Here is a 69,929-nt window from a genome sequence, read left to right as displayed (position 1 = left end):
CATGTCATAGTCTGTTGCTCCTCAACACCTGCAGTAGGCTCTAATGTACAGCAGTACAGTCTCTGTGCAGTCTGACTGAAGGAGGTTTTTGTACAACTATAAATCACTGTGCCTCCATATACACCCATACCATAGTAATCCCCTGCATCTTCAGCTTGGACATCAGTGATAGTAAGAGTGTACTCAGTACCTGATCTACTGCCACTGAATCTAGATGGTGTTCCAGACTGAAGGGTTACTGTATAGATGAGTTTAGGAGCCTGTCCAGGGTTCAGCAGGTACCAGCTCATGTCATCATCAATACATGAACCTCCTGTAGCACTGAGAGACACAGTCTTCCCAGACTGACAGACTTTGATTCGTCAGCTTGATTCAGGAAACAATTTGCAGATGACTCTGAAATAAAATAGTGGATAATTATATTTGATTAGTCACAATAATCCAAATAAAGGCATCGAAAACTTGTACAAACAGTGGCAAACTAGAAGCTGTCTGAATACGACCTTTCAGAAAGGTCAGAGACGTTCTCACCCTGAGTCAGGAACCCCGGCGTTATCAGCAGTGGAATCAGTGATTTCATCTTCATCGTTTTCATCATCAAAATCTGTGGCTCTGAGAGGAGTGAGCAGACTGGACCCAATGCTACTAACACTGAAGTTGTAAAGTGTCTGGACCAGTGAGATCTCAACAGCTATACAAAACACCACTCTATAGGCTGCTGGGTGTGTGAAACAGAGAAAGAGAAGGAGAGAGAAGGAGACACATAGAGAGAAAGACAGAGAGTAAGAGAGTGACTTATAACTCTCATATCTGTTATTTTGCTGTTAGCCGTGAGTCATTCCATCCTAAGGGGAATTTCAATCAAAGGATGATAACTATAGAGACATAGGCACAACCCCACAACCCCATTATTATATTATACCTACATACCTACATATACCTACAGTCTTATGTAAAACTGAGTCCAAAATACATTTGATTTCAGGATGAACCTCCCACTGTTATGCCATACCTCAAATGTTTATAGCCTGAATCGAAGACTTCACAAAATGTTATGGTACCTGTTTCTCAATGGCTCTGATATTTGCAGATTGATGGCGCTCTCTTGTGGTAAGGTGGTGTCATGCTGAAGTTCAGTTCAGACCATAGAGAATGATAGTGGACTCTAGATGGGGAAAAACAGTTTCTGCGTAGGGAAGATCTCAATTGCATATTCCTCTTGTCCTCTCTCCTCGTCTCCTTCTCAAAACCCAGACTAACTACAGGAAGCTAGAGTGGAAAGCATCTCGTTAACAGTTGCCATCCCAAGCCCTTACTCTAGTTCATAAAACAACCATTTGGTGCAAACATAACATAATCTTATAATTATGCTACCACATTTGCCATGGGGCAGAGAGAAAAATGAGTGGTTTTTATAGCTAATCTCATGCTATTGTACACATTTTCCAATGAGGCTGTTTACTAGTTCCTAGTTTCCTGCAATTCTAATTTTCTTTGCCTTGGCTTATGATGTGTTTATATCCTATCTGAGGATGGTGGTGTGACGTGATGAGGTGGGACCCAGGTGCAGAGAAGAGACCAGATGAGGAATCAGTGGTTAAGGATAAACATAAATACTTTACTGAGAAACAGTAGCCGAAGGATCACAGTAACACTGGGAAAACAACAAACAATACATCTCAAAAACTCACACACGAAACAAACGCACACGGTAAACAATTCAAGCTTCTGCAAAGGAAACCAGAACACACTCCTCTTTAAACAGAGAAATCATAATGAGTATGAGGACACACCTGAGTGTCATTAATGTCTCTAGGATGGTCTCTGCTGCCCTCTGGTGACAGGTGGATCCATGACAGGTGGTGCGACCATAGAGCTTCGTTCAAAATATACAGGTTAAGACAAGAGGATTCTAATATCTCATCACTCTTCGAAATTCATGGGACCAGCGTTGCTAGTTAAAAACGGTGCTAGCAGTTATCAAAGGACCTGGTCCCATGAATTAGTTTATTTTCGAATGATTCCGCATGGAATTACTTAATTGTCTTAACTTTCCCATCTTCAACCTAGCCATAGATATCCTATTAAATTACTAGAGGGGCTATGTCAACAACCCTCAAAGTTCCAGAATGGGATGAAAATGGCAGCCATTGTGGTCAGGGAGAAATCCAAACCAGCCTAATTGGAATGAGGCTTAATCCTGATTTTACTTATGCAGGAACATAAAAGTAAGGCATGTGAAATATCGGAAATTGGGTAATAGAATTACTGTCAACCTAAAATATTGTCAGATAATCATAGATACAGTTTATATGGGTTTTAAACAAACTTTCTGTAAGTTGCCTCTAAAATATATGTAAACAGACGATAAATGTCTAAATTGTTGTTTTCTTGGAAAACAGAGTGCTATTATATTTACATTTTAGTCATTTAGCAGACACTCTTATCCAGAGCGACGTACAGTAGTGAATGCATACATTTCATACATTTTTTTATTTATACTGGCCCCCCATGGGAATCAAACCCACAACCCTGGCATTGCAAACACCATTGCAAACACCATGTTCTACCAACTGAGCCACAGGGAGCCCATTATATGATACAATATCAGTACTTCCTGCATTTACAACTTGTCTAAGTCCTATCATCGACTGATTTCAGACAGTGTATTGCTGTGGATTGGCTGCATTGTTTAAATGGAATGTGGGCATATTAGCAGTTAATTTGAACAATTAATGCAATCAATTCCTATAAAAATGTCTGACTAGCTAGTTAACAAAAGGACAGTGCAGATACATTCTTCAAATTCATTATTTTACACAATATCTTATCCAAGGTTGGGTAGGTTACTTTCTAACAGTTAATAATTACCTGTCCAAAATTGTAATCAGTAATGTAAGTTTTTGATTACCCAAACTCAGTAATGTAATCTGATTACATTCAGTTACTTTTAGATGACTTTCCCCTTAAGAGGCATTAGAAGAAGACAAAAATGTATGTTACCAATTAAACCACATCTATTACAGAATAAATCAATGTTAAAGTTTACATAGCTGGCCATATATGGATGTTAAACTTTACTTTATGGGTTGGTTATGTAGGCTTCTTCTAACCCATTGCTTTCTACTACAGGTAATAATATTATTTAACTATATCTTTACATTAAAAACCAAATTCTTTCAGAATTCCAGTCATTCCAATATTTCTCCTCCAAATGTGAGTAAGCTACAGCTCATGTGTTCGGTAGTGACTCTCTCTCTCTCTCTCTCTCTCTCTCTCTCTCTCTCTCTGTCACCCCCTGGGGACAGAACGTCTCTATTCTGGGAGAAGCCATTTAGAAGATTAAAGACTTGAACACTCAATGTTCTTTTTGACAGATAATGATGTCTGTTACACAATGAATTTCTATCTGAACATTCCAGAGGTTAAGGTCCATGGTGTGGTAGTAAAGTGGTGGTTTCTATATGGATGTGATGTAATGGTTATGGTTGTGTAGAGGAGGTGGTTTGGTGAACTATGATCCTGTCATGAGTAACCAGAGTAACATTGTCCTGGTGTGGGATTGTCTAAGTCTGTGTTCAGTGGACCAGCTTTCGATGTCAGTCTGTTGTCCTTCATCACCTGCAGTAGGTCCCAGCTGCAGCAGTACAGACTCTGTGCAGTCTGACTGAGGGAGGTTTATGTATGACTCTAAATCACAGTTTGAACACTGGACCACTGTGGTAACTCTGACAGATGTAAACTGCTGCATCTTCCGTTTGAGCTCCACTGATGGTCAGGTCACCTCCTCTACCACTGAATCAAGCTGGAGGCCCTGTGTATATCAACAGTGTAGGAGCTTCTCCTTTTCTCTGCTGATACCATGCTCTGCGACAACCTCCATCTGAATATATTGTAACTGAAGGATTGGTTGTACAGGTCAGAGTGATGGTGTCTCCTGGAGAAAATGAAACTTCACGAGGTTGAGTCACAATATACTGGCTGCTGGATCCTGAAGACAAACAATAAGTCACATATTCCAGATAAGGTTGAATATTTTACAATGTAAAAGTAATGCAGGTTCTGATATTGATACAGTGGGATTGATATATATATCAAAGATGCTATCTAATCTAATGATTAATATTTCCAAAGGTTGTTAAATGTCCCAGACCTTTGAGGCAGCAACAGACCAGTGTCCAGATGATGATGATGAGTCATGGTTGCCGTGGTTTCTGTTGTGTTGAAGGAAGTATCTCAGTCCTGCAGTCTGAAACTCACAGGGCTATAAACACTCCCAGAGCACTGAAGCCTGAGCTGCCAATGCAAAGCACCTCCTCTATGGAAATACCCTACCTGAGGACAGATGATGAAACTGTTAATGCAATGACATAAACATAATATTAAACATGGAAGAATATAGCTGACCTAAATCTGTGGGAAGACCTGTAATTGACCATAGAATTTAGTTACATGTAAGTGTATTCAATCAATACTAGTGTATTGCTATTCTATACTGGCTATTCTAGCCTTTCTGCTAAAATGGCATCATGCTGAAGTTTAGTTCAGTCCATAAAGAATGATTGAGGCCTAAGATGGATGTAACTGTTTTTGCATGGACATTGCCTTTGAGGTATTCCACCATTTTGAAGTAGTCAACTGAGTGGTACTTCCTATGGGTTAAGGAATGATCACATAATTCCATCCAGGTCATCAGGAGGGATCAGCCAATGAATTATACTCATGAGGAAACATTACATTACAGCAGGGGGCAGTAAATCACCAACCTTGGCTCTAAAAGCTGTTCAAACAACACAGTCTAGGTGACAGTTTGCACCCTGTCAGTTTGTTTATCAGTAAAAGTAGAAGAAGAAGAAAATGGACTACTTCAAAATGGAGATGGCCTCAATGGCACTGCCTGTGCTCTCACAGACACTATAATGGGACAGATACAATAACGATGTGATCTATCTAAGCCTATGGTTCAGACAGGGTCAGTTGTTGGTGGAATTACAGACTGGGCCTGCAAGCTGTTTTATCGCTTTTTGACATTCATAGCTAGATAGGTGCGACAAAAATACTATTTCAAGGGAGTAGGCCTAGTCACTTACTGACACTGCAGTTTAAACATGCTGAAACAAGATCATCAATACAGTTGATCAGATCCTCTGATAAGGGACTGATATCTGATCCTACAGAAATAAATACAACTTTTAGAGCATATTATTCAGATTCATTCAATTCCTCATATAGCTTTGATACTTCTGCTTGTCCGCAGTTCCCGGAGAACCTTACGCTGCCCAAACTCTCTAAAGAAGAAACAGTTGTATTAGAGGAACCTGACACTTTATCTGAACTGAAAGCTGCTCTTTTAAATATGAAGAAAGATAAAGGGCCTGGTATTGATGGAATACCTCCTGAACTCATTCTCTACTTTTAGGATGACCTAGGACCAGTTATTCTTGAATCGCTTAACATTGCTATTGAAAAAAGACAATTCCACAGAGAATTAATACAGCTATTATATCCCTAACCCCTAAAGAAAGAAAAAGACCTCACAAACTGTCAAAATGTTCAGCCAATCAGTTTAATCTGAACAGAAATGAAGATGTATGCCAAAGTTCTAGCCATGCGCCTAGAGAACATTATTAACAAAATCATACGTCCTGAACAACCAGGGTTTATTAAGGTCGTCAGGCAGCCGATAACATAAACTGCATGTTTCATGTGGTTGCTGAGGCTTCCAGTCTGCATACACTGTGTGCTGTGTTATCAGATGCAGAGAAAGCCTTTGACCACTTAGAGTGGGAATAATTATGGATTGTTCTTGAACATTTTGGTTTTGGGGCAAGATTTATACAAATGATTTGCACCATGTATGTGAATCTTTCTTCTGTTATATCTACTGGGACTACCCATTCTAATCCATTTACCATACAACCAGGATGTATATCTACAGGCACTACCCATTCTAATCCATCTATCATACAACCAGGATATATATCTACTGGGACTACCCATTCTAATCCATTTACCATACAACCAGGATATATATATACAGGCACTACCCATTCTAATCCATTTACCATACAACCAGGATATATATCTACAGGCACTACCCATTCTAATACATTTACCATACAACCAGGATATATATCTACTGGCACTACCCATTCTAATCCATTTATCATACAACCAGGATATATATCTACTGGGACTACCCATGCTAATCCATTTATCATACAACCAGGATATATATCTACTGGGACTACCCATTCTAATCCATTTACCATACAACCAGGATATATATCTACAGGGACTACCCATGCTAATCCATTTACCATACAATCAGGATATATATCTACAGGGACTACCCATTCTAATCCATTTATCATACAACCAGGATATATATCTACTGGCACTACCCATTCTAATCCATTTACCATACAACCAGGATATATATCTACAGGCACTACCCATTCTAATCCATTTACCATACAACCAGGATGTATATCTACAGGCACTACCCATTCTAATCCATTTATCATACAACCAGGATGTATATCTCCAGGCGCTACCCATTCTAATTCATTTACCATACAACCAGGATGTATATCTACAGGGACTACCCATTCTAATCCATTTATCATACAACCAGGATATATATCTACAGACACTACCCATTCTAATCCATTTACCATACAACCAGGATGTATATATACTGGGACTACCCATTCTAATCCATTTATCATACAACCAGGATGTATATCTACAGTCACTACCCATTCTAATCCATTTACCATACAACCAGGATGTATATCTACAGGCACTACCCATTCTAATCCATTTACCATACAACCAGGATGTAAACAAGGTTGTCCCGCATCCCCTTTGCTATTTGCTCTCTCTCTTGAACCGCTGCCACAAAGCATACGCAAACATTTTGCATCCTCACATATAAACATCTAATAAACTGAACAATCAATTTCTCTGTATTCAGATGACATACTGTTTTACGTTGCAAGCGCTCAAAAACCCCTCCAGCCAATAATGTCTATTTTCACAGCATTCAGCTCATGGTCTGGTTACAAGATCAACTAGTCTAAATCAGCTCTACTTCCTCTTAACTCAGCTATGGGAAGTGTTCAACTACCACCCATGATTCCAGGGAAGAAACAAACCACCTACTTAGGCAATAACATATCCCAATCTATTGACACTACATTCAGGAAGAACTACTTAGAAACCTTTGAGGAGATCAAAAAAGTCATAAAAAGATGGTCTGCTATGGGCACTTCTTTGCATGCTAGAATCTCAATTATTAATTATCTATAAATGTATTGTATGAATCCTATGAATTGAAATAATAACTTGATGTAAAAAAACAGGTGGCAACAAGAGTTTTCTGATTGGTTGTATCTTAATCACACTCCTCCCACTCGCTCTTTCTCTTCTCCTGGAACCATATGTCCAGCAGCTTGTAGCTGAGCACGGATAATACGACAAACTTTAACCAAACAAAATATCGTACCAGTATTTAAAAAAATGTTGCCCCGCTTTTTCTCCCCAATTTCATCATATCCAATCTCGATCTTGTCTCATCACTGCAACTCCCCAACGGGATCGGGAGAGGCGAAGTTCGAGTCATGCGTCCACCGAAACATGACCCTACAAACCACACTCTTTAACAACCGCCAGCTTAACCAATGTGTTGGCGGAAACACCGTTCAACTGACGACGAAGTCAGCCTGCAGGTGCACATCCTGCCACAAGGAGTCGCTAGAGCGCGAGAGGAGCCAAGTAAAGCCCCCCGGCCAAACCCTCCCCTAACCTGGAAGACGCTAGGGCAATTGTGCGCCGCCCTACGGGACTCCCGGTCGGTTGTGACACAGCCTGGGATTGAACCTGGGTCTGTAGTGACGCTTGTTTCACGCTTGATTTATTGCTTGTTTACTTGATGATAACATTTTGGTTTGATTTGTGTTTGTGTAGGGTACCCAGCCGAAAATCAACAAGTTCAACATGGCGCCACGACAACAATGTTTGCCCATCTTCATAACCACTATGAAGCTTTCTATATCCTGGCTTCTGGGCCTGAGTAACAAGCAGTTTACTTTGAGCATGTCAGTCAGGTGGAAATTGAGAAAAAAAAGACCCTAGCCTGAAGAAGATTTATATGATAAGCTTCCAATGTCATATTAATGTGGTTCCTTAGATGTTAAAGACTAATCCAGGCATTGTAACATCTGATAATCTGCGCAGTGTGACTGTTTTAAACATGGGTTGCAATGCAACCTGAAGCAAAGAACAGCCACTGCACAAACTAACTAACCACCAAACAATAAGAAGGTCTCAATGTAATCTGAAGTCTACTGTCAGGAGATCCATGTGCTGTAGATATACAGTGATCTCCAAAAGTATTCTGTTGTTTTGGCTCTGTACTCCAGCACTTTGGATTTTAAATTATACAATAAGGTTCAAATCAGCTTTAATTTGGGGTATTTTCATCCATATCGGGTGACCGTTTAGAAATTACAGCACTTTTTGTTCATAGTCCCCCCATTTTAGGCAACCAAAAGTATTGGGACAAATTCACTTGTGTGTATTATAGTAGTCAAAAGTGTGGTATTTGATCCCATATTTCTACCACTCAATGATTACATCGAGTTTGTGACTCCACAAACTTTTTGTTTGTAGATTATTTTGTGCCCATTAGAAATGAATGGTAAATAATGTATTGTGTCATTTTGGAGTCACTTTTTTATTTTTTTATTTACATTTTTACATTTGTAATTTAGCAGATGCTCTTATCCAGAGCGACTTAGTTAGTGCATTCATCTTAAGATAGCTAGCTGGGACAGGAATAATAAGTACACTTTTCCTCAATAAAGTAGCTATCGGCAAAGTCAGAGCTAGATCTGTACACATGCTAACCTCTCACCATTACAATAACAGGGGAATTTAGCATCTTTTTTGAGGGGGGGGTCTAACTTTCTCACTCATTATTCACGATTAGTTCAGGACTATCCGTAATCATGGTAGCATCAACATTAAGTGTTTAAAAACATTCTACTCTTATTTACAATAAAAGTCACTCCAAAATGGGACTACATTATTTACCATTCATTTCTATTTGGCATAAAATAATCCATGTACACAAAGTGCTGTAATTTCTAAACAGTTCCCCCGATATGGATGAGAATACCCTCAAAGCTGACAGTCTGCACTTTAACCTCATAGCCATTGTATAATTTCACTGTGCCAATACTTTTGGAGCTCACTGTATGTAAATATGCTCTGAAACGAGCGGACTCTCCACTGAAACACGTTGACTTACTCAATTGTAAATCCACCTTTAGGCACTTCCTTGTTCAACCTACCTCTGCACTAACTGCCCTATTTGTGTATGCAAACTGAACTGGAAAGTCTTTGTTTATTTGTTTGTTTAGTACGGTCTCTCTATTCTCATCTTATTATCTTGAATAAATCAAACTGGAACTTGGGTACATAGAAGAGGTAATGTACCGTCTGTACGCCGTTGTTTACACTTTTCCACAACTGGAGTCAGTTACACCATGCCTTTCTCAGATCTTTAAGAAAGGAATTTATTTCAGACTATTTAGGAAAGTTAGATAACTCATTGATCCTACTTTATGGAATACCCCCTGTCAGAGGAATCTGGCAATTCAATTATCAATCAATTTAATTACCAGGGAAAAGGAAAACCAGCTGTACTGCATACAGTGCTTGCAAAAGTATTCACCCCCTTTGTCCTTTTTCCTATTTTGTTGCCTTACAACCTGGAATTAAAATAGAGTTTTGGGGGGTTTGTATCATTTGATTTACACAACATGCCTACCACTTTGAAGATGCAAAATATGTTTTATTGTGAAACAAACAAGAAATAAGACAACAAAACGGAAAACTTGAGCGTGCATAACTATTCACCCCCCAAGTCAATACTTTGTAGAGCCACCTTTTGCAGCAATTACAGTTGCAAGTCTCTTGGGGTACGTCTCAATAAGCTTGGCACATCTAGCCACTGGGATTTTTTCACATTCTTTAAGGCAAAACTGCTCCAGCTCCTTCAAGTTGGATGGGTTCCGCTGATGTACAGCAATCTTTAAGTCATACCACAGATTCTCAATTGGTTGAGGTCTGGGCTTTGACTAGGCCATTCCAAGACATTTAAATGTTTCCCCTTCAACCAATCGAGTGTTGCTTTAGCAGTATGCTTAGGGTCATTGTTGTACTGGAAGGTGAACCTCCGTCCCAGTCTCAAATCTCTGGAAGACTGAAACAGGTTTCCCTCAACAATTTCCTTGTATTTAGCACCATCCATCATCCCTTCAATTCTGACCAGTTTCCCAGTCCCTGCCGATGAAAAACATCCCCACAGCATGATGCTGCCAGCACCATGCTTCACTGTGGGGATGATGTTCTTGGGGCGATGAGAGGTGTTGGGTTTGCGCCAGACATAGCATTTTCCTTGATGGCCAAAAAGCAACATTTTAGTCTCATCTGACCAAAGTACCTTCTTCCATATGTTTGGGGAGTCTCCCACATGCCTTTTGGCAAACATCAAACGCATTTGCTTATTTTTTTCTTTAAGCAATAGCTTTTTTGTGGCCACTCTTCCGTAAAGCCCAGCTCCGTGGAGTGTACGGCTTAAAGTGGTCCTATGGACAGATACTCCAACCTCCGCTGTGGAGCTTTGCAGCTCCTTCAGGGTTATCTTTAGTCTCTTTGTTGCCTCTCTGATTAATGCCCCCCTTGCCTGGTCTGTGAGTTTTGGTGGGTGGCCCTTTCTTGGCAGCTTTGTTGTGGTGACATATTCTTTACATTTTTCAATAATGGAATTAATGGTGCTCCGTGGGATGTTCAAAGTTCCTGATATTTTTTAAAACCCAACCCTGATCTGTACTTCTCCACAACTTTGTCCCTGACCTGTTTGGAGAGCTCCTTGGTCTTCATAGTGCCGCTTGCTTGGTGGCGCCCCTTGCTTAGAGGTGTTGCAGACTCTGGGGCCTTTCAGAACAGGTCCATATATGACAGAACATGTGACACTTAGATTGCACACAGGTGGACTTTATTGAACTAATTATGTGACTTCTGAAGGCAATTGGTTGCACCAGATCTTATTTAGGGGCTTCATAGCGAAGGGTGTGAATACATATAAACGCACCACTTTTCAGTTTTTTTGCATTTCTTTAAAAAAGTAATATTTTTTCTTTAATTTCACCAATTTGGACTATTTTGTGTATGTCCATTACATGAAATCCAAATAAAAATCTATTTAAATTACAGGTTGTAATGTAACAAAATAGGAAAAATGCAAAGGGGATGAATACTTTTGTAAGGCCCTTTATATCAAGGCTGGAGTGGAATAGCCCTGCACTAAGACGTTGATATGTCCTGTTGACGTGTGCTCAGTACATTTACTGGTATACAAGGAAGTGAAATCATCCGGGATGTGTTTTGGTGAACGTTCTCGCTCAGAGGAGTCTGAATGGGATGGCTCTTGTGTCCATGCTGGGAGTGTAATGTCTGACTAAACTGACGGACAGAGATGGAGAATGGCCACACATTGCCCCAGGGACTGTGTGTGTGTGGTGTGTGTGTTTTGTGTAGTAATCTGGGAACCTGACAAGAGTCTATGAATGCACTCCCTTTGATCAAACCAAAGAGGCCAGACTGTGTGTGTTGGGGTGGCTAGCAGAGCATTGCATGTCCAGCTCATCCCTGTTTCTCCCTCCCTCCCTCCCTGGGGCTTTTCTCCCCAGCTGTTCCCTAACTGTCCCCAGCTATCATACACACGTGTGTGTGTGTGTGTGTGTGTGTGTGTGTGTGTGTGTGTGTGTGTGTGTGTGTGTGTGTGTGTGTGTGTGTGTGTGTGTGTGTGGTCTTGAGTTTCCTTGAGGGCCTGCAGTATGTAGGCATTGCAGTGCTCTAACCTACTGACAGGGAGCCCAACACTCTTTACAGGCAGTACAGGCTTTAGTTGCAGCCCTGGTCCTGGAGCGCTAGCTACAAATCAAATCAAAACCAGAAACAGCAGACAGAGGAAGGTCCATGGTGTGGTAGTAAAGTGGTGCTTTCTATATGGAGGTGAAGTTATGGATATGGTTTTGTAGAGGAGGTGGTTGTGGGACCTATGCTCCTGTCATGAGTGGCGTTGTCCTGGTGTGGGACTGTCAAACGCTGTGTGAGGATCTCAATTCTGTGTTCAGTGGACCAGTTTTCCATGTCATAGACTGCTGCCCTTCAGCACCCGCAGTAGGTGCAAGCTGCAACAGTACAGTCACTGTGCAGTCTGCCTGAGCAAGGTTTTTGTATGACTCTAAAATCACTGTGTGAAGAGCTCTGGGATGCTATAATCACCCATACCATAGTAATCTCCTGCATCTTCAGCTTGGACATCAGATGAGTTTAGGAGCCTGTCCAGGTTTCAGCAGGTACCAGCTTATGTCCTCATCAATACCTGTTGAACTTGCAACAGCACTGATAGACTCTCTCCCAGAAAAAAAATACTTTGATTCATCAGCTTGATTCAGGACACGTTGTGCAGATGACTGAACTGGAAACAGTGAATTATTCACTTTGAGTAGTCACAATAATCCAAATAAAGGCATTGGAATCATGTTCCATGTTTAAAACATATAGAAGCCCATTAAAACCCTCTTAAAACCAGTAGACTGACTGGCTCTAAGAAGACTGACTGGACACAACGATGATAACACTGCAGTCTTAGTGTCAGGAGCAGTGAGGCTCAACAGCTATGCAAAACACCACTCTATAGGCAAACACACCTGCTGGGTGTGAAAGAGAGAGGAGACAGACAGAATGAGAGAGGTGACAGAGAGAACTTTTATATGTTATTTTGCTGTTAGCTGTGATTCATTCCATTCTAGGGGTCGACTATAGGAGGATATCTAAATAATGTATTAAAGGGTAGGTTCACCACCAAATAAAAAAATGTGTCAGACAATATATTACATCCAAAGTGTTACGTCAAGCTGAGCCCAAATTGTATTTCATTTAAGGATGAACCTCCCGCTGGTATACCATTCCTCAAACGTTAATAGCCAGGATCCGAAAGACTGCACAAATGAGTAGGCCTACAGGTGATGCCTAGCCTAACTGGAGCCTTACGAACTACTGTATAGTGATGACCATTTACATTGACCCCCCCCCCCTTCCTTGTGTACACTGCTGATACTCACTGTTTATCATCTATGCATAGTCACTTCACCCCCACCTACATCTACAAATTACCTCAACTAGCCTGTACCCTGCACACTGACTCTGTACCGGTGCCCCCTGTATATCACCTCATTATTGTTATTCTTAATGTGTTACTTTTTTATTATTACTTTTAATTTTAGTCTACGTGGTAAATATTTTCTTAACTCTTATTGAACTGCACTGTTAAGGGCTTGTAAGTAAGCATTTCACGGTAAAGTCTACACGTAGTTGACGCATGTGACAATTTGATTTTGATTTGATTCTCATATTTGCAGGTTGATGGCGCCCTCTAGTGTTATAATGGCGTCATGCTGAAGTTCAGTTCAGGCAGAGAATAAAGTTATTTGTCAAGCAGTGGCAGGCTCAGCGTCAGCTGTTGGTAGAATTACAGACGGGGCCTGCAAGCTCTTTTACTGCTTCTTGACATATATAACTAGATAGATGTGCAAGGACTAGGGCCCTGTGTTTTGGACAATCATGTCACATGACCTAGATTTTAACCTTTGTTTAAAGCTTTTTCATCAAACGGTCCCCCTTTCTTTTTATGCCAGATGGTCCAGCACCATCCTCAAACAATTGCTTTCATTTTTGGTATAATTCTAATTTATGGAAAAGGCTTAAAATAAATGTTTAAATCTAGGTCACGTAGCATGGTAGTCCAAAACACATGGCCCTAGCGATGACAGAAACGTATAAACGCCACCACTCACCAGATATTAGTACTGTAGCATAATGGTTAACGGAACTTTACCGCCGGCGATAAAAACGGACTTTCAGCACCTGTCGCTTCAACTAGGTAGCAACAAAATCGTTTTCTGATTGGTTGTACCTTAATTAAACTCCTCCCTCTCGCTCGCCTGGAACCATATGCCCGACAGCCGGTAGGCACGCGCGGATAATTCGGTGTGTTGAACTTTAAACATCTGAAATATTTTAACGTTTTTTTTTTTTGCTTGTTTATTGACCGTAACATTTTGGTTGGATTTGTGTGTGTGTGTAGGCTACGCATCCAAAAATCCACAAGTTCAACACGGCGCCACTACAACAATGTTTGCCCAACTTCATAACCGCGGTGAGGCTTTGTTGAATGAAAAGAACTTTGTGACAGATCTCCTAGCTGCGGTGGAGGAGAAAACTGGTATACAGAGAAAATATATCGCTTCAGGTAAGAGTTAATATTAAATCCACTTGCAATGTAGGACTTTGCCAGTTGCTTGGTTGTAACGCTGCTCTATGTCAATGTTGAAACATTGTAACTTCACCCTCTAGTCTAGCCGCTAGTGGTTACTTTCTCGTTATGCAACGTTGGCTGGTTTGGCAACGTCGGCACATATGACAGTTATTTTGCTGACATGTCACATTAACTAACTAGCCTACCAGCAACAGTTGTAGCTGATAAACAGTAACGCAGTCTAGCCCAGTAAGGCCTAACACAAACAAACCATAGAAAACAAAACGGTGTCACCAGACCAGATATTGTTTTAAAGTGACTGTTTGTATTTATTATGGATCCCCATTAGTTGTAGGCCTAGGCTGCCTACAGTATGATTTACGACACTCATTTGAAATAGCAAAGGTCAGAGATGGCCTAGATTGCAGTTAATCCACTGTTAGGTGTCGCCTTAGCAGCTTCCAATGTCTAGCTAGCAGCTGTTCCCTAGCCAATGGGTGTATTTATACCTCCTACAGAAATACCAACTACTATGTTGAGATGGCAGATTTTAAGGTGACCTGCTGTCTTCAGTTGAGTTGTGCTCCTTCAGAGGTTGTGCCTGTCTGCCATAATGTCTACTCATTCACTTATTGTTGACATCACGAACAGATCTGGGACCAGGCTAGTTCTGTTGCTGTTGTAATATTGCCCTTTTTGAGGTATTATTGACACGCACATGGTCTGCCAGTACAGATGTTTATGGAAATGTCCTGAGAGCAACAACAGAATTTTACATTGGACTGAGATGGACTTTCTGTTGACTACTGAACTAACTGGACCTAATATGCACTAAAGAGAGTATATAAGACAATATACCTTAGAGGTGTGTGTGTGTGTGTGTGTGTGTGTGTGTGTGTGTGTGCGCGCGCCTTGGTCTGGTCAAGTATGAAGTGAAGTACTTTAACGTCTGGTGCGGCCAATGTGTGTTCAGTACCGGGAGGAGAAGTTGCCTGTAGGCTATACCGTTTAGTTGTTCTTCTGGAGAAGGAACCCCGGGCTATTAGTCTTCCATCAACGTCAGAGAGGGACTCTGTCTGCTCTACCGCTGCCTGTGGAGGGGGACTGATCACATCCCCAAGCATTCAGACATGGTGTCCACTGGGCAGTCTAAGCTGTTGGGTGGAGGAAGGGGACGGCACTGGTTAGTCACTATATTAATGCTGCCTAGGACAAGTGTCATGTCCAAACTAGGGCTCAGGGAAATTCCCAAGGTTGACAGGTCTGCCTATGTAACCCTCTTTACTCTGCGCTTTGGCTTTACTCTGCGCTTTGGCTTTACTCTGCGCTTTGGCTTTACTCTGCGCTTTGGCTTTACTCTGCGCCTTGGCTTTACTCTGCGCCTTGGCTTTACTCTGCGCCTTGGCTTTACTCTGCGCCTTGGCTTTACTCTGCGCCTTGGCTTTAGTCTGCGCCTTGGCTTTAGTCTGCGCCTTGGCTTTAGTCTGCGCCTTGGCTTTAGTCTGCGCCTTGGCTTTAGTCTGCGCCTTGGCTTTAGTCTGCGCCTTGGCTTTAGTCTGCGCCTTGGCTTTAGTCTGCGCCTTGGCTTGGCTTTAGTCTGCGCCTTGGCTTGGCTTTAGTCTGCGCCTTGGCTTGGCTTTAGTCTGCGCCTTGGCTTGGCTTTAGTCTGCGCCTTGGCTTGGCTTTAGTCTGCGCCTTGGCAACTTCAAGCACCATGGCAATGAAGGACTCTTACAAGGTATTCAAACAGTCTCTGTTCTGTTTTGCCTGTTATGGGGGAATGGGTTTTTGATTAAGTCTGTAGCGGCCCGGGCCGTATGTGGGGAGTGCCAGCATGTTTGTGGATGACCAACACTTGATGCACTCCAAATCAGGAATTTTAACAAAACACCATTGACACATTTGAGAATAATTTTGATGTGCCCAGTGTTGCTTTTCCAAATCCTAGTTTTGTGGCCATATAGCCTTCTGCCATAACAAACTAGTCATCAGTCTTGAAGATCATGAGGTGTATTGATTTTTGTTTAGATCGATTGGTGTATTGGACTATAACCTGCAGAGGAAAAGCCTGGTGCCATATGTCTAAATGATTTCCCTATGCAAACAGGAGCTAAACCAAACAAAAGCCGATTACCTGCTAGCTAGGGTTACAATAGCAGGCAGCAGCTGCTTCCCTCCTCATCTCTGTACAGCTCTAAAACTCAGATTGAGCCTTTTTTTTCCTTTTATTTTTTTTACATGGGAATCCATTGTACATATGTTGACTGAAATGTGTGAAGGGTTAATTTGACACAGTGAAGTTCACGGCTGTAGGTTAATGTAGTTGCTAGTTTGTTGGTTTAGGTTAGAGGGTTTAGGTTAGAGGGGACCAGTATCTATGTGGAATCTCTCACTCTCCTGTTCCATAGTTCATATTCCACATGGTTACACTAGATGTCTTATGTACGTCAACATTGAATTTGTGAATGTCAGTGTTTTGAATTGAGTTTCACACGAAGCCTTGTCTTGTTTATTCATCCAACATCCTGCTCTTACACACATACACACACATACACACAAACAGAGATGATGTATCATGATATGAAGATGCTTTGAAATGTTTCCAGATTGACAGATATCTGGTATGAATCTCTCTCTAGGTGTGGTCTCTCTGATCAGTCTGTATCTGTTGTTTGGCTATGGAGCCTCTCTCCTCTGTAACCTGATTGGCTTTGTCTACCCGGCGTACCTCTCGTAAGTAGCACCACAAAACATATCTAAAAAGGGGTGTTATCATGCTCACATCAAATGCTCCAGGTGAAGGGTTAAACATGATGTATGTTAATGATTTATTTCCGTTCACCTCTTGTCCTGTTGTCCAATCAGAATCAAGGCCATAGAGAGTAAGAAGAAGGACGATGACACTCAGTGGCTGACCTACTGGGTGGTCTACGGATTCTTCAGTATCGCCGAGGCTTTCTCTGACATCTTCCTCTCCTGGTTCCCCTTCTACTATGCTGGCAAGGTGTCTGTGTCTGTGTGTGTGTGTGTGTGTGTGTGTGTGTGTGTGTGTGTGTGTGTGTGTGTGTGTGTGTGTGTGTGTGTGTGTGTGTGTGTGTGTGTGTGTCATTCAATATACAGGAGGCCAAAACATCATAGAATCTCCCTCTGTCTCTCAATCCCCCTCTCCCACAGTGTTTGTTCCTGGTGTGGTGTATGGCTCCAGTGACATGGAACGGTTCTGCTATTCTCTACTCCCGTGTGGTCCGTCCCGTGTTCCTCAGACACCAGGCCACCCTGGACAGTGTTGTCAACAATCTGAGTGATAAGGCCAAGAAAATTGCTGATACTGTCACTAAAGAAGGTGAGACAGACACACAAGTTAGCTTTATATTGTGGAGATGCAGAAACAACATTCCCAGCTCCCCACACCTCCGTTTTTCCCCAACACCGCCGATGCAAATTAGTACTGGTAGAGTAATTGTCACCCACGGTGTTCTCAAATGTAAAGTGATCGCACGTCGGGCAAAAAAATGATCCGGGAGAATCTGACTGCTTCAGAAAAGGCACCTGAAGCAGTCTGACTGCTGCGAACTGTAATTCACATGTCAGGTATGATACTTAGTTATCCGACATCTCCGCAATGTAAATCGTGCTATACCCACACGGTCATCAGATCTGTCAGTCAAACTAATAACTTGTGTTTTTCTTGTCATGTTTTTCTCTCCAGCTGTCAACCAGGCCCTCAAGAATGACAAGAACCAGTGACGGACCGATGTATGACCACAAGCCTCAAAGACGCCTCGACTCCAATAAACACACAGAACCACACAACAGAGTGTGTGATGTCCCATGATGAAGGATGATAATGGACCCTGTCACGTGATCAGTGGCCGGTGACAACTCTGCAGCACACAGAAAAGGGACTTGTTAGTTTTTTTCACTCTAATGCATTTTCTGCTTTCTAGTCTGTCTTTTTAACAGTCACATGTATCAATGTTATATGATGAGTTTCCCATAATCCCGGCGTTGTAGCATCTGATAATTGGCGCAGCGTGACAGTTTTTAAAGACCGGTTGGAATGCAACCAGAAGCTTAGGGTAGCCACCACACAATCCAGCTGACCTCTAAACAATGCTAATGTCTCAATGCTAATGTCTCAATGTAATCTGTAGCCTACTGTCAGGAAACCCATGTGCTGTAGATGTCTTTGAATCAGTGGACTCTCTCGACGGAGCCACGTTGACTTCACAAATCCACCCTTAGCTTATTCCCCCTTTGACCTACCCCAGCACTAACACACCAGATTCAATAAATCAGACTCTGTGATAAATTAGCTTGTTAAATCAGGTGGGTTAGTGCTGGGCTAGAACAAAAATTGCCCCATAATAATGGATTGGGAAACACGGTACCAGGGGGTAGGGGCTAATGGAGGTATCTAGGGAGTAAAAGCTAGGGGTATGTTTGGGATAGAGCCGTTCTGAGCTGGGTCATTTCCTACAAGGTAGCCATGTTATTTCAGTCTCTTGTAATTAGTGCATATAGTAGCATGTCTCCGCAATGTCTGCAGATCTGTGCCAAAGATGTTTACTCCATCACCCTGCCTGAACAAGATGATTATTTATGTATGTAAACTGAACTGGAAAGTATTTGTTTGTTTAGTACGGTCTCTATTCTCCTTATCTTTAATAAATCAAACTGGAACTTGAGTAATGTGCTGTCTGTACTCCGTCGTTCACTCCTTTCCACAACTGGAGTCTGTTACACTATGCCTTTCTCAATTCTTTAGGAATTCTGAAATATGGAGTTATTTCAGACTATTTAGGAAAGTTAGATAACTTATGGAATACTCCCTGTCAGGAATCTGGCAATTCAATTTAACTACCAGAGAGAAGGGAAAACCAGCAGTACTGCATATATGAAGGCTGGAGTGGAATAGCCCTGCACGAAGACGTTGATATTCCCAGCTGACCTGTGCTCAGTACATTTACTGGTATACAGGAAGTGAAATCATCCGGAATGTGTTTTGGTGAACGTTCTCGCTCAGACGAGTCTGAATGGGATGACTCTTGTGTCAATGCTGGGAGTGTAATGTCTGACTAAACTGACTGACTGACAGACTGATAATGGCCACATATACTCACTGTCCCAGGGACTGTGTGTTTTCTCTGTGTGTTTTGTGTAGTAATGTGGGAACCTGGCAAGTCTATAAATGCACTTCCTTTAATCAAACCATAGAGGCCAGACTGTGGGGGTGATAGCAGAGCATTGCATGTCTAACTCATCCCCTACTGTCTCTCTCCCTTTCTCCCTGAGGCTTTTCTCCCCAGCTGTTCCTTTACTCTGGAGACTGCCTTTGCTGTCCATGCATGTGTGTGGGGTTTTGAGTTTCCCTGGGGGACTGTGGTGTGTAGTGCAGTACTCTAACTCACTGACAGAGGGAGACAAACACACTTTACAGGCAGTACAGGCTTTAGTTCCAGCCCTGGTCCTGGAGAGATACAGATCAAGTCACAATTTATTTAAAGTGCATTTAAACATGTCTTAATACGCTTTATAAACAAATTCTAATATAAAAATAAAACAAACAGCAAATAAATCAAAAACAGAGAAACTGCAGACATGGTGTACATTGACACACAAAAAAAAAGGCAAGACAGAGTGGGCTACAGGGAAATACATGGGGTTAAGACAGCAGTAAAACATTAGGGAGTTCAGTAGGGCAGGAGTGACAGCCAGGAGGATTGGTGGAGTGATTGCAGGGTAGGACATTGGAGTGGATGGATCGGAGGGGTCTGGTGGGCGGGTCAGTGTGTGGACTGGTGGTTGGATCCTGGGCCAGGTAGATGTTAGGGAAGCAAGGCTACAGACATGAAATGTAAAAATGTACAGGGTTCCAGTCCTAGTGACCTGGTCCTGGGGTGCTGCAAACACCACACACTCCATGCCAATGTCCACTCAGAATGTGATTATTGGAATTTTTTATGCCAAGATGGTGCCCTAGGATCTACATTTTAGTTTACTGAACTTTGTGTATGGCTGTGGATGACTGGATTCTACCCAAGCAGTTGGTGCCGCAGGAGAAACAGGTAACACAGTTGAATGGGCTGTTTAAGCATCCACCTCTTTAGCTGGCCCATGAAAGCCTTTACTAACGGTACCCAAATCTGACAGCTGACTTTAATTTGAAACAGTGCCTTTAGCAAATAAAAAAGCAATAGGCCTTTTTGGTTGGGACTGATCATGCAGTAGGCTAAGCAACACTTTATGTTTAACTGCAAAATATAAGCTATAGGCTATAAATAAGTGGGGAGCACCTTCAGCACCCCTACTTCCTGCGGCTATGAAGGGACAGTGGGATGCAGCTAGAATGGTCATTTTCTACAGTTTACTCCCAAAACATATGTTGCTGTTAATTCGACAGTCTGACTAAAGTATGGCTTCACTTGATATGCTGAAATAAAAACTCGGTAATTCACGAAACCGTGCCCGGTCCTGCGTTTTCGGTCGCTAAAACGTTAGGCCTATTTTTGCGTTTCTGTGTGTATGAGTGTTGTGTGATGACGCGTTGATCCGCAAGCCATAAGGTGATCGATGGAGACTGGTATAGATGGAGACATACCGATAGAGGGAGGAAAGACATTGTGGCATTAGAACTCTAGTGCATTGGAATATCAAGTAGAGAAAGCGATAAATATAGCTTCAACAACGAGAGAGATAGAGCACGGGCTGTGAATTCGCGGACGACATGAGAGCTCTACATGAATAGTATACAATGCTTTAAAACTCTGCGTTTTGCCTTACAAACGTGTTGTCCTAAGGCAGCCACTGAAACGGGACTACACATCAAATTCAGGTATGTAGCACTTAACCACAACCAGATCAATCTTTAGAAAAATCCCTGAGGCTATTTCGGTTCGAGAATGTTGATATTGTGTGGCGTTGCCTCTCTTGGACGGTTGCCTTGGTAAATATGGGGCAGCAGTGTTTTTTAAATTGCAAACCGTTCGTGTTATTTCTATATGTTAAAATTAATCTGTACATGTATGTTGCTGTTACTGCGCCATAAACCGTGTGAATTATCGTCAGGAATGGGAGAGAGGATGATATTCTATGCAGGGATCTAACATGTCTCGTTTGGAGGATGTGATGCGCCTTTGAAATTATGCCACCGCCACAAAAGCGAGATGGCGTTTCTTCTCCCTGTGGTATTTTATGAATGAAAGGGGCAGAGTAGGTAACAGGCTAACAACAAACGAGGTCGTATTTTAACTCTTACTTTGCCTATAGCATACCCTGCTAGAAGCCCGCCATGGACATACATCATTACATACACACTCTAGGCTACATTCCACCAACATGATGGCAACGTGACGCATAGTCTCTGACTAACAGTAGGTCTATGCTAAACCATTTTTAATCCCTCCATATTTTCAGGCGGTACATCAGGACATTGTATGCTTGCCCGATTAACGTTATATGTGCTGTTTATGGCGGGCTTTCTTCCATGACTATCCTTGCTGTGTGTGTGTGTGTGTGTGTGTGTTCCCGGTCCTTGTGTGTGTGTGTGTGTGTGTGTGTGTGTGTGTTCCCGGTCCTTGTGTTTGTGTGGGTTCATAGTAGGAGGGGGAGGGATGACAGGAATTCCAGTGATTTAAGCTTTGTAGTGTAGCGGATGGTAGTAAAGAGAGATTGGACCATGGCTGGGTGTGTGTAGGTGGGTGTTGGAGGAAATGTGTGTGTGTGTGTGTGTCGTCTTCCATGACCACGTTATGGTTGCATCATAACAGTTTGTGGACTGAGCTATGATGAGTGGACACATCAGGGTTAGTAATTGTCCTTACTACTGTCCATTCTAGCTTGGGGATATGGTGACCAGCAAGGGCCTGAGTTTCTGATGTCCTTTCTAGCATGGGGATATGGTGACCAGCAAGGGCCTGAGTTTCTGATATCCTTTCTAGCATGGGGATATGGTGACCAGCAAGGGTCTGAATTACTGATGTCCTTTCTAGCATGGGGATATGGTGACCAGCAAGGGCCTGAGTTTCTGATGTCCTTTCTAGCATGGGGATATGGTGACCAGCAAGTGCCTGAATTACTGATGTCCTTTCTAGCATGGGGATATGGTGACCAGCAAGGGCCTGAATTACTGATGTCCTTTCTAGCATGGGGATATGGTGACCAGCAAGGGTCTGAATTACTGATGTCCTTTCTAGCATGGGGATATGGTGACCAGCAAGGGCCTGAGTTTCTGATGTCCTTTCTAGCATGGGGATATGGTGACCAGCAAGGGCCTGAATTACTGATGTCCTTTCTAGCATGGGGATATGGTGACCAGCAAGGGCCTGAGTTTCTGATATCCTTTCTAGCATGGGGATATGGTGACCAGCAAGGGTCTGAATTACTGATGTCCTTTCTAGCATGGGGATATGGTGACCAGCAAGGGCCTGAATTACTGATGTCCTTTCTAGCATGGGGATATGGTGACCAGCAAGGGTCTGAATTACTGATGTCCTTTCTAGCATGGGGATATGGTGACCAGCAAGGGCCTGAGTTTCTGATGTCCTTTCTAGCATGGGGATATGGTGACCAGCAAGGGTCTGAATTACTGATGTCCTTTCTAGCTTGGGGATATGGTGACCAGCAAGGGCCTGAGTTTCTGATGTCCTTTCTAGCTTGGGGATATGGTGACCAGCAAGGGCCTGAGTTTCTGATGTCCTTTCTAGCATGGGGATATGGTGACCAGCAAGGGTCTGAGTTTCTGATGTCCTTTCTAGCTTGGGGATATGGTGACCAGCAAGGGCCTGAATTACTGATGTCCTTTCTAGCATGGGGATATGGTGACCAGCAAGGGTCTGAATTACTGATGTCCTTTCTAGCATGGGGATATGGTGACCAGCAAGGGTCTGAATTGCTGATGTCCTTTCTAGCATGGGGATATGGTGACCAGCAAGGGCCTGAGTTTCTGATGTCCTTTCTAGCATGGGGATATGGTGACCAGCAAGGGCCTGAATTACTGATGTCCTTTCTAGCATGGGATATGGTGACCAGCAAGGGTCTGAATTACTGATGTCCTTTCTAGCATGGGGATATGGTGACCAGCAAGGGCCTGAATTACTGATGTCCTTTCTAGCATGGGGATATGGTGACCAGCAAGGGCCTGAATTACTGATGTCCTTTCTAGCATGGGGATATGGTGACCAGCAAGGGCCTGAATTACTGATGTCCTTTCTAGCATGGGGATATGGTGACCAGCAAGGGCCTGAGTTTCTGATGTCCTTTCTAGCATGGGGATATGGTGACCAGCAAGGGCCTGAATTACTGATGTCCTTTCTAGCATGGGGATATGGTGACCAGCAAGGGCCTGAATTACTGATGTCCTTTCTAGCATGGGGATATGGTGACCAGCAAGGGCCTGAATTACTGATGTCCTTTCTAGCATGGGGATATGGTGACCAGCAAGGGCCTGAATTACTGATGTCCTTTCTAGCATGGGGATATGGTGACCAGCAAGGGTCTGAATTACTGATGTCCTTTCTAGCATGGGGATATGGTGACCAGTAAGGGTCTGAGTTACTGATGTCCTTTCTAGCTTGGGGATATGGTGACCAGCAAGGGCCTGAGTTTCTGATGTCCTTTCTAGCATGGGGATATGGTGACCAGCAAGGGCCTGAATTACTGATGTCCTTTCTAGCATGGGGATATGGTGACCAGCAAGGGCCTGAATTACTGATGTCCTTTCTAGCATGGGGATATGGTGACCAGCAAGGGCCTGAGTTTCTGATGTCCTTTCTAGCATGGGGATATGGTGACCAGCAAGGGCCTGAATTACTGATGTCCTTTCTAGCATGGGGATATGGTGACCAGCAAGGGCCTGAGTTTCTGATGTCCTTTCTAGCATGGGGATATGGTGACCAGCAAGGGCCTGAATTACTGATGTCCTTTCTAGCATGGGGATATGGTGACCAGCAAGTGCCTGAATTACTGATGTCCTTTCTAGCATGGGGATATGGTGACCAGCAAGGGCCTGAATTACTGATGTCCTTTCTAGCATGGGGATATGGTGACCAGCAAGTGCCTGAATTACTGATGTCCTTTCTAGCATGGGGATATGGTGACCAGCAAGGGCCTGAATTACTGATGTCCTTTCTAGCATGGGGATATGGTGACCAGCAAGTGCCTGAATTACTGATGTCCTTTCTAGCATGGGGATATGGTGACCAGCAAGGGTCTGAGTTACTGATGTCCTTTCTAGCATGGGGATATGGTGACCAGCAAGGGCCTGAGTTTCTGATGTCCTTTCTAAGAATGGCGTGTGAGTGTCCTGAAAGTATAATAAACACGTTTTTATGAGTGGCACCTATTTCCTTTAATGTTCATGTGATTTTTGGCTGCACCTCGGCTCACACTGGTTGAAGTGTTGTCTCTGTTCCTCTCCTGCTGTCCGTCTGTCCACTCCTCTCCTGCTCGCTGTCTGTCCACTCCTCTCCTGCTCGCTGTCTGTCTGCTTCTCTCCTGCATGTCCCCCAGATACTGACCAGCAGGGGCATGGATTGTGGATGTCAGGATCAGCATAGTTTTCCTACACTGTGTGTGTGTGTGTGTGTGTGTGTGTGTGTGTGTGAGAAGGAGGCGTGCTGCTGAGTTAAGACCTGGGAATTGGGCCAATGCAGACAGTCCAGAAGAACAGAGAGGTTAAGCTCAATGATTAGCTGCTAAGCCTAGACCCCTGTGGTGCAATCTGTAACACACACATGCATAAACACACTTATATACATACAAACACACACTAAGCTCATCTTAATGTCGGAGAAATCTGTTGGAGTGATGGAATGAAGGCGTTGTTGTCTAGAACTGGGATGAAGACAGGTTAAGAAGTGGTTTTAAATGTTCTACAAACAAAGCTTTGTAATGTGAAATATATATGCGGGACACCGAGATTTGAATGCTTATTTCCTCTGCATCTCTCCATCACACCCATGCACACCCACAGACAGAACAGATGAAGCATTGAAGCAGTGTGTGAGTAGATGTGAACAGGAGAAACCCAGTCAGAGTTTGGTTCCATTCTGTATGTGTGTGTCTGTGGTATAGAATCGACGACGCCTGGACTCATGTGTACACAGAGTATCAGTATGTATTTCCCCTGGCTGAAGACACACACACCTCTGCTAGCTGTGATCAGATCTGCCAGCAGAAGTCAGCCAAGGGTGTGTGTGGAACTGCATTCAGTCATAGGGGCGACACACACATTTGCACATACACAAAAAGCTGACAGGTGTGTGTGCGACAGACCGTCAGTCTCTCAGGCAGCTACCCACTGAGACTGTCAGACACACACACACACACACACATGGGATGAGATGAGGGGAGGAGAGCGAGAGAAGGACAAATGCTGAGTAGAGGAGTCTTTGTCTGTGCCAAAGTGATCTCCTAATGTAGAGTTGGCTGGGCTGGTCCAGGCTGGTCCAGATGCATTTACACCATTCATTAAAGCTCTCTATCCTTCCACCTCTATTCATCAGAGAAGGAAAGAAAGGTGGTCAGAGTGAGACAGTCCCCTTTGGTAAGAGTGTCATCAATCTCTGTGCCCAAGTGTCAAGGACAGAAGAGTGTGTGTGTGTGTGTGGACCTTTAGACTGAAATTCCCACATTGGTCCATGAATATTAGCATGTCTGCACCTAGTGGTGGTGTTCTAGTTTGAAGTGGGATTGTAATTCCAGTGTTGTCATTTGGTGTTTATCGGTCGTTATAACCAGTGTTTAGCCCCAGAGCTGTTCAATAATACACACACACACACACACACACACACACACACACACACACACACACACACACACACACACATACTGCCAAGAATGCAGAATAGTATTTGAGGAATATGTTCCGATACAGAAAGATGAGTTGTGGTAAGTTAACGGTAGTTAAAAGCTTTTGTTTCATCAGGGATACCCCCTTAGTCAGTACATGTGGCTGTCTCCACCTGGCGTCAGTACATGTGGCTGTCTCCACCTGGGGTCAGTACATGTGGCTGTCTCCACCTGGGGTCAGTACATGTGGCTGTCTCCACCTGGCGTCAGTACATGTGGCTGTCTCCACCTGGCGTCAGTACATGTGGCTGTCTCCACCTGGGGTCAGTACATGTGGCTGTCTCCACCTGGGGTCAGTACATGTGGCTGTCTCCACCTGGGGTCAGTACATGTGGCTGTCTCCACCTGGGGTCAGTACATGTGGCTGTCTCCACCTGGGGTCAGTACATGTGGCTGTCTCCACCTGGTGTCAGTACATGTGGCTGTCTCCACCTGGCGTCAGTACATGTGGCTGTCTCCACCTGGCGTCAGTACATGTGGCTGTCTCCACCTGGCGTCAGTACATGTGGCTGTCTCCACCTGGCGTCAGTACATGTGGCTGTCTCCACCTGGGGGCAGTACATGTGGCTGTCTATACCTGGGGGCAGTACATGTGGCTGTCTCCACCTGGGGGCAGTACATGTGGCTGTCTCCACCTGGGGGCAGTACATGTGGCTGTCTCCACCTGGCGTCAGTACATGTGGCTGTCTCCACCTGGGGGCAGTACATGTGGCTGTCTCCACCTGGGGGCAGTACATGTGGCTGTCTCCACCTGGCGTCAGTACATGTGGCTGTCTCCACCGGGGGCAGTACATGTGGCTGTCTCCACCTGGGGGCAGTACATGTGGCTGTCTCCACCTGGGGGCAGTACATGTGGCTGTCTCCACCTGGGGGCAGTACATGTGGCTGTCTCCACCTGGGGGCAGTACATGTGGCTGTCTCCACCTGGCGTCAGTACATGTGGCTGTCTCCACCGGGGGCAGTACATGTGGCTGTCTCCACCTGGCGTCAGTACATGTGGCTGTCTCCACCGGGGGCAGTACATGTGGCTGTCTCCACCTGGCGTCAGTACATGTGGCTGTCTCCACCGGGGGCAGTACATGTGGCTGTCTCCACCTGGCGTCAGTACATGTGGCTGTCTCCACCGGGGGCAGTACATGTGGCTGTCTATACCTGGTGTCAGTACTGCAATTCACATATTCTCTCTTCTGTTTGTGTGTTTAATACTGTGTCCAGGCAGTAGGGGGCAGCATGCCTGAGCAGAGTAATGACTACAGGGTGGTGGTGTTTGGAGCGGGGGGAGTGGGGAAGAGCTCCCTGGTCCTACGCTTCGTTAAAGGCACCTTCAGGGACACCTATATTCCCACTGTGGAGGACACCTATCGACAGGTGAGACAGGGAGAGGAGGTGGTGGAGAGGAAGGAAGACGCAGGCAGCGTCTGGAATGGCACCCTAATCCCTGTTTAGTCCACTACTTTGACCATGGCCTGAACATAGTGCACTTCAGAGAATAGGGTGCCGTTTCAGACAAAACGATGCATTGACAGGTAATCAGCGATGGGCAGTAGGCCAACTGCTTTATCTGATGCATAGACGTAATGACCATATATAGTGTGTCCAGAGGGCTATTTTATCCACTGATCTGATGCACCAAGTCAAATGATACAACTTAGTGATCCAAAGAGCATTGAGTATAAGCAATGTATTTTTTCTTCAATGAATAATGATGTAATATCCTGATGATAGTAATTGTGTGTGTCTACAGGTGATCAGCTGTGATAAGAGTGTGTGTACGCTCCAGATAACTGATACAACAGGCAGTCACCAGTTCCCTGCCATGCAGAGGCTGTCCATATCTAAAGGACATGCCTTCATACTGGTCTACTCTGTAACCAGCAAACAGTCACTGGAGGAACTCAAGCCTATCTACCAGCAGGTCTGTGTGACTGTGTGTGACTGTGTGTGACTGTGTGTGACTGTGTGTGACTGTGTGTGACTGTGGGTGACTGTGTGTTGTAATCTCTCCTTCTGTTCTCCAGGTGATAGCCATAAAGGGGAACATAGAGACCATCCCCATCATGTTGGTGGGCAACAAGAGTGATGAGACCCAGAGAGAGGTGGAGACTAAAGATGGAGAGGCACAGGTCTGTAACGTTGACATCTGAAATATAAAAAAATAAATCTGACCTGGGTTCAGTAGACCTACATAATGTCAAATACTTTAAAATATTGATTCAGTTTGGAATAGTCCCAAAAGTGCAAACCCCAAGTTAAATAAATCCCACCTCAAAGTAGTTTATGTATATTCTACCCAGGTCTGGTATTGTTGGGCCGATTGCTGTAAAGTGAATTCTCATTCTACTTTCTCCTGTTAATAACAGTAATAAAATGAATACTATTAATAATCCTACTGTGTGGTGTTCAAGGCGACCACGTGGAAGTGTGCGTTCATGGAGACGTCAGCGAAGACCAACCACAACGTGACCGAGCTGTTTCAGGAGCTGCTCAACCTGGACAAGAAGAGGAACATGAGTCTCAACATCGACGGGAAACGGTCCGGAAAACAGTCCAGAGCCGAGAGACTGAAGGGAAAATGTAGCGTGATGTAGAGAGGGATGGAGAGGAGAGAGGGATGGAGAGGAAGAGAGAGCGGAGGGAGGGAGGGAGGTCACAAGGAAGACAGAAAGTGAGAGGATAGAAGACGGAGAGGAAGAGAAGAGAGGGAGAGAGTGAAGAGAGGACCACTGGTGGGTTCTATACTTCTCCCTCTCAGTATCCTCCTCTCTATTCTCCTGTCTGCCTGACCAGGGTCCTAACCCTCCTTACAGTCCCACTGTAGTGGTTGGGGGGGTCGTCTGAACACGACTCGAACCCGCAACCCTGCATCTGTCAGCCTCAGCCATTACGCCGTGAGGTCCCAACCTCATGGCGAGGTCACTAGATGTTACACTAGGGACACTCCAACATAATGTACATATCCTATGTATACATGGCCTCCCTCCCCGTCACCTCTGAAAGATACAGACAGTATTACCCCCTAACCGTCTCTGTCATCATGCAAAATGGAGAATCCTCTTAACTCATCGTTCAAAACGGATCGAAAATCATTATTTGAACTGGAGAACCGTTGAACTTGTGACATCAATAATCCCTCTAAGACTTTAGCTCAGTGTCACACGTCTGACCTGGAATCCGAGGAAAGAGAACCTGGGAAAGATGTGGTAGTTGGACCGAAATGTTAAGAAGTCTGCCTGGGACACTTGGTAGTTGGACTGAAATGTTAAGAAGTCTGCCTGGGACACTTGGTAGTTGGACCGAAATGTTAAGAAGTCTGCCTGGGACACTTGGTAGTTGGACCGAAATGTTAAGAAGTCTGCCTGGGACACTTGGTAGTTGGACCGAAATGTTAAGAAGTCTGCCTGGGACACTTGGTAGTTGGACTGAAATGTTAAGAAGTCTGCCTGGGACACTTGGTAGTTGGACTGAAATGTTAAGAAGTCTGCCTGGGACACTTGGTAGTTGGACTGAAATGTTAAGAAGTCTGCCTGGGACACTTGGTAGTTGGACTGAAATGTTAAATAGTCTACCTGGGACACTTGGTAGTTGGACTTTGGTTGGATGGACGATGGACTTGAAATGTTTGGAGTGGACTTGGAACATGTGAAGAGGTATTAGAAAAGTTTGTTGTGGGATTTGGACTGGGAATACTGTGGATGATGTCGCTGGGAATGTTTGCGTTGGTTGGCTTTGGCCCTTGTTGTTTCATGTGAGGAGCCTTTCTGTTGGCCTTGTGTTTCCCATGCCAAGCAGCTGAATCCTCTTCATACACAGCCTTTCTGTTGGCCTTGTGTTTCCCATGCCAAGCAGCTGAATCCTCTTCATACACAGAGAAGCACAGACAGGATGGAGTGCCGACTACTCGACGGAGGAAAGACCCTCGATTAGGTTAATGCCATGCAAATACCATCACATTGCACTTTATGTCACACACACACACACACACACACACACACACACACACACACACACACACACACACACACACACACACACACACACAAATATAAATGCACACGCACATGCTTTTTGGAGACCAGTGGTCATTCACCAAGTGTATTCCTACATAGTATGTAAATGAAAAAGGAGTGATATTATTATGTAATTATATTATTGTCCCAAACACCTCTATTGGTTTATGTAAAGCAATAAGGTTGTTTGCCAAAGTACAGAATATATACTCCAGATGGAAGTTGCCCCTAACCGCAGATCTAGGATCAGCTTACTCCCCAAATCATAACTTTAACCATTAGGGGGGATGCAAAACTGATCTTAGATCAGCATTTATGGACAAAGTCATCCTACGTACTATACAGGAGAGCTAAAAGCACAATCATTTGATTGACGTTTTGTTTTTGTTTTACCATGTTCCGTTATCTATCTTGCAGAATAAATAACGGCCAATATATTTTGAACAGAGGTGGGGGAAGGAGGGAGGAGCTATCCAGTAGTTATTATTCCATGTGACTTGTAATGTGTACAGTATTTAAACATGTGTAAAGGTCACCATAAGGTTGTGGGTTGGTTATATAGCACGGTATTGTAACAAAACAGACAAGGTCAAGCTGCATCGCAAATGGCACCGTATTCCCTATATAGTGCACTACTTTTTGACCAGAGCCCATATGCTCTGATCTAAAGTAATTCACTATATAGGGTACCATTTAGGACACACTATGTGAGGGAACCCGGATCTAAACTGGACCCAAAGAAGTAGAAAACACCGCTTCATATCTCTAATAAAGAAGCACGGAATTGATTCGAGTTTCAACCAGGGATTGGAGTTCATTTTCAATTCAGAATATTAGTTGAAATTCTGTTCATGAAAGGAAAAATCTGTCATTGGAAAACCAATGGGCATATTGAATAGACTGAAATAGAAAGGGAATGGTCTCCGTCCCTGGTGGCCACTGTGTATAGGGTATTGAGAAGGTATGTTGTGTTGCTATGTGCTGTGTTATACTTATGGCCCAAATGTTTTCCTGACCTCATGCCCTGACCAGGAAACCGCTGATCCCCAGTTGTAGGCTATAGCTAAGGCTCAGAGTTGTTGCTGTTCAGATCACATGCTCAGGAAAAGGTCCTGTATCTGATTAGAAAAGTGTTAAAGTGCAGTATTACACTAGATCTATAATATAGTATACAGTCATCTATTGTTCAGATCAGATTGACATAACCCACATTTTAATGAATTATGTGAAACGTTCTACATCAAATAGTATCAAACTAGTGTGTGTGTGTGTGTGTGTACACAGTGCACTCAACAGTGTTAGTTTGAATCAGTGTGTGTGTGTTTGTTAATGCGGTTTTATGAAGTGTCAGTCAGAGGTTCCCTGTGGAGATGACCCACACGTCTGCATGAGTCACACTGCTCAGGCTCATGCACACACAGGGGTGGGAAAAGTACCCAATTGTCATACTTGAGTAAAAGTACAGATACCTCCAATAGAAAGTTAATCAGTCAAAGTATTTTGTTCGAAATATACTTAAGTATCAAAAGTAAATGGAATTGGTCAAATATACTTAAGTCGTAAAAGTATAAATCATTTAAAATTCCTTATTAAGCAAAGCAGATGGCACTGTTTTCTTGTTTTTAAAATGTACAGATAGCCAGGGACACACTCCAACACTCAGACATCATTTACAAACGATGCATTTGTGTTTAGTGAGTCCGCCAGATCAGAGGCAGTAGGGATGACCATGTGTTCTCTTGATAAGTGCGTGTGAATTTGACCATTTTCCTGTCCTGCTAAGCACTCAACATGTAACGAGTACTTTTGGGTGTCAGGGAAAATGTATGGAGTAAAAATTACATTATTTTCTTTAGGAATGTAGTGAAGTAAAAGTAGTAAAAAAATGTAATAGTAAAGTACAGATACTCCAAAAAAAACTACTTAAGTAGTACTTTAAAATAATTTTACTTAAGTACTTTACACCACTGTGTGCACACACACACCCACACACATAAATACACAGGCATGCCAAGCAGACAGCGAGCAGTCCTCTGTGCCACAGAAACCTCATTATCTGCGTCTCATGCGGCACCTCGTCCCCTGATCCGATGTGATTCTGGTCAAAGTAGTGCACAACTTGGGGAATAGGGTGTCATGAGATTTGGACATTCTGTTTTTCTGCACTGCTGTGTCACCCTGTAACCCTTCTGTTGTGTGCTTCCTATTAGTTTCACCACTCCCCTTCACATCTGTAGATAGCTGTAAATAGCAATTAGAGTTATATAGCTGGAGGTGGATATAGAGTCTATAGAGGATTTAGGAACGTTAGGGAATGGTGACATCATGGCCCTCTTCAAAGGATTGTGGGTAGTGTGGTTCTCCTAGGAGTGAAAAGGTAGAGCTGCCAACTGTGATTCCACAGTATGTTATTAGAATCAGAGAAGGGATGGGCCCTGAGGAAGATCTCTCACCTCATTGGATGAACACCTGGGGGACTGGCCAGAGCCCAAATAGGCGGAGTCCTCCAGAGATGAACCAATGAGAGGGTTTCTTTTTTCACGTGTGTAGTTTAGAGTGCTGGATCCTGTCTTGACAGCCACACACACACAACTAGACTTTCCTCACAAATATATCAATAACATGATTTATGTGAAAGTCTGATTTTGTTGTATGTCAAGTTCCGAATGGGTTCAGAGAGCATTCCTATAATGACTAAGGAATGGACAAAGAGGCTGCTGTATGGCTGAATCAAAACCAAGATAGAAACACACAGAACAGAGCTGATATGATTCTAGAAGAGATTATACAAGCCAGATAGTTGTCTGTTCTATGTAGTTTCTACCTGAAAAAGCCCCTAGAGCCTTTCACTGATGTGTGTTATCAGAAAGTCATGTCGCTGGTAACTGGGTACTGGTCATGTTGCAGAAGAGAAGCGGCACAAAGGACTATGGGAAGAGTAGTTCATTGAGTGTAGTTAATCAGAAACATGTTCTATAAACTCAATCCTACCAGGGATGCAGTTTGGAATTTTTGCATCACCTCAGATTGTACTGTCAGCCCAGAAACAACTCCTAGCCCCTAGCAGTTAAAATATCTGAAGGGACTGGATAGCGGACAGGGTTAACTATTAGGCTTTGGGGAACTTCCGCCATATTGTTTACACTTGTCTGCTCTGCCAAACACAAAATGTGGAAGTGCCTCGAAGTTGTTTCTGGACCGGGCCTCTGAGGGGTGCAATGACTTCTGGGTAGTGTAGTTCTACTAAACTCCATCTCTGTCCTTCCCTCCCTGCATGGCCCCAATAAGTGTTCCTTCCAGCCAGCATGAGAACCAATAAGGATGCAAACTGTGAAATTAACATATTTGTATTTTATTATTATAATTCTTCTGCATTAATAATGGCTTTGGTTTGAAAAGTGTAACTGTTTTTAATCTCTTATTGTTTTTGTAAACATGTTTTTTGTTTGGACTTTTTTTTTTACTTAATGATCATGTATAGACATTTTATTTTATTTTTAAGATGGTTATAATTATTATTATAGCTATTTATTCTAGCAATAGTCTTCCTACTATAATAATGTACTGTGGCAATGCATCCTAACTATAAGATCTTATGTATATGAAGGAATTATCATATCGAATCTGCAAAAAGATTTTCCTAATAAAAACAACAGTTAAGAATCTGCCTTTTGTGTGATATTTCCTTTCACAATGTGTGTGAAATGACAGAAAGATGATCTGGTCTGAGACCTGAAGACTACTGTTGGCTCCTATATTGAACACCTAGGATTTTGCTTAGTGGGCTGACATGGTCTTGCATTGTATAGATCAAGGTTTCCCAAACTCGGTCCTGGGGCCCCCCATGGGTGCGTGTTTTGGTTTTTGCACTAGCACTACGCACTTCCGGCGCCGACAGAGATGGCCGCCTCGCTTCGCGTTCCTAGGAAACTATGCAGTATTTTGTTTCACAAGCATTTCGCTACACTCGCATTAACGTCTGCTAACCATGTGTATGTGACAAATAAAATGTGATTTGATTTATACATACACATGGATTTAGTACTGTAGGTATGTGGTGGAGTAGGGGCCTGAGGGCACACAGTGTGTTGTGAATGTATTGTAATGTTTTAAAATTGTATAAACTGCCTTAATTCTGCTGTGTTGGAAGCAGCTAATGGGGATCCATAATAAATACAAATACTACACCGCTGACTGAAATAATCAAAGCTGAATGATGAGCTGGTTATTGGAATCAGCTGTGTAGTGCTAGGACAAAATACTAAATGTGCACCCGGGGGTGTATAGGAAACCCTGGTATAGAAAAGCGGGTTTGATACCAGGTTGGTTACGTGGACTGATGGTGCGCTCAACACGACTCGGAACTAGTAAATCTCCGACTTCCGATTTCGATGCGTGCAAGACCCCCCCCCCCAAAAAATACCCCAAAAAATAGCTCTGAATGGCGAAAAATAATTTGGAAAGGACATCCAACTCGGAATTACAAGTCAGAAACTCGGGCATCATCCTAGAGCCCCGACTTCTCTGACCTGAAGATCACTGACGTCACGATTTTTCCCAATCATAGCTTGTTTCTTTTCAGAGATCCCAGTTTTCTTGAAGGCACCATGACAACAGCTTGCAGCCTCATACTGTGTCATACTGTTCTCCACTCCCTGACAGCATGCCTGCAAAGCAAAGCACATTCTCTCTTTATCTGCTTGAGGATTCTTCACCCAATGTGGTTGCTATGGCGACTGTGACGGCTACGGTTGCAACGTCAGAATGTGGTGTGACCCAGGTGATGCTTTACGACAGCCGTAGATCTTCTAGGCAGAGAGTGTGTGTGTGTGTGTGTGTCAGGCTGTAATGTAATGTGAGGAGACCTGAGGTTAGCAGCCCCCTGTTGGATCTTAATGAGGGTGACACACACCCTGATAACACACACACACCCTTCACATTCATCTGGGGTTACACAAGCATACACTCTTGATGCCATCTTTGTGTAAGTGTAACTAATTAGCCTCTAACATCACTGACATAATGCTGTTTACATACAACACACATCATTAACACTGTTTTAACATACTCCATCACAAACACAGTTGACCCTGTTTTAACATAGAGACTGTAAAACACAAACACAGTTGACCCTGTTTTAACATAGAGACTATAAAACACAAACACAGTTGACCCTGTTTTAACATAGCGACTATAAAACACAAACACAGTTGACCCTGTTTTAACATAGAAACTATAAAACACAAACACAGTTGACCCTGTTTTAACATAGAGACTATAAAACACAAACACAGTTGACCCTGTTTTAACATAGAGACTATAAAACAAGCAACACACACACACACCCGACCCAGTGGATAATGAAGTTGACGGCCATCTCACGGAGAGAAGTTTCTCACAGGCTCTATGAGTCAGAGAGAGGTGGGAAGAGAGAACAGGGAGAGAGAGAGAGAGAGAGAGAGAGAGTGTGTATGTGTTCCTTTAGTCACCACTCATGAGTCATATATTGTATAGAGAGACTATGGCCATTGTGGTTTCAACACATAACCATGATAATGCTCTTAGATAACATCACATCATTTTAGCACCTACTGGGGGATAGTAACAGTTCAGGGTGATGGTGAGGATTTTAAACCCAGCTGATTTAACAGAAATACAGTCCTTAGTCTTTTGACCAACTGGGTTTAATGCCGGGTCATCTGCGCATCACAAGACTGTGTTCACCCGGTGAGCTAAAGCCTTGGTGGTTTGGTTACTGATCACGTGAGCTTGGTTCTCCAAATGACCTCTGTTATATGCTCATATACTGCTAAACTGATCTAGAGTCCAAATGGTACTGTGAGAATTCCAATTCAGGCCTGATCTAGTGTCCAAATGGTACTGTGAGAATTCCAATTCAGGCCTGATCTAGTGTCCAAATGGTACTGTGAGAATTCCAATTCAGTACTAATCTAGAATCCAAATGGTACTGTGAGAATTCCAATTCAGTACTAATCTAGAATCCAAATGGTACTGTGAGAATTCCAATTCAGGCCTGATCTAGTGTCCAAATGGTACTGTGAGAATTCCAATTCAGTACTAATCTAGAATCCAAATGGTACTGTGAGAATTCCAATTCAGTACTAATCTAGAATCCGAATGGTACTGTGAGAATTCCAATTCAGTACTGATCTAGATTCTTAGCGTACTGCAATGTTCTGTAGTTTGTGTTAGTGCTTCAGCTACATCTGATGCTGCTGCTGCTCACATGAGAGAGAGATGGAGGGAGAGAGAGGGAGGGGAGAGGGGTGAGCAAGAGGGAGGGAGAGGGAGAGACAGAGGGAGGGGAGAAAGAGAAGAACGAGAGAGAGACGGAAGAAAGATGGAGGGGAAAAGAGAAAGGAGAGAGAGACATCAAAGGAGAGGAAATGAAAGCTAAATGTACCATCAGCATAATTTCATACTTCAGTAGAAATGAGGCCAATGCGGTAAATGCTCTCTCCCTCTCTTTCTCCCTCCCTCCCGCTTTCCCTCTCTCTTTCTCCCTCGCTCTCTTTCTCTTTCTCTCTCTCGCTCCCCTCTCCCTGCTATTTTTAGCTCTCTGGTGGATATAAAAAGCCCACAAGAATGGGGAATGACTATAGACTGCTACTGTAGTGGAAAACTGGGCCTGCAGAGCTGCGTGTACGTGTGCGTCTGTGTCTGTCTGTCTGTTTGCGTGATCGGCTTTAGGTGAAAATACGGCAGAGATGTTCTGTCTACCAACCAGGCCTAGTAAGTAGCTTGTATATCAGTCGGAATGAAGTCCTTTCTCTTTGTAAATAACATTGAGTAAGGGCGCCTCCCTGCGTGTATATGTGTTACTGCACCCTGCTGTTTGATACTGTATCAACTCGATGTCCAGATGCGTATAGCGGATACATTGAAAGCAGCTCACACTCCGGACACACACGACGGCAAAGAGAAAATACTTACATGAATATCTGATGTTCGATAGTTCTACATAAAGCGCCACAACCTAAATGTTTGTGCAATTGTACAATGCCGATTGGTTTTCGATTTGGAACAAGGGCCATCTTATTGAACTCCCGTAACCGCTGATCTAGGATCCGCTCATCCTCCCCAATTCTAACCTTAACCATTGGTGGGAAAAACGCTAAACTGAACCTAGATCGTCGTCTAAGGGCAACTTCATCCATTATACTCTGAACCAACCCTTTTTCTCAAGGGGGGAATCAAGTTTGTGTGTGAGAGCGCTAGCTGGCTGTCAGAAGTGGCGGAGTAAGGGAGGGAGGGGAATAGGGTGGACATACAACGCTAGCCAACAGAGGGGGTGGCGTTTGATTCGGTAAAAACCGAGATTGAACGAACGGGCTGTGGAACCAACGAAACTGCCCCTTTAAATCAGGAATACGGCGCATTCGGAGGTGAGTTGGTAAATATCATTCTATTTTATCTGTTTATATCACCTCTTTACAGAACCGAGTACTTATTTGCGGTTTATGTGCTCTTGCCTTCCCGATTTTGGTCATGGAAAAGCAGCGCTTATGGGAAAGAGAGAGTCATCGGTCACGAATTCGGGTTTCCCAAACCAGGGCCGAGAGAGAGAGGGTGGGGAGGAGAGGAACTGGGGGACAGGGTCTGTGCGAGAAACGTTATCAAAACGTCGGTAGCGCACACTGTAGCTGATAGATCAGAGGGAAGCAGCGATGTCTAAAACAGCTGGATGTTTTATTGAGGGAAATGTCAAATTTGCTTAATAGGCTATTTGCAAGACATGTATTATTTCCAACGGGCGAATAGCGTACATAAGCATTCTAACGACATGTCAACAGCCTATTCTCCGGCTGAGATTCGACTATGCAGTAGGCCTATAAGTGTGTGTGTGTGTGTGTGTGTGTGTGTGTGTGCGCGTGGCCGAGGAATAGGACACACTGTTCCATCCGTCAAAATGCCCGCATTGTGTTTTCAATCGGCAGAACAGGCTTACTGTGGCATGCAGGGGCAACACACACACACACACACACACACACACACACACACACACACACACACACACAGAGACCCATGTAGTCCATTATTGGGCATTTACGCGTGTCGCGTCAGCTATAGGGTCCATATTGGATGCTCAACCATTTCATTAGTCTACCAGTGGAATCGCCATGAACTGATAAATCCCGTCTAATCAATACCGTGTATTGTCTAATCATGTCAGCCTACTAATGTGATGGTCTATACTAGCACACTGCACAAGACACGACGATACTGTTTCTAACTGGCTATTCGTTGGCCTATAGGCCTGGATATAATTCGGAGGGTCGAAAAATAAATCATATAGGCTGTCAAACAATGCTTCAGGTCACTTACCCTTTGTCTGGGAATGAGAGAATGTACCCTCGTCGGGAAAGTTTGAAACTAGTTGGAACGTCAACAGGCGTATGAAATTAGCTCTGTGGTAACAGGTGGGCTCAGTGGATAGGCCTACAGTTTCTGAAAAGTATTAGCGGATATGGCAGCACGTATGACCGTTTTCTTTGCATGCCTTCCATTTTATCATGCGCATTTACTGCCTTTAAACTGTCAAACTTTATATATAGTTAGTAGCTCATACATGATTTACTCACACACACACACACACACAGACACACAGACACACAGCCCTAATTAGAGCCATTAATCTCAAGGTCCTCCACAGTAGAGTAATTACAGTAGGACTCCTGAGAGAGAGAGAGAGAGAGAGGGAGGGAGGGAGGGAGAGAGAGGCCCATATTTTCTGGTGAATAGTTTGGTACAGTACTATATTTTACAGCCCTGTGACAACATGAATGTATTGAAACAATGGGAACTTTCTAGCACGTGACACAATTAACTTGTTTCTGTGAATCCAAAAGAAATGAAAGACAGTTATTAATTACTATGTAGTTGCAACGTGTATATGACTATAAAGTAATAGTCACCAAATGTTATATCTACAGTACCTTCATGACTCCAGTATCCCTGCACATTGTAAATATGGTTCTGGAACTGACCCTGTATATAGCATGTTTACTTACTTATTGTGTTCTTCATATTTCTTCTTATTTCTCGTGTGGTTTTTTTCTAGTATTACATTGTTATTGATTATCGCATTGTTGGGTTTTGAGTCTGCAAGAAAGGTATTTCACTGTACTTGCGCATGTGATATTAAAAATGTGAAACTTCTTCTCTGCAGGAGGTGAAGGTTTACAGCTGACCATCTGACCTGAGGTCACAACCACTTCTGTCCAGCTGAATGACCCAACTCACCTGGTCAGCCCATCCCCTGTAAACACACCTGTCCCACCTGGTACACCTGTCTACCAACCCAACACACACCTGTCCCACCTGGTACACCTGTCTACCAACCCAACACACACCTGTCCCACCTGGTACACCTGTCTACCAACCCAACACACACCTGTCCCACCTGGTACACCTGTCTACCAACCCAACACACACCTGTCCCACCTGGTACACCTGTCTACCAACCCAACACACCTGTCCCACCTGGTACACCTGTCTACCAACCCAACACACACCTGTCCCACCTGGTACACCTGTCTACCAACCAAACACACACCTGTCTGGCCCTTGGAGCAGACTCTGATCTGCACACCATCCGCTAGGTATGTGTGTGTGCGTGTGTGTGTGTGTGTGTGTGTGTGTGCGTGTGTGTGTGTGTGTGTGTGTGTGTGCGTGTGTGTGTGCGTGTGTGTGTGTGCGTGTGTGTGTGCGTGTGTGTGTGTGTGTGTGTGTGTGTGTGTGTGTGTGTGTGTGTGTGTGTGTGTGTGTGTGTGTGAGATTTAGGACAGTAAATGTACAATCAAGCCTGAGAAAAAAAACATGATGACTGTAGCAGAAAATCACGAGGGCAGTATAAAACTGCTTTTAAATGATTTCTTTCTCTCCCCCCTTCTCTTCTCCCCTCCCCCTCTCCATAGTGGGGGTGTGTGTATTGATGGATCAGGATGTCAACCAATAACAACATCGCCCAGGCCAGGAAACTGGTGGAACAACTGAGGATCGAGGCAGGGATCGAACGTATTAAGGTGTGTGTCAACGCTAAGGTTTTTATTAGCATGTAAGGAGCAGTCCACTGTAAGGAGCAGTCCACTGTAAGGAGCAGTCCACTGTAAGGAGCAGTCCATTGTAAGGAGCAGTCCACTGTAAGGAGCAATCCACTGTAAGGAGCAATACACTGTAAGGAGCAATACACTGTAAGGAGCAGTCCACTGTAAGGAGCAATACACTGTAAGGAGCAGTCCACTGTAAGGAGCAGTCCACTGTTACCAAAGCATCACAATATCCCTCTCCCTGCCTCCTTTCTCCCTCTCTCTCCCCCTCATCCTCTCACCCTTATCCCTCTGCTCTCTCTCTCCCCTTCTCTCTCTACCCCTCCTATCTTTCTCTCTCTACCCTATCCCCCTTCTCTCCCTCTCCCCCTCCTCTCTCTCTCTCTCTCTCTCTCTCTCTCGCTCTCTTCCCCCCCAGGTGTCCAAGGCAGCGGCAGACCTGATGAGTTACTGTGAGCAGCACGCCCGTAATGACCCGCTCCTCGTTGGCGTCCCAACGTCAGAAAACCCTTTCAAAGACAAGAAACCCTGCATCATCCTATAGCTGCACACTCGTCTCTGCCCATCAGACACACACACACCTCTGCCCACACACACACCTATGCCCACCCAAACACCTCTGCCCACACACACACCTCTGCCCACACGCACACTCCCACCGGCTGACTCTGCAACAGCCAACAAGGCCCAGCTCTGTCAGGCTATACATACCACACACACACACACACACACACACACACACACACACACACACACACACACACACACACACACACACACACACACACACACACACACACACACACACACACAGAAACGAAATAGCCACTCTGGAAAAGCGCCATACTCAATAGCCACAGCTAGGGGGCGGTGTCTGTGTTTACAGACCACATTACCACATTAGTGATATTAGCCCTGAGTTGTGTCTCTGTGGTGCTGAGGGTAAGCCTGCACTAACAGCCCTACCTGATACTGGTTACTGACTCACCCACAGAGATAGTGACACTCAAGTGGAGATGGCAGATTTAATTGAAAAAGGGATTAGGACAATTATCTTAATAGGAATCCACAGTCGCCTACATGAAGTTATAGGCTGATGTATAGCATGTATTTTAGTGAATCTATGATTTGTTGATTCATTGATTAATCGATTGATTGATAGCATGTATCTGTGTGCTGTGGAGTGAGGGGTGTAAGGTACATGAGGGTAAGGAGTGAGGTGGGGGTGTATGTGTGACCAATCTGGTGTAAAACCTGGGTCGTCCGTGTGATACAAGATGTGTTAGCCCTCTCAGCTAAAGCCTAGCCATTAGCCGTGGAAGCTAATACAAGTCTTCAGGTCTCAGGCATGGTTACCCATCACTAAACCACTGTGGCTATACATGGTGTGTTTGTTAGCCATATAGTGGCTGACTTGCCACTGACTTGCTAAGTATCACAATGGGGATGGCCCCTTCCTGAAACCTTGGGTCAACGGTAATGTCAGTGTTTCCACAAGACATTGTGTTTTTGTGAACATGGCATTGAAACACTGAGCAGGTTGGTGGTACATGCTGCATATGTACCCACTGTGTTTAAACCCGGATCATCTGCAATGCCACAAGACTGTGTTAGCCCACTGAGCTAAAGCATAGGCTACATACACTCCCACTCTAGCGACGGTTATCGATCAACAGTGTTACTGCTTTGGTTTTGAGTTCTTGGTCAGTGGGTTTTCTATAGGCCAAAACTCCAGCTGTGTCGACTTGTGGATTAAGTTGCCCCTATATACTGATCTAAGATCAGTCTTGTGTTTTCCCTCTAATGGTAAAGGTTAGGATTTAGAGAGGGTATTCTGATGCTAGATCTGTGTCTAAAAGGCTGCGTTTACACAGGCAGCCTAATTCAGATCTTTGTCCACTAATTGGTCTTTTGACCAATCAAATCAGCTCTTTTTCCAATAATAAGGCTAAAGATCAGAATTTTGCTGCCTGTGTAAACTCAGCCTAATGAAACTTCTTTCTTGAGTACTGAGAGGCTAACTGTGTTCAGGTTTTTAACCCCAGAAGTATATATATATATATGTTTTTTAATTAATTATCGTTTCAATATTTTGTCAATTTATTGCCATACACTTAGCAGATACTGTAGGTTTCCATTCACTCCTTAACTTTACACTTGAGGCAAAAGTTTACCTTAACCACAGATCTAGGATCAGATTATCATCCCCAATCTTAACTTGAACCATAAGGGGGGTGTACAAATATCTGATCCTATATCAGTGGTTAGATACATCACTAGTTCTGCCAATGAGAGCAAGCATCACATCATGGGCTTTGCTTATTGGCTCATCGTGTGTTCTATTGAGGAACAGGAGCAAATTACAAAGTGGTGTCCCGTGTCCCCACCTCCACAGTCCTATTCCTCTACTCCCAAACCAAACTTGATTGTAAAAAATGTAAAAGACACTAGAGAAAATAAAAACAAAAGTGTATAAACTTTCTTTAAGCCATGTGCAGAAGTGATACGTTTTGAGAGTAGCTGTTTTGGGTTTGGTTTGAGTTTCTTTCTAAATGGAAGCAGGTCAGTCGAGTATTATTATCGAACTGTACAGTGTTTGTAAGATAAAACCTAGGCCAGAATTCAATCAAAGTACATTAAACTTTTTCCACCAAAAAAAACAAAATGCGCTTTAATTGAATGTCAGCCTGTTGCAGAATCTTTTCTGTGGACGTTCAATTTTTGCGTAAATATTTCCCTTCTGTTAGAATTTAGTCTGTTTCCTCATTCAGCTTGAGGCAGGTTCTCACACACACGCACGCACGCACGCACACACACACACACACACACACAATCCCCTAGTGACTAAATGGGGAGCCAACCACATCTACAAAGCAGTGGCGTGGCCGTACTCATAGCATAGCTTCTTATACACAGGCTAAGCACTGTGAGAAACAAACCTGAACCATTAAAACACTGTCTCTCTCTCTCACACACAGAGAGAGAGAGAGAGACATACAGACAGAGAGACAGACAGAGAGACAGAGAGACAGAGAGACAGAGAGACAGACAGACAGACAGACAGACAGACAGACAGACAGAGAGTTTCCTAATGTCTTTTAAAAGTGATTATCTGAGGGAGAATATTGTTATTTCTTAATTCATTCATTCCACGGACGGTTATTTTGATTGATTGGTTGTTTGATTGATTGGTTGTTTGATTGATTGATTGTTTGTTTGATTGATTGGTTGTTTTATTGATTGGTTGTTTGATTGATTGGTTGATTGATGGTTTGCCTTGTTGTGGTGTATTGTGTTGTATGCTGGTTAGGACCAGGAGTTTTACCTGGTCAGGTCACATTGGTCAGGAACAACATTCTAGCCCTAGACTTGAGAATAGTTGAGAGTATTTGAGTGAACAGTCTTAAAAGAAGACACAAAGCTCCACAATGGAAGTCTTGTGGTGCTCCCATTCCCACATCATTCACTACAGCTGATCTAGGTCAGTTTAAAGTTTTCTCCCCCTAAAGATTAGGTCAGGATTTGGGGAATGGAATCTGATCCTAGATCTTACCCAGTGCAGAACGCTAGAACCCTAAAACAAATTTCTGTCCCTAGACACTGACCTCGGGTCAGTTTTACCTGGACTCATCATTGTGTTTTTTTATCTCCTGTGTATGCATATACAGTATGTATCTCTGGTAACGCTTTGTTTTGCGGTCCCCTTTAACTTGGTATTTGCTTAGAAATAACACGGTAAAAACATTTGTTTCGTTGCAAGCGAGGACTATTTGGTACCAGGTTGAAAGTCCCCATTGTTACCACAATGTGTTCATTCCAGCTGGGACAGGACTGTAACGTAAAGCATTACCGTATCTTTTTGCCTTGATTAATTGTGAATGATCAGTTATAGATTATGAAGGAAATATAATATCTATTTTTTTGTATCTGGTCGCTCTGATGTGCCATAATTCATGTTTTCTTGCACACTGTTCATATTTTACAGTTAAATACTTTACTGTTAAGACTTTACTGTTCATATTTTACAGTTAAATACTTTACTGTTAAGACTTTACTGTTCATATTTTACAGTTAAATACTTTACTGTTAAGACTTTACTGTTCATATTTTACAGTTAAATACTTTACTGTTAAGACTTTACTGTTCATATTTTACAGTTAAATACTTTACTGTTAAGACTTTACTGTTCATATTTTTGTGGATATTGCTGTTAAAAAAAGATGATATTGAAAAAGTAGACAACATTAATAAAAATATAATAACACCTGTGTTGTTCTGACCTACTGCTTCTCTTCTTACACACACACACACACACACACACACACACACACACACACACATCCACACCTAAGAATTGTACAGGTCATTTTAAAGTAGCCTAAAATAGAATTACAGCTGATTGTCAATGAAATACCATTATGTTTTATTTCTAAGCCATGAGCAATTCCCAGTCTTCTATCCTACTGTAGAAGCCCTGGATTTCCTGACATGACTTGTGGAGGGAAGGCTACAGGCTGTGCAAGTTGCACTCTCTCTTTCGGGCTGCACATCGAGATATGCTACTAAAAGAAACGCTAACCCCGACGACCGGCGTGCCAGCATGCGGCGCACTAGCGGTCCTTTCCTGTATTGCAAACAAAAAGAAAGGGAACTTGAGTGACTCAAAGCAGCCGAAGTTTCGGTTTTAAGAAAAGGAAAGCTTGAAACGTCTCTGTTTTATAGTGCGCGGCCTGGATATTGTGGTTGATTATACTTGCTGTGAATGATTGAAGCCCAGTAGCCCACTGCATTAGAAGAGTTATATTTCTAACACGAGCGTCAGTTACAAACGGTAAGATCACCTACATCATCATAACAATCTAAAGAAAGCGCTTCAAAATAAAGTAATTCTAACAGATATTTGTGTGGTAGCATCTATGAAAATATGAGTCTGTCTAATCTACATTCCTTTCGCTCTTTCCTCGGCGTGTGTCTGTACAGTGAGGTGAGGTTAATCAGTATGATCATGTGTTTCTGTTACTATTTATTGCTGGTCTTTCTACCGCAGGTCCTTGGCGACGTCATGAGTGGTGTGAAGTCCAGTCTGTCAGTAGAACAGGAGAGAAAGCTGCTGTCTCTGTTCAGCCATGTCAGACTCCACCAGCTCTACAAAGGTTTGTCGGAACAATGGACTTCTTTTTAATGGCAGCTTTTTTATTTATGAGATTCGTTTTATCAGGCCTGCAATGCAGGCAGAACAGAACAATTGCTTCAGTAAAAGGTAATAAAGTACTTTTCTATTATATTTTGTTCTGCTCAAAGCCAGCGTCCACAGCTACATGCATTCAGCCTTCCACAACCGCTGTGATGGCCAGGGACCCACCGTACTTGTGGCCTACAACAAGTCTGGGTTTGTTTTCGGAGGTTACATCAGTAAGGACTACGCCCAGACTGGACAGGTGATCAACGATGATAAGGCCTTTCTCTACAGCATCACCGACCAGAGAGAAAATCCACTGCGTGTGTCCAGTACCAATGGCCAGTACGGTTTCACAGATGGAAAGCATGGTCTTAATGTTGGCGTCTTGTGGTTTCTTAATAATAACACCGCTACAGTTCAAGTTGTTGCAGGGAACAACTACACCTTTGAAGGGGAAGAGATGCATGGCAATGACCTGCAGCTGACAGAGTGTGAGGTGTACAGAGTGGAAGGTGAGTGGTCTTTTATAGCCCCTACTCCCTAGGCACTACTGAAACGATTGGATACATGTAACCAATATGGCAAAATATTAAAACCAGTCAGAAGGCAATGTGAATATAATCAAATCAAATGTTATTTGTAACATGCACCAAATACAACAGTGAAATGCTTACTTACAAGCCCATAACCAACAGTGCAGTTCAAGAAAGAGTTAAGAAAATATTTATTAAATAAAGTTAAACAAATGTAATAAAAAGCAACACATAATGTAATGAACACAGAGAGCTGGTTTCAAGCGCAGCAGGTGTTTATTTGTGAAGGACCACAGGAGGAGGCAGGTAGCTGGGTCCAGGGGCAGGCAGAAGGTCATACACAGGGTGTCCAAAAGGGCAATAGTACAGGCAGGGAAAAGGCTAGTAATGTAGTCCGGGAGATCAGGCAATAGGTAGATAACAGGAAATCCGATAGGCTAAAGTACAGGCAGGGAATAGGCAAAAAGGCGTCATAGTGAGGCAGGCAAAAACTATCATACACGGGAGGAATAAATCACGAGGATAACCAGAGCTCTGAAGGATGTGTGTCACATGTGATAATGACATACAGGTGTGTGAACAGGTGATTAGAATTCAGGTGATTGGGATCTGGAGAGTGAGCTGCTTTCAGGGATCTAGGTGTTTGATGGTGTGGGCTGGAAAGTGAGCTGCGTTTAGGGGATCTAAGTGTTTGAGGGTGTGAGTTGGAAGCAGACATTACACATAACAATAACAAGGCTATACACAGGGGGTACCTGTTCCCGAGTCAATGTTTGGGGGTGCATGTAAGTCGAAGTAATTTGTACATGTAGGTAGGGGTAAAGTGAATAGTCCGGGTGGCCATTTGATTAATTGTTCAGCAGTCTTATGGCTTGGGGGTAGAAGCTGTTATCCTCTATGGGTTAGCGTCCCACCTACTCAACAGCCAGTGTAATCCCGTGGCGCGATATTCAAATACCTTAGAAATGCTATTACTTCAATTTCTCAAACATATGACTTTTTAAAGACAAGACTCTCGTTAATCTAACCACACTGTCCGATTTCAAAAAGGCTTTACAACGAAAGCAAAACATTAGATTATGTCAGCAGAGTACCCAGCCAGAAATAATCAGACACCCATTTTTCAAGCTAGCATATAATGTCACATAAACCCAAACCACAGCTAAATGCAGCACTAACCTTTGATGATCTTCATCAGATGACAATCCTAGGACATTATGTTATACAATACATGCATGTTTTGTTCAATCAAGTTCATATTTATATCAAAAAACAGCTTTTTACATTAGCATGTGACTAGCATTCCCACCGAACACTTCCGGTGAATTTACTAAATTACTCACGATAAACGTTCACAAAAAACATAACAATTATTTTAAGAATTATAGATACAGGACTCCTTTATGCACTCGCTATGTCCGATTTTAAAATAGCTTTTCGGTGAAAGCACATTTTGCAATATTCTGAGTAGATAGCCCGGCCATCACAGGCTAGCTATTTTGACACCCACCAAGTGTGGTACTCACCAAACTCCGATTTACTATTAGAAAAGTTTGATTACCTTTGCTGTTCTTCGTCAGAATGCACTCCCAGGACTTCTACTTCAATAACAAATGTTGGTTTGGTTCCAAATAATCCATAGTTATATCCAAATAGCGGCGTTTTGTTCGTGCATTCAAGACACTATCCGAAGGGTAAAGAAGGGTGACGCGCCCGACGCGTTTCGTGACAAAAAATGTCAAAATTTTCCATTACCGTACTTCGAAGCATGTCAACCGCTGTTTAAAATCAATTGTTATGCGATTTTTCTTGTAAAAAAGCGATAATATTCCGACCGGGAGTCGTTGTTTTCGTTCAAAGAGAGAGAAAGTAAACATGGTGTCGGCTCGTGCACACGCCTCCAGTCTCATTGTCCTCAGATCGACCACTATCCAAATGCGCTACTGTTTTTCAGCCATGGCCTGCAAAGTCACCATTCATCATTCTGGCGCCTTCTGAGAGCCTATGGGAGCGTTAGAAAATGTCACGTTATGCCAGAAATCCCCTGTTTTGGTTAGAGATGATCAAGAAGGCCAAGAAATAGTCAGAGAGAGCGCTTCTGGTTTGGAATCTTCTCAGGTTTTGGCCTACCAAATGAGTTCTGTTATACTCACAGACACCATTCAAACAGTTTTAGAAACTTTAGGATGTTTTCTATCCAAATCAAACAATTATATGCATATTCTAGTTACTGGGCAGGAGTAGTAACCAGATTAAATCGGGTACGTTTTTTATCCGGCCGTGCAAATACTGCCCCCTATCCCCAACAGGTTAAGGAGCCTTTTGGACCTAGACTTGGCGCTCCGGTACTGCTTGCCATGCGGTAGCAGAGAGAACAGTCTATGACATGGGTGACTGGCATCTTTGACAATTTTTTTATCCTTCCTCTGACATCGCCTATTAAATAGGTCCTGGATGGCAGGAAGCTTGGCCCCAGTGATGTATTGGGCCGTTCATACTACCCTCTGTAGCGCCTTACGTTCGGATGCCGAGCAGTTGCATACCAGGCGGTGATGCAACCGGTCAGGATGCTCTCAATGGTGCCGCTGTATAACTTCTTGAGGATATGGGGACCCATGCCAAATCTTTTCAGTCTCCTGAGGAGGAAAAGGTGTTGCCGTGCCCTCTTCACGACTGTCTTGGTGTGTTTAGACCAGGATAGTTGTTGGTGATGTCCACCTGGCCATGCTGCTGCTCCAGTTTCAACTGTTCTGCCTGCGGCTACGGAACCCTGACCTGTTCACCGGACGTGCTTGTTGCACCCTCGACAACTACTATGATTATTATTATTTGACCATGCTGGTCATTTACGAACATTTTAACATCTTGACCATGTTCTGTTATAATATCCACCCGGCACAGCCAGAAGAGGACTGGCCACCCCTCATAGCCTGGTTCCTCTCTAGGTTTCTTCCTAGGTTTTTGGCCTTTCTCAGGAGTTTTTCCTAGGGAGTTTTTCCCAGCCACCGTGCTTCTTTCACATGCATTGCTTGCTGTTTGGGGTTTTAGGCTGGGTTTCTGTACAGCACTTTGAGATTTCAGCTGATGTACGAAGGGCTATATAAATAAATTTGATTTGATTTGATGTGGACATCAATGAACATGAAACTCGCAACCCGCTCCAATACAGCCCCGTCGATGTTAATGGGGGCCTGTTCGGCCCTCCTTTTCCTGTAGTCCTTGATCATCTCCTTTGTCTTGCTCACATTGCGGGAGAGGTTGTTGAAGCAATTAGTGTATTTATTAAATCAGTTGGGTTTTTTTTGTCTCAATTTCTGGCAGACTGTGGGGGCCGTCTGAAGACTCCTTGGAGGAAAATTGACTGGGAAGGATATAGGTATCCTGTCTGTTAAATCTCAAAAGCAGTTCAAAAATCATAATACTATGCAACTACTGATGCATCTAGTACCACTTCTGCTGTTCCAATGAATATACTTAAATCAATCATTCGTCTGTCACCCATCTCTCTCTTCCTTTCTCCATCCATCTCTATCATTAACAGCACCAAGGACCGCCTGATGGACTATATCAAGAACTATAAGCCTGAGGTAAAGTCTGTGGTCCAGGCCAGAGTTCTGCTGGTGGGTCCGGTCGGGGCTGGCAAGTCCAGCTTCTTCAACTCCATCAACTCTGTCTTCAAAGGACATGTTACCGGGCAGGCTAACACCGGCAGCGCAGGCACCAGCCTCACCACACAGGTACTGTTTGTATACCCGCATGAGTGTGTGTGTGGTTGTATCTTAAAGATGCAGTCCGGGATCTTAAAGGACAATTCTGCCACTTTTCACCTCATATTTATTATCTCCAGCACCAAATAAGTGTCTACTTATGGGAAAATTGTTTCTATGATCTGTGATTTAAAAATACAAAAAGAAATGTCTTAAAAAATACTTCTCTGTGACATCACGGGCTAGGATTAAAGGTCAAGAAAACTGTACTTTTCTAAACCTGCAGTGAGTTTCTAGCCAGAGGGAGGGTATTTTCTTGCTCCCCACGTCACCACAAATCTCATAGTTGTTTGAAAACCGCTGTTTAAGTTTTATTGACATATTTTTTTTATGTCATCAGGTAGAACTTTATTATTATAAAAAATATATATTTTACATTTTAAAACATACCATCTACCCCCCCCCCCCCCCCCCCCCCCCCCCCCGGATCCCGTTTTGGTCCATGAGCACTACTTTCAAAACTACTGTCTGAAATTATACAAGCAAGGCTTATGGAACATCCCTATTGTACTGGACTTAACATTCCAAATCTCTCTCTCTGTAGTTCCGTACCTACAGCATCAAGGCAGAGCAGGGTGGGAAGGCTCTCCCTCTGGTCCTGTGTGACACCATGGGCCTGGAGGAAGGACCCAGCGCAGGGCTGGATATAGACGACATCAACAGTATCATGAAGGGCCACGTACAAGACCGGTACCAGGTGAGTAAAACTGGCAAATGGTAGCAGTGGAGGCTGTTGGAAGAAGACAGAATGAATAGAAATGTATCAACAGGAGGATTTCATGTGTTTGATACCAATCATTCCAGCCATTACGATCAGCCTGTCGTCCGAGTTAAAGTAGCACCAGCCTCATGGTAGGGAAAGCATGTGGTTGAAAGTACAGTAGCAGTAGTAGTATATTTATCTTGGGGGCTGATGTCCTGTTTCTCTCCCCCAGTTCAACCCGTCCATGTCTGTCCAGGCGGATGGTGTCGGGTTCTGTAAGTCGCCCAGCCTGAAGGACACGATCCACTGTGTGGTCTACGTACTGGACGCATGCAAGGTCACACTGCTCTCTGCCAAGATGGTGGACAAGCTCGCCGCCATCCGCAAGGGGATCAACAAGCTGGGTAAGGAAGGAAGTGAGTGCGCGCGTGGGTTTACATGTCTGTGTATGTGTGTGTTCATGTGTGTTGTGTCACTAGGTGTTCCCCAGCTGGTCCTGCTTACTAAGGTGGATGAGGCCTGTCCTCTAGTGAGAGAAGACCTGACCAACATCTACCTCAGCCACTACATAGAGAGGATGGTGAGTGCATGGCTGAGAGCGCATGGCTGAGTCTGGAACCCTATTCTCACATAATACACCATGTTTAACTACAACAGTGTGTGTGTTTGTTTCAGACCCGTGAGGTGAGTGTGTGTCTGGGTGTTTCCCAGTCCTGTATCCTGCCAGTGAAGAACTACAGTCGGGAGTTTGAGCTGGACATCCACACAGACATCCTCCTGCTCACTGCCGTGGTCCAGATGCTTCGCTACTCTAACAACTACTTTGATGACATCTATCAGGCTGTGGAACAGAAGTCTGAGTGGCTAGGGTATTAGGTGTGATACTGATCTGAAGTCAGTTTGGGATTTTACCTTCTAATAGTTAAGGATAGGATTCTGGGGAATACACTGATCCTAGATGTGTTTAAATGGCAACTTTTAGTTATCGCTTTATAAACCTTTTTGTCTTAATTCTCCGAGGCTATTCCATTCTGACTTTGCCCAGTTACAATTTAAACTGAGTATATCAAACATTAGGAACATCTTCCTAATATTGATGTTCTTAAGGTGGTGGACACACACGGGAAACTGTTGAACTTGAAAAACCCAGCAGTGTTTCAGTTCTTGACACAAACCGGTGCGCCTGGCACCTACTACCATACCCCGTTCAAAGGCGTTTCAATCTTTTCTCTTTCCCATTCACCCTGTGAATGGCACACACACACAATCCATGTCTCAATTGTCTCAAGGCTTAACAATCCGTCTTTAACCTGTGTCCTCCTCTTCATCTACACAGATTGAAGTGGATTTAATAAGGAACATCATTGAGGGATCATAGCTTCCACCTGGATTCACCTGGTCAGTCTGTCATGGAAAGAGCTGTTCTTAATGTTTTGTCCACTCAGTGTATATTGTAATTAGATACAATATGTGTATGTAGTGTTGTCTGCAGACTCTGTACTGCTATTGGTCAGATAAGACATACAACTGTATACTGCTCATTGTACTTTGTTCAATACAGTATTTTCATTTAACAAAACTAATTGCTGAATAAATATCTGTTGCATATCTAGGGCCTGACTCACTCAGACTTGCTCTACAGTTGTCCAACCTTTCAGTAAGACAGAGAGAGACATCCAGCATAAGAGACATGTGGAGATGCAGTCTGGTACAAACGGCAAACAATTTCACAACAATAATTGAGTAAAAGCAGAAAAGTGAATCCTTTTAATGAAATATTAAGGGAGTATGGTAAAAACATGAATCAGTAACAACAATGTTGATAATGTCTTGAATAATGAAAGTAGCGTGATGGAAAATGTTATATTGTGCGAGAAATAGCCTTGAAAATGTTCATCTTGTCTGAGTGTCATAAATAATCCTTGGTTCCTGCCTGTGCTTGGTAAAGATATGAGAGCGGGCGACATGAGCCCCTCCTTAGGACCATCTGGCAGAACACCCAGAATATGTTTTATAAGTTAAGATAGCCAGACGCATGCCGGAACCAGCCCTATGAACCATGCCTATGTAATGTGTCTGTAACCAGTATATAAGAGAACTAACAGGACTGCCCTGGGGCAGCTTACTTCAGACCGGTACTTTATGCATCTAAGTTTGACTTTAACCTCCCCAGCTTGCTGTTATTAATAAACAACGATTCATGTAATATTGACTTTGAGTGTCCCTGTGTTGAATTTCCACAACAGTAGTATATTAGAAGCTGGGGAACGGGACTATAGATGGGGAGCCCCACCTCTGGTGGACTAAAACCTGGAGGAGTACTGGTGAGATACCTCAATCCATCCGGACCTTATTAACATGCTAGGTTAAAGTAAGGGTTTGCAGAGAAGATAGATACAGACCAACAACATATAGATGCAGGAAACCTATATGTGGTTACATTACTAACACCTGGTTTTCTGAGCAGTCTTTCTAATTATTAGGACATGTAAACACCTTAATTGGGGTTCCAGTGGCGTATTTCATCAGTGCATGTTCTAGCACGAGCCGAGCGAGCCTCCCTCAAGCGCGACTGACGTGTGTTCGGAACAACTGAATGTATGCGTCTTTCTCAGGAGTTTTCACATACAAACTGTATATGTCTGAACTCCGAATCAAATATTCTACCCAAAAATATAATGGTTGCTGCGGTAGAACGTTTATTTTGATTGCCGATTTTCTGCATTTATCCGTGTGCCATCAGGTAGCCTGATTTCAGATGTGTCCATGCAAACAGGATTATTAGGGAAATAGTTATTCTAAGCAAAGCAAGTAAACATTTGAATCGAACTATTATATTAATCTGGCTATCCACAACAATCGCATGATTGTGTGCATGTAACAGTACTTGTCTCTGTTGGCTCAGGTTTGGGGCGGGGCCGGGGTTTAGATGCATGCAGCTCTTCCTGCTCCTCCAGCTGGTTTTTGAAGAAGCTGTCAGCATAGTTCAACATCTGGTTCAGACTGGGCGGGCAGGGTATCAGTGTTCTGATCCTGCTCACACTCCTGGCTGTAGTTGTTCACTGGTAGAATACAAGACACAGGAATACCCAGCGACGCATTTAACTCGTGGGTCTGAAAAACACACAAACACATTTAGCAATTACTTAAAGGGATAGTTCACCCAAATTACAAAATTCTACGTTGGTTTCCTTACCCTGTTAGCAGTCTATGGACAAGGTATGACAGCAATCAAGGCATTGGTTTTATTTCCCTGACACGGTTTCTAAATGCTAACATTTTAGCATTTGTGGCACAAATCCCATTCAAGTCATTGGACCGTTATTATTAGGACGTAACGCTCAACATGTCCAAATCATCCAAAAGTATCTCAAATTGATTGTGAAGCTCAACAAAGTTACGTATAGATGATTTGAGCATGATGCGCGGAAAATGCTAATATAGGTCCCATGACTTGAATGGGATTTGTGCCACAAATGCTAAATGGGTTCTGTGCCACAGATGCATTTGGAAACCGTGCCATGGAAACTAAACCGAAGCATGGATTGAGGTCATACCTTGTCCATAGACTGCTTACAGGGTAAGGAAACCGATGTAATTTTGTAATTTGTGGGAACTTTACCTTTAACTTAGCCAATTAGCACTTTGTGTTGATCTTTAACAGCCATGCAGTTACATGCAATTAGTAAACATCTCACCTTCCTCTTTATGTAGTGGCTGAGGTAAACATTCTGCAGATCCTCTGCCACCAGGCGGCAGGCCTCATCCACTTTGGTCAGCAGTAGCAGCTGGAGGCCTCGTCCACTTTGGTCAGCAGTAGCAGCTGGAGGCCTCGTCCACTTTGGTCAGCAGTAGCAGCTGGAGGCCTCGTCCACTTTGGTCAGCAGTAGCAGCTGGAGGCCTCGTCCACTTTGGTCAGCAGTACCAGCCGGAGGCCTTGTCCACTTTGGTCAGCAGTACGAGCTGGGGAATGCCTGGGATCAACATGCAGTGGGAAATAATGACTCTCAGGAGGATTGCATATGAGAGCAATGCATTTCATGTAATGTTTCACACTGACATAGGAGGGTCTGAATAGGATATACAGTGCCTTCGGAAACTATTCACACCCCTTGACTTTTTCCACATTTTGTTACATTACAGCATTATTCTGAAATGGATAAAACAATAATAATAACAATCCTCAGCAATCTACACACAATACCTGTCACGAATCCCACCGAAGGTGGCTCCCCTGCCTGCTCGGGCGGCGCTCGGCGGTCGTCGTCACCGGCCTACTAGCCGCCGCTGATCCCTTTTTCCTTTTCGTTTGGTATGTCTTATTGTTTGCACCTGTTCCTCATTTGGGTCTTTTGATTTTGGTTATTTAAGCCTGGTTAGCCCGTCCAGGTTTGTGCGGGATTATTTAGCGTCAGGTTGTGTTTTGTATTTGGATGTGCTGGCGATCTACTACTGTTATATTTTATGCATGCTGTGCACCTGTTCTGGGCACTTTGCATTTTTTCCACGCCGGTTGTGTTGGCGTCGATCGTGTTGTGCTTTATTTAATAAACACAAAGTTCCTTACCTCTGCTCTCTGCGCCTGACTCCTACCACCACTCCTAGCAACTACTGACAGAATCCCGCACCAACTATGGAGTCAGCAGGAGCAGCCTCCCCTCCTCTCCCATCGATGGAGGAACGGGTCCTCCACCATACCACCATCCTCCACCGAATCGGCTCAGCGATGGACCAGATGATGGAGAGGATGGACCGATGGGAGAGGAGTGGCCTCCCTGCCGCATCCCCAGCACCTATTCCCCCTCCACCATCTACCCCTCCTCCGACGTCCGGACCCGGAGCCCTACGCCTGGCTCTCCCCAGGGAGTACGATGGAGCGGCGGCTGGGTGCCAGGGGTTCCTGCTGCAGCTGGAGTTGTACCTGGCTACCGTTCGTCCGACTCCCTCGGGAGAGGAGAGCGTAGGCGTCCTCGTCTCCTGCTTAACGGGACGTGCCCTGGAGTGGGCCAACGCAGTGTGGTATGGCCCAGACTCGGCAAGGGATCACTACCCCGAGTTCACCCGCCGTTTCCGGGCCGTGTTCGACCACCCAGCAGAAGGCCGGGCGGCGGGTGAACGGCTGTTCCACCTGCGGCAGGAGACGAGGAGCGCACAGGACTTTGCTTTGGAGTTCCAGACCTTGGCTGCTGGAGCGGGGTGGAACGACAGGGCCCTGATGGACCACTATCGGTGTAGCCTCCGGGAGGACGTCCACCGTGAGCTAGCCTGTCGGGACACTACCCTCTCACTAGATGAACTAATCGACATGTCCATTCGTCTCGACAACCTGCTGGCTGCGCGCGGGCGTCCAGACAGGGCCCTGTTGGTTCCACCTCCAGGTCCTCCAGCTCCCATCCCTATGGAGCTAGGGGGGGCTGCGTCCAGGGGAACCGGAGGAGGAGGCTCCTCTTGTACCCAGTGTGATCGGAGAGGACACACTACCGACCGGTGCTGGGGGAGCTCCTCTGGGAATCAGGATGGCAGGCGGAGCACTCCTCGTTCACCTCAGGTGAGTAAGCACCAACCTCACCCAGAGCTCCCTGTTGGTCATATGTTCATTTTAGTAACTTTCCCCTTGTTTTCTCCCTCTTTCCAGCATAAGGTGCTAGTCGATTCAGGCGCAGCTGGAAACTTTATGGATCGTGGGCTCGCATTAAGGCTAGGGATTTTCCTGGTGTCGTTGGACCAACCTTTCCCCGTGCACTCCTTAGATAGCCGACCATTAGGGTCAGGACTGGTCAGGGAGGCCACGGTGCCACTGGACATGGTAACGCAGGGGGATCATGGGGAACGGATTAGTCTCTTCCTCATTGATTCTCCTGCGTTTCCGGTGGTGCTGGGGGTTCCCTGGCTGGCCAATCACAATCCCAATATTTCGTGGAGACAGGGGGCTCTCAGAGGGTGGTCAGAGGAGTGCTCAGGCAGGTGTAAGGGAGTTTCCATCGGTGCGACGAAGGTGGAGAGTCCAGACCAGGTTTCCACTGTGCGCATTCCCTCAGAATATGCCAATTTGGCAATCGCCTTCTGTAAAAAGAAGGCGACCCGATTACCACCTCATCGACAAGGGGATTGCGTGATAAATCTCCAGGTAAACGCTGCACTTCCCAGGAGTCACGTGTACCCATTGTCACAGGAGGAGACGTTGGCTATGGAGACATATGTCACGGAATCTCTGAGACAGGGGTACATTCGGCCCTCCATGTCACCCGTCTCCTCGAGTTTCTTTTTCGTGAAGAAAAAGGATGGAGGGTTGCGTCCGTGCATTGATTATCGAGGTCTAAATTCCATCACAGTAGGGTTCAGTTACCCACTACCTCTCATCGCTACGGCGGTGGAATCATTTCACGGCGCGCGTTTTTTCACGAAACTGGACCTCAGGAGCGCTTACAATCTGGTGCGTATCCGGAGAGGAGACGAGTGGAAAACCGCATTCAGTACCACATCGGGCCACTATGAGTACCTCGTCATGCCGTATGGGTTAAAGAATGCTCCAGCCGTCTTTCAATCCTTTGTTGACGAGATTCTCAGGGACCTGCACGGGCAGGGGGTGGTGGTGTATATTGACGACATCCTGATTTATTCCGCCACCCGCGCCGCGCATGTCTCCCTGGTGCGCAAGGTGCTTGGGCGACTGCTGGAGAATGACCTGTACGTCAAGGCTGAGAAATGTGAGTTTTTCAAACGAGCCGTTTCCTTCCTGGGGTATCGCATTTCCACCTCGGGGGTGGTGATGGAGGATGACCGCGTTAAAGCCGTGCGTAATTGGCCGACTCCGACCACGGTAAAGGAGGTGCAGCGGTTTTTAGGGTTTGCCAATTACTACCGGAGGTTTATCCGGGGCTTTGGTCAAGTTGCTGCTCCCATTACCTCACTGCTGAAGGGGGGTCCGGCGCGCTTGCTCTGGTCAGCAGAGGCGAACAGAGCGTTCAGTCGCCTGAAGGAGCTGTTTACCGTCGCTCCAGTGCTGGCTCATCCGGATCCCTCTTTGGCATTCATAGTAGAGGTGGACGCGTCCGAGACTGTGGTGGGGGCCTTGCTATCACACCGCTCGGGCACGTCACCCAAACTCCGCCCGTGCGCTTTCTTTTCTAGGAAGCTCGGGCCGGCGGAGCAGAACTATGACGTGGGGACAGGGAGTTGTTAGCTGTGGTCAAGGCTCTGAAGGTGTGGAGACATTGGCTTGAGGGGGCTAAGCACCCTTTCCTCATCTGGACTGACCACCGTAATCTCGAGTACATCCGGGCAGCTAGGAGAATGAATCCGCGTCAGGCCAGGTGGGCCATGTTCTTTACCCGTTTCCGGTTCACGATTTCTTATCGGCCAGGTTCACAGAACACGAAGGCCGATGCACTGTCCCACCTATATGACACCGAGGAGAGGGCCATCGATCCGGCTCCCATTCTTCCAGCATCGTGCTTGGTAGCTCCGGTGGTATGGGAGTTGGACGCGGAGATCGAGCGGGCGTTACGGTCGGAACCTGCACCATCGCAGTGTCCGGCAGGTGTTCAGTACGTACCGCTTGGTCTCCGTGATCGATTGATTCGATGGGCCCATAATCTCCCCTCCTCGGGTCACCCTGGGATTGAGAGGACAGTGCGGAACCTGAGGGGGAAGTACTGGTGGCCCACCTTGGGTAAGGACGTGCGGTTTTATGTTTCCTCCTGCTCGGTGTGCGCTCAGAGCAAGGCTCCTCGACACCTGCCTAGAGGGAAATTACACCCCCTCCCCGTTCCACAGCGGCTGTGGTCACACTTGTCAGTGGACTTCCTCACAGACCTTCCCGTATCTCAGGGGAACACCACTATCCTGGTCGTTGTGGATCGGTTCTCGAAGTCCTGTCGTCTCATCCCGTTGCCCGGTCTCCCTACGGCTCTGCAGACTGCGGAGGCCCTGTTTACCCATGTCTTCCGGCACTACGGGGTGCCCGAGGACATCGTTTCTGATCGGGGTCCCCAGTTCACGTCCAGAGTTTGGAGGGCGTTCATGGAACGTTTGGGGGTCTCGGTCAGCCTGACCTCGGGTTTCCACCCCGAGAGTAATGGGCAGGTGGAGAGGGTGAACCAAGAGGTGGGTAGGTTTCTAAGGACGTATTGCCAGGACCGGCCCAGGGAATGGGCGAGATACGTGCCATGGGCAGAAATAGCCCAAAATTCTCTACGTCACTCATCAACCAACATGTCACCGTTCCAGTGCGTGTTGGGCTACCAGCCGGTCCTGGCTCCATGGCACCAGAGCCAGACCGAGGCTCCTGCGGTGGAGGATTGGGTGCAGCGCTCGAAGGACACTTGGTGAGTCGTCCAAGACGCACTCACAAAGGTGAGTGGATGGCAGAAGAAGAGCGCTGACCAGCACCGCAGTGAGACCCCTGTGTTTGCACCAGGGGATCGAGTCTGGCTCTCGGCTAGAAACCTGCCCCTCCGCTTGCCCTGCCGGAAGCTGGGCCCGCAGTGTGTAGGGCCGTTTAAAGTCCTGAGGAGGATAAACGAGGTGTGTTACCGGTTACAACTTCCATCTTACTACCGTATTAACCCCTCGTTTCATGTGTCTCTCCTCAGGCCGGTGGTGGCTGGTCCCATGCAGGAAGGTGAGGTGTCGGAAGTTCCTTCCCCCCCGCTGGACATTGGGGGGTCCCCGGCGTATAAGATACGCGCCATTCTGGACTCCAGACTTCGGGGGGGGGGGCCTACAGTACCTCGTCGACTGGGAGGGGTACGGCACGGAGGAGAGGTGCTGGGTACCCAGGAAGGACATTTTGGACCCCCCACTACTGAGGGAGTTCCACCGCCTTCATGGGGATCGCCCTGCGCCTCGTCCTCCGGGTCGCCCTCGAGGTCGGTGGCGGCGCGCTGCGGGAGCCGCGCGTCAGGAGGGGGGTACTGTCACGAATCCCACCGCTGATCCCTTTTTCCTTTTCGTTTGGTATGTCTTATTGTTTGCACCTGTTCCTCATTTGGGTCTTTTGATTTTGGTTATTTAAGCCTGGTTAGCCCGCCCAGGTTTGTGCGGGATTATTTAGCGTCAGGTTGTGTTTTGTATTTGGATGTGCTGGCGATCTACTACTGTTATATTTTATGCATGCTGTGCACCTGTTCTGGGCACTTTGCATTTTTTCCACGCCGGTTGTGTTGGCGTCAATCGTGTTGTGTTTTATTTAATAAACACAAAGTTCCTTACCTCTGCTCTCTGCGCCTGACTCCTACCACCACTCCTAGCAACTACTGACAATACCCCATAATGACAAAGTGAAAACAGGTTTTTAGAAAATTTTACAAGGGTATAATAGAAAAAAACTGAAATACCTTATTTACATAAGTATTCAGACCCTTTGCTATGAGACTCAATTGAGCTCAGGTGCATCCTGTTTCCATTGATCATCCTTAAGATGTTTCTACAACTTGATTGGAATCCACCTGTGGTAAATTCAATTGATTGGACATGATTTGGAAAGGCACACACCTGTCTATGTAAGGTCCCACAGTTGACAGTGCATGCCAGAGCAAAAACCAAGCCATGAGGTCGCAGGAATTATCGGTAGAGCTCCGAGACAGGATAATGTCGAGGCAGAGCCACTCCTCAGTAAAAGGCACATGACAGCCCACTTGGAGTTTTCCAAAAGGCACCAACAGACTCTCAGACCATGAGAAACAAGATTCTCTGGTCTGATGAAACTCTTTGGCCTGAATGCCAAACGTCACGTCTGGAAGAAACCTGGCACCATCCCTACGGTGAAGCATGGTGGTGGCAGCATCATGCTGTGGGGATGTTTTTCAGTGGCAGGGACTGGAATACTAGTCAGGATCGAGGCAAAGATGAACGGAGCAAAGTACAGAGAGATCCTTGATGAAAACCTGCTCCAGAGTGCTCAGGACCTCAGACTGGAGCGAAGGTTCAACCTTCCAACAGGACAACGACCCTAGGCACACAGCCAAGACAATGCAGGAGTGGCTTCGGGACAAGTCTCTGAATGTCCTTGAGTGGCCCAGCCAGAGCCCGTCTCGAACCCGATCGAACATCTCTGAAGAGACCTGAAAATAGCTGTGCAGCAGCTCTCCCCATCCAACCTGACCGAGCTTGAGGATCTGCAGAGAAGAATGGGAGAAACTCCCCAGATACAGGTGTGCCAAGCTTGTAGCATCATACCTAAGAATAATCAAGGCTGTAATCGCTGCCAAAGGGGCTGTGGCGGAAGAATCAGAATTAGTTGGGTAACATAGATAATTAAGATGTCTTATCTGCATAATATGCTTATGTGATATACTTGTTATTAGAATGTATCCCTTCGGACTCTGGTGTTGGCAGTTGCACTTCTTCCCTCGGCTGGGGCTCAGTCACCTGTTTTCCTTCAATTGTTCTCTATTCCTACAATTTTTTATAATAACTGAATTGCTGTATTTTTGGTATATGGTGTGCAGTTTAAGTTAGGTTAGGTTCAAAGACTGTAATACTTACTCAGATGTCCAAAGTGCGTTTCTCCAGGGCTTTGCCAGACGACCTCCTAAGTCTGTATGGATAGAAATGGGGTTAATATGTACTGTATCAATGGGCATACATTGTTCAAAGGTCTGTTAGTCTATTCCTGTTCATTACATTAAAAAAGTAGAAAAAGTAGTCCACTATAAAAGGAACATGGTACCATGTGAGATTTGTCCTAAGTGACTGTCACTCACCCTCCACTCTGTAGACCTCACACTCTGTCAACACCAGGTCATTGCCATGCATCTCACAAAATGTAAGGTTGCTATTCACAATAAGCATTGCCTGATGTGAACCATTCCTCGAACAAAAGAGATCTCAGAAGGCCTAAGATTAAGAATTGTTGCCTTGCATGAAGCTGGGAATGGTTACAAAAGTATCTCTAAAAGTCAGTCCACGGTAAGACAAATTGTCAATAAATGGAGAAATTTCAGCACTGTTGCTACTCTCCATAGGAGTGGCCATCCTACAAAGATGACAGCAAGAACACAGCGCAGAATGCTCAATGAGGTTAAGAAGAGTCCTAGAGTGTCAGCTAAAGACTTACAGAAATCTCTGGAACAAGCTAACATCTCTTTTGGCGAGTCTACAATACGTAAAACACTCAACAAGAATGGTGTTCATGGGAGGACACCATGGAAGAAGCCACTGCTGTCCAAAAAAACATTGCTGCATGTCTGAAGTTCGCAAAAGAGCATCTGGATGTTCCACAGCGCTACTAGCAAAATATTCTGTGGACAGATGAAACTTAAGTTGTGGTGTTTGGAAGGAAGACACAACACTATGTGTGGAGAGAAAAAGGCACAGCACACCAACATCAAAACCTCATCCCAACTGTAAACTATAGTGGAGGGAGCATCATGGTTTGGGGCAGCTTTGCTGCCTCAGGGCCTGGACAGCTTGCTATCATCGACGGAGAAATGAATTCCCAAGTTTATCAAGACATTTTGCAGGAGAATGTATGGCGATATGTCCGCCAATTGAAGCTCAACAGAAGTTAGGTGATGCAACAGGACAACAACCCAAAAGAACTGCGAGGAGTAACAGCCTAACATACGCTGCTAGCTACCATGACAAAGACCAAAGACGGTGGGAGTACCATTGAGGACAGTGGTGTCTCTCACGTAAAGGATCTTTTAAACAAACAAAAAAGAGACCTATAAGCAGTTGTCACAACAACAAGAAAATAGGTTCAAGTGTTTTGTCCAAATATTGTTGTAAACATTACATTCGTTGCAATGATATTAACAGGCGCTGATATCTGAAAAGCATCCTGTTCAGACAAATAGAACACACACAAACACACACACAAGTAGACATGCCCACACACAGCTGTCTTCATATCTGACTAATCTTTATTTTCTAGTGTTGACTACTTTGGTTCAGCAGGGTTGCACTGGATCAATAGGTTCACTTTAAAGGCCCAGTGCAGTCAACATTCTGTTTTTCCTGTGTTTTATATCATATTGTACTAGGGGTGCAACTTTCACTGGGGATGGGGAGGACATGTCCCGGCCACATTCTGAAATTACGTTTTTGTCCCCCCCCCAGTTTTAGAATTGGAATGTGATACAAAACGAGGCAACGGTGTGCTTTAGGACCGTGCGGACGCCTCCGAGCGGCCGGGTAGGCTGTTTGGAGTGTTTGTCTGACTGGATTAAAATATATATATATATATTATTATATTATGTACTTCTAAAAACAAAGTTGCGCTCCTGTATTGTACAACAACAGGTGATGAAACAAACACTCTAAAAGTGTGATTTTGTCAAATCAGTGTTAATTCCTGATAGTTGCTGGTTGAAATGATAATCTACACGGGACCTTCTAATCAGCAGGTTTGCATGGGACGGGAGTTCCACCTTTCCATGGTGACATCACAATGCGGTAAATTGATGAATAGACAAAGAGAGTTCCAAACCTCAGCCAATAAGAGCTGGTTTTCAGTTTTCTCCTCCCCACAAAAACCACTCCTAAGCAGAATTCTTGCTTGGAAATAGTATTTTTTGTGTGTGTGTGTGTGTGTGTGTGTGTGTGTGTGTGTGTGTGTGTGTGTGTGTGTGTGTGTGTGTGTGTGTGTGTGTGTGTGTGTGTGTGTGTGTGTGTGTGTGTGTGTGTGTGTGTGTGTGTGTGTGTGTGTGTGTGTGTGTGTGTGTGTGTGTGTGTGTGAGAGAGAGAGAGAGAGAGATAGAGGTGGGTTATTTAAGTGGTCTGGTGAGATTAGCCTGTGATGTAGAGTCTCAGGCCTGCTCACTGTGTACACAGTTCTCCTGGACCAAATGAGCAAATGAGAGGTTAGGCATACACACACACACACACCCAAGAGGAAATTGGATGCTGATTAAAGATTGGTCTTAACAGCCAGGGGCTGTGACCTGGGATTATTGGAAAGAGGTGAACAGAGGTGTTCTATCAGACAACGCCTCTCCATCACAACATCCTCTGGCGCGTGTATGTGCGTGCATATGACCCTCTCCGGTCAGTGGTTACGTCTGTCGCTCCGCTCATGTCAGTGGTCATACATATTACTGTAGCTGTATGACGTCAGCAAACGCTATAAAATCAAGCCCTCGCGTCTATCACCCCGAATCATAGCCCACTTCACCCGCCCAGTGTTCACCAAGCCCCTGCTAACCACCTGCAGAGGCCCCGCTGTATCTCCATCCCTTCTGGTTGTTTCAGCACCATGGCCAGCATTCAACTGCTTTTCCTCGCCGCCTCCTGCTGCGCATGTCTCTGTCTCGCTGACGGCGACACCTCGTTGGAGTTTGAGACTCGCGCTCTAGAGTTCCCCCACAAATCACAAGAAGAGAAGGATCTGGTAAGTTTAAATAGTTTTATGTTTGTGAAGTTGTTTGGTTTGTGCGTTTGGCAATGTGTTAGTTTAGTCGATTCATCCCTATCTTTGTACTTGTTTTCTAGCTATATCTATAGAAGTCTATCGTTTTTGTTTTTCTCTTGTCATGTAGATTGAAGCTTTGCAAGAAGTTCTGGAGAAACTGAAGAACAAACAGATGCCGTTATCAGAAAAGAAGCTCGGCTGGCTGCCGTCGGTAAGAGTAGACCTGATCGACCATTTTAAAGTGGTTAAAGTCCTATTATAAACACTTTTTAAGTAGTTAGCCTGTCTGTATCGTGCATTTTACTTCTTCATTGAGTCTAGCCTTATATTGCGTGTTTCAAATGGTTAAAACGGGACTTTCGATAAAGGTTCTCAATTGACCGTGTTTAAAAAAGATATAGTTCAGGGGTTGCTAGGATTAATCTGGTTCTGGGAACCGTTGTAGACGTTTCAGAATCCCATAGTCTGGAGACAGACGCCACCGTCATCATCACTCAATGAATAATCAGACTGTTTGTTTCCAGTGTGACGCGGGCGAGCAGTGCGCTGTTCGCAAGGGTGCGCGTGTCGGAACGCTGTGCGGGTGTCCGCGTGGGACGACCTGCAACTTCTATGTCCTCAAGTGTTTGTAAGAAGAGAAGAGAAAATGATAAACAGTGTAGGGAGGGGAGCAGAGAGAAATAGGAGAGAGAGAACAGAAAGCTTTTTCCTCATTCTGTGGATCACATTCAGATCGTGGAACGTTCAGACAGAAATATTCTATGTTGAACAGACATGCCTCTTATCTGACATGTAAAGTAAATAGGAATCATGTCAGCTTTACTTTCAGTATGTTGCCCTCTCCTGTCCTGAACGTGACCCTGGTGTGTAATGGAGGGTTTGTTGTCTAACATAAAGGTTGTATCCCAAATAACAATCTATTCCCTATAATGCACTATTTTGGCCAGAGTCCTATGTGTCAGTCCTATGTTGCTTCAGTCAAAAGTATTGCACTTTATAGGGAATAGGGTGTCATTTAAGACACTACCCAACTTGTTCCCTTCATCTGTGCTCTCTGCTGTCTCCTCTATTTGGACTAAGTACAAAGAAATTCACTGTGATTAATAAAGTCCATGATTTACAGTTTTTTGTATTGCTTCAGTGCAATTTTAACAAGTAGGCTATGTGGTACATTTTCACTACTCTTAGTACAAAACTCAAAACAGATCACCAACAAGGAAGTTGTTTCAAAACTTTAAGCACATTTTCAATTGACTAAGTATTTCACAATCAAAATCATACAGTCACATTTTCACCAGTGTTTCATCTAGAAATACATGTTCATATAACGTAACTGCCGTGCACAATACGATGCTCACTTTTGATATGTTTCTCTTCTCTTTTGTTAAAAGACTATTTACTATTACTTAATCAGACTGCTCTAAATTGATGATCACTTATATGTTTGGTAAACCTATACATTACACAACTAGCCCTCACAGTCTCACGTCAGAATTAGACGTTCATCCATGTTTCTCAAACATCACATTTCGAAGTGTTTAAGGTTAAGTTTAGGCATTAACTCCGAAATCTTAAGGTTAGGCATTAATAACTCCAAATGGTTAAGGTAAGGGTTAAGGTTTGGGATAGGCTTAAAACAACGATCTCAAAAACAACTTTCTATCGCTGGATTAAAACTTCCAAAATTTGGAATCAGAGGCAGATACTTCTGAAAATCACAACCTACTTGAAGGTAACAGCGTCCACCGTTGCTCCTAGTGGCCGATTTCCACATCATCTCCGGACATCCTCAGATAAGGATGGACGTCGAATACTGACTTGTATACCGGGTGACCTGGCTGACTTTACATGTGAACTGGTTTGTCTGCTACAGATTTTGAGAACTACTTAATGAAAATGTCTGTAAAGTATAAACATAAAAAGTATGGATATATACTTGAATGTACTGCAATGGTGACTATTGATTTTACTTCACTGTAAGTAAAAAAAAAAATCTGATATTGACAAGATCAGAGATGTACTGTATGTAACAAATCAAATCAAAAAATGAATGCACACTGAAAGGTTTTGAATGAAGGACTGGGTACCATACAAGTATTACTTGTTTGGAGTTTTGTTTTAAGAGGATTCAGTTATTCACACGCTTTAGGGAAAACACAATGCAGCCAAAGCAATACATAAAACATACAATTCCTGTATAAATAAGAAAAGATTGAAAATAAAAATGACAATAACAAATAAAACCAAAATAGGAACTAAAATGCAGAAACAAACAGTCACCAATAGACATGTACACTGCTCAAAAAAATAAAGGGAACACTTTAACAACACAATGTAACTCCAAGTCAATCACACTTCTGTGAAATCAAACTGTCCACTTAGGAAGCAACACTGATTGACAATAAATTTCACATGCTGTTGTGCAAATGGAATAGACAACAGGTAGAAATTATAGGCAATTAGCAAGACACCCCCAATAAAGGAGTGGTTCTGCAGGTGGGGACCACAGACCACTTCTCAGTTCCTATGCTTCCTGGCTGATGTTTTGGTCACTTTTGAATGCTGGCGGTGCTTTCACTCTAGTGGTAGCATGAGACGGAGTCTACAACCCACACAAGTGGCTCAGGTAGTGCAGCTCATCCAGGATGGCACATCAATGCGAGCTGTGGCAAGAAGGTTTGCTGTGTCTGTCAGCGTAGTGTCCAGAGCATGGAGGCGCTACCAGGAGACAGGCCAGTACATCAGGAGACGTGGAGGAGGCCGTAGGAGGGCAACAACCCAGCAGCAGGACCGCTACCTCCGCCTTTGTGCAAGGAGGAGCAGGAGAAGCACTGCCAGAGCCCTGCAAAATGACCTCCAGCAGGCCACAAATGTGCATGTGTCTGCTCAAACGGTCAGAAACAGACTCCATGAGGGTGGTATGATGGCCCGACGTCCACAGGTGGGGGTTGTGCTTACAGCCCAACACCGTGCAGGACGTTTGGCATGTGCCAGAGAACACCAAAATTGGCAAATTCGCCACTGGCGCACTGTGCTCTTCACAGATGAAAGCAGGTTCACACTGAGCACGTGACAGACGTGACAGAGTCTGGAGACGCCGTGGAGAACGTTCTGCTGCCTGCAACATCCTCCAGCATGACCGGTTTGGCGGTAGGTCAGTCATGGTGTGGGGTGGCATTTCTTTGGGGGGCCGCACAGCCCTCCATGTGCTCGCCAGAGGTAGCCTGACTGCCATTAGGTACCGAGATGAGATCTTCAGACCCCTTGTGAGACCATACGCTGGTGCGGTTGGCCCTGGGTTTCTCCTAATGCAAGACAATGCTAGACCTCATGTGGCTGGAGTGTGTCAGCAGATCCTGCAAGAGGAAGGCATTGATGCTATGGACTGGCCCGCCCGTTCCCCAGACCTGAATCCAATTGAGCACGTCTGGGACATCATGTCTCGCTCCATCCACCAACGCCACGTTGCACCACAGACTGTCCAGGAGTTGGCGGATGCTTTAGTCCAGGTCTGGGAGGAGATCCCTCAGGAGACCATCCGCCACCTCATCAGGAGCATGCCCAGGCATTGTAGGGAGGTCATACAGGCACGTGGAGGCCACACACACTACTGAGCCTCATTTTGACTTGTTTTAAGGACATTACATCAAAGTTCGATCAGCCTGTAGTGTGGTTTTCCACTTTAATTTTGAGTGTGACTCCAAATCCAGACCTCCATGGGTTGATAAATTGGATTTCCATTGATTATTTTCGTGTGATTTTGTTGTCAGCACATTCAACTATGTAAAGAAAAAAGTATTTAATAAGATTATTTATTTCATTCAGATCTAGGATGTGTTGTTTAAGTGTTCCCTTTATTTTTTTGAGCAGTATATAATCATTCCAATACATATTATCTATACTCTCAGTATGTCCTCTTGCTGTCTCTCCCCCTACCTTCCATCTCCATGTCAGACATCTCCCCCCCGGTCCATCCTGGAGCTCCAGGCTGAGAAGGGGTGGCCATGGAGAGAACGCCCCATTACCGAGGCTCTCCCACTGGGTAGGCTGCTGCTCTGCAGGCCCCCTCCGGCTGACTGTATGGAGCTCACAGTATTACTGAGCCAGCTGTTCCTAGCTGTCTGGAGATCACGTTGCAGCACCCCCTTCTGGTGTTCCAGCTCCTACACAGGGGACAACACAACACATCATATATCACTACGGAGTGTGTACTGTCCACAAAACAAGTGTGTAGTGTGCACTATGAAGTGTGTAGTGTGCTATGAGCTGACCTGGATCTTGCACTTGGCCTCTACCATCTGTAGTTTAGTCTGGGCCAGCTCCTTCTCCAGATCTGTGACCTGGCCACAGACACACCTTCTCCTGGTCTTGTTCTCTGGTACCAGTCGTCTGCTGGTCTGGTTCTTGTTCCTGGTCTCTGCTGGCCTGGTTCTCTGGTGCTGATACTTCTCTGGTACGGGGCTGTGGAACAGAAGCCTTCCATAACAGGAGAATCTAGAGCCTGTCGGCAGCGAGAACACGCCAGCACAGCATTCTGAGAGAGGGAGGAGAGGGGTGGGAGGGGTTTGACGAGAGAGTTCAAAAGTGTTTTATTATGAACATGCAGAGTGAGGGGTGATATCCATTCAGAACAAATGATATCATCAAACTGTGTGATTGTCAAACTGTGACATCATCAGACGGTGCCATATTCATCCTCACCCTGAGTTTGACCAGGTCCTCTCTGTGTGCTGCCTGCAGCCTCTCCACCCGACTGGTCAGCTGGGAACAGATCTGACAGACAGAGGAAACAACATAGCATTAGGAGTGTGTGTGTGTGTGTTGTACCTGTTTGTAGTCTGAGATGATGCCTGAGCTCCTTTTCACCTCTGGATCAGCCTTGTCTAGCTTTGTCCTTAATACCTCCTTCAACTGTGAAATGTTCTAACTGTTCTATGCCTGGTATTTAGGATATTCACCCTGGAGTGTTTAGTGTGTGTGTGGTGTGTATGTGTGCGTGTGTGTGTGCGGTGTGTATGTGTGTGTGTGTGTGTGTGTGTGTGCGTGGGGTGTGTGTGTGTGTGTGTGTGCGGTGTGTATGTGTGTGTGTGTGTGTGCGTGGGGTGTGTGTGTGTGTGCGGTGTGTATGTGTGTGTGTGTGCGTGGGGTGTGTGTGTGTGTGTGTGTGTGTGTGTGTGTGTGTGCGTGCGCGGTGTGTGTGCCTCTCCACACAGTGCTATCATCTCCAGAAGGCCAGGGCTGAAAGGGGTTTGTCAGGAGTTTAAACTGGTCCTGCCACTACAGTAATACTTACAATACATCTGAACACAACCCAAGGGAAACAACGACAAACACACTGTCTTTACTTATATGTGACCATTTATGGTCCTTTATTCCTACTATTTGTTCTAATATTACTGTTTTAAAACGGCCTCATCTGACTCCAGGTTGCAGCGCTGTCTATGTTATTCCATCTGCCAAGTCTTGTTCACACAACTCACAGACACGACGTCATACAACTACTTTTAAAGAAGGCCCACAGGACAACCAGGTTGTGTCAAAGCATCATAACACTAGCATCTAGACACTAGCATCATAACACTAGCATCTAGACACTAGCATCATAACACTAGCATCTAGACACTAGCATCTAGACACTAGCATCATAACACTAGCATCTAGACACTAGCATCATAACACTAGCATCTAGACACTAGCATCATAACACTAGCATCTAGACACTAGCATCATAACACTAGCATCTAGACACTAGCATCATAATACTAGCATCTAGACACTAGCATCATAACACTAGCATCTAGATTGACATTGTGTTGTTCCTTATTTATATGTATTCGTCATATTTCTGAGTCTGCTTTTAATTTGCAGTTGGTAGAGCATGGTCCTTGCAACGGCAGAGGAGTTGGTTTGATTCCTGGGACCACCCATACATAATAAAACCATAAATGAATGCACCAAACGACTGTATAAAAGTGTCTGCTAAATGGTATATATTATTGGATTCATTGTTAGTGAAGAAACACAGACGAGTCCAGGCAGATATACACATTGATTTATCTTCAAAAAGGAAC

General features: G+C 44.6%; 5 protein-coding genes across 10 annotated transcripts; all 5 read left to right on the top strand.

Annotated features, from left to right (window-relative positions):
* Window positions 1–14,022: 14,022 nt before the first annotated feature.
* Window positions 14,023–19,083, top strand: LOC115196195 (receptor expression-enhancing protein 6). Of its 2 annotated transcripts, XM_029756826.1 has the most exons (6): window positions 14,023–14,127; window positions 14,225–14,389; window positions 17,035–17,128; window positions 17,261–17,399; window positions 17,570–17,738; window positions 18,105–19,083. In XM_029756826.1, the coding sequence occupies exons 2-6, from the start codon at window positions 14,272–14,274 to the stop codon at window positions 18,140–18,142; spliced, it is 558 nt and encodes a 185-aa protein (XP_029612686.1). In that variant the 5' UTR covers window positions 14,023–14,127; window positions 14,225–14,271; the 3' UTR covers window positions 18,143–19,083. The 2 variants fall into 2 exon arrangements, with proteins under 2 accessions (XP_029612686.1, XP_029612685.1); XM_029756825.1 differs by lacking the exon at window positions 14,023–14,127 and having other exon boundaries at window positions 14,134–14,389.
* A 1,690-nt stretch (window positions 19,084–20,773) lies between these two features.
* Window positions 20,774–28,865, top strand: LOC115196194 (GTP-binding protein Di-Ras1-like). 2 transcript variants are annotated; one of them, XM_029756824.1, is made up of 5 exons: window positions 20,774–21,230; window positions 27,465–27,613; window positions 27,990–28,160; window positions 28,264–28,368; window positions 28,651–28,865. In XM_029756824.1, the coding sequence occupies exons 2-5, from the start codon at window positions 27,476–27,478 to the stop codon at window positions 28,831–28,833; spliced, it is 597 nt and encodes a 198-aa protein (XP_029612684.1). In that variant the 5' UTR covers window positions 20,774–21,230; window positions 27,465–27,475; the 3' UTR covers window positions 28,834–28,865. The 2 variants fall into 2 exon arrangements, with proteins under 2 accessions (XP_029612684.1, XP_029612683.1); XM_029756823.1 differs by having other exon boundaries at window positions 20,776–21,230; window positions 27,461–27,613.
* Window positions 28,866–37,120: 8,255 nt separating this feature from the next.
* Window positions 37,121–44,590, top strand: gng7 (guanine nucleotide binding protein (G protein), gamma 7). 2 transcript variants are annotated; one of them, XM_029756822.1, is made up of 4 exons: window positions 37,121–37,658; window positions 39,443–39,519; window positions 40,191–40,298; window positions 40,741–44,590. In XM_029756822.1, exons 3-4 carry the CDS (start codon window positions 40,218–40,220, stop codon window positions 40,864–40,866), a joined length of 207 nt encoding a protein of 68 aa, XP_029612682.1. In that variant the 5' UTR covers window positions 37,121–37,658; window positions 39,443–39,519; window positions 40,191–40,217; the 3' UTR covers window positions 40,867–44,590. The 2 variants fall into 2 exon arrangements, with proteins under 2 accessions (XP_029612682.1, XP_029612681.1); XM_029756821.1 differs by lacking the exons at window positions 37,121–37,658; window positions 39,443–39,519 and adding an exon at window positions 39,743–39,875 and having other exon boundaries at window positions 40,741–44,588.
* Window positions 44,591–44,955: 365 nt separating this feature from the next.
* On the top strand, window positions 44,956–52,716 carry LOC115196191 (interferon-induced protein 44-like). 3 transcript variants are annotated; one of them, XM_029756820.1, is made up of 11 exons: window positions 44,956–45,153; window positions 45,370–45,475; window positions 45,624–46,013; window positions 49,356–49,410; window positions 49,576–49,771; window positions 50,346–50,498; window positions 50,737–50,908; window positions 50,984–51,084; window positions 51,180–51,188; window positions 51,841–51,902; window positions 52,118–52,716. In XM_029756820.1, exons 2-10 carry the CDS (start codon window positions 45,385–45,387, stop codon window positions 51,880–51,882), a joined length of 1,209 nt encoding a protein of 402 aa, XP_029612680.1. In that variant the 5' UTR covers window positions 44,956–45,153; window positions 45,370–45,384; the 3' UTR covers window positions 51,883–51,902; window positions 52,118–52,716. The 3 variants fall into 3 exon arrangements, with proteins under 3 accessions (XP_029612680.1, XP_029612679.1, XP_029612678.1); XM_029756819.1 differs by lacking the exon at window positions 52,118–52,716 and having other exon boundaries at window positions 44,958–45,153; window positions 51,180–51,380; window positions 51,841–51,900; XM_029756818.1 differs by lacking the exons at window positions 51,841–51,902; window positions 52,118–52,716 and having other exon boundaries at window positions 44,958–45,153; window positions 51,180–51,555.
* A 10,905-nt stretch (window positions 52,717–63,621) lies between these two features.
* Window positions 63,622–64,983, top strand: LOC115195228 (cocaine- and amphetamine-regulated transcript protein-like). The gene is made up of 3 exons (XM_029755008.1): window positions 63,622–63,837; window positions 63,986–64,069; window positions 64,383–64,983. Exons 1-3 carry the CDS (start codon window positions 63,703–63,705, stop codon window positions 64,488–64,490), a joined length of 327 nt encoding a protein of 108 aa, XP_029610868.1. The 5' UTR covers window positions 63,622–63,702; the 3' UTR covers window positions 64,491–64,983.
* Window positions 64,984–69,929: the final 4,946 nt, after the last annotated feature.

This window comes from Salmo trutta, chromosome 6, assembly GCF_901001165.1.
Source record: "Salmo trutta chromosome 6, fSalTru1.1, whole genome shotgun sequence".
In the NCBI taxonomy this organism is placed as follows: domain Eukaryota; kingdom Metazoa; phylum Chordata; class Actinopteri; order Salmoniformes; family Salmonidae; genus Salmo; species Salmo trutta.
This window is presented reverse-complemented; position numbering and strand designations above follow the sequence as displayed.

Excerpts from the sequence above, each read along its gene's own strand:
- LOC115196195 (XM_029756826.1), top strand. The coding sequence starts at position 14,272 with ATGTTTGCCCAACTTCATAACCGCGGTGAGGCTTTGTTGAATGAAAAG. Across the intron at positions 14,390-17,034 it reads GAGAAAATATATCGCTTCAG|GTGTGGTCTCTCTGATCAGT; the intron begins GTAAGAGTTAAT and ends ATCTCTCTCTAG. Across the intron at positions 17,400-17,569 it reads CCTTCTACTATGCTGGCAAG|TGTTTGTTCCTGGTGTGGTG; the intron begins GTGTCTGTGTCT and ends CCTCTCCCACAG.
- LOC115196194 (XM_029756824.1), top strand. The coding sequence starts at position 27,476 with ATGCCTGAGCAGAGTAATGACTACAGGGTGGTGGTGTTTGGAGCGGGG. Across the intron at positions 27,614-27,989 it reads TGGAGGACACCTATCGACAG|GTGATCAGCTGTGATAAGAG; the intron begins GTGAGACAGGGA and ends GTGTGTCTACAG. Across the intron at positions 28,161-28,263 it reads TCAAGCCTATCTACCAGCAG|GTGATAGCCATAAAGGGGAA; the intron begins GTCTGTGTGACT and ends TCTGTTCTCCAG.
- gng7 (XM_029756822.1), top strand. The coding sequence starts at position 40,218 with ATGTCAACCAATAACAACATCGCCCAGGCCAGGAAACTGGTGGAACAA. Across the intron at positions 40,299-40,740 it reads CAGGGATCGAACGTATTAAG|GTGTCCAAGGCAGCGGCAGA; the intron begins GTGTGTGTCAAC and ends CTTCCCCCCCAG.
- LOC115196191 (XM_029756819.1), top strand. The coding sequence starts at position 45,385 with ATGAGTGGTGTGAAGTCCAGTCTGTCAGTAGAACAGGAGAGAAAGCTG. Across the intron at positions 49,411-49,575 it reads ATTGACTGGGAAGGATATAG|CACCAAGGACCGCCTGATGG; the intron begins GTATCCTGTCTG and ends TATCATTAACAG. Across the intron at positions 51,085-51,179 it reads GCCACTACATAGAGAGGATG|ACCCGTGAGGTGAGTGTGTG; the intron begins GTGAGTGCATGG and ends TGTTTGTTTCAG.
- LOC115195228 (XM_029755008.1), top strand. The coding sequence starts at position 63,703 with ATGGCCAGCATTCAACTGCTTTTCCTCGCCGCCTCCTGCTGCGCATGT. Across the intron at positions 63,838-63,985 it reads CACAAGAAGAGAAGGATCTG|ATTGAAGCTTTGCAAGAAGT; the intron begins GTAAGTTTAAAT and ends CTTGTCATGTAG. Across the intron at positions 64,070-64,382 it reads AGCTCGGCTGGCTGCCGTCG|TGTGACGCGGGCGAGCAGTG; the intron begins GTAAGAGTAGAC and ends GTTTGTTTCCAG.